This window comes from Triticum urartu, chromosome 3, assembly GCF_003073215.2.
Source record: "Triticum urartu cultivar G1812 chromosome 3, Tu2.1, whole genome shotgun sequence".
Lineage (NCBI taxonomy): Eukaryota > Viridiplantae > Streptophyta > Magnoliopsida > Poales > Poaceae > Triticum > Triticum urartu.
Window position 1 is genome coordinate 315,045,387 of NC_053024.1, and position 72,089 is coordinate 315,117,475.

The window sequence follows — 72,089 nt, forward strand, 5'->3', positions numbered from 1 at the left end:
AAGCAGGTAAGGTATGAAAGTAGGTAGCAAAAACAGGCTATGCATCAGAATAGGAGCAAATAATGAAATTAGCAAAATCTAATGCAAGCATGAGAGGGAAAGAAATGGGCGATATCAGAATGCTCAAGGGGAGTTTGCTTGCCTGGAAGCTCTTCTGCAAAGGAACGTCCGTCCGTGACGTAGTCGATCACGGGGGCATCATCGGTCTCAGGGTCTACCGGAGAGAAGAGGCGGAAGAAGCAATAAATATAAAGCAAACAAAGCATCATAAAGCATAACATGGTAATACGCGGTGTTAGGAGTGAACTAACATAGTGCTAGTCGTTGCAGACGGAGAGGGAAAACATCCGGAGGGGTTTTTCCGGCGTTTGACGTTTTCCGGACAAATAAAAAGAGAGGAAAAGTTCCATTTTTAGCATGCTAGGGGCATGTGACAGATGAATGGACCGCGCATTCGGATTCATTGGATTTTTCTGAGCAACTTTCATATATAAAACATTTTCATCTGAGCTACGGTTTAATTACTATGATTTTTGCAAGTTTAAAACATATTCTGAAATTATTTATATTAACAGAAATGGAATACGACGTCAGCATGACGTGTCGAAGACGTCAGCAGTCAATAGAGCGACTGACCAGGTCAAACTTGACCAGTGGGGCCACTTGGACCCACATGTCAGCCTCTGTTAGCTTAACAGTGGATTAAACTAATCTAACAGGGTTAATTAGGCGTGTGGCCCCATTAGCCCCATTATTCAGTGACTAACTAGTGATTAAATCTAATTAACAGATTAATTAACATTTTATTTATTTATAAAACTTGTTTAATTAACACAGGGCCCACATGTCAGTGGCACTCGGTTGCCCAGTCAGCATGTTGACTGGGCCAACCACTACTAGAAAAAAGGCTACTAGCAGCGCAGGTAAAATGCTACTAGTAGCGCGGGTACTCGCGCTACTAGTATCACGCTACAGCTAAAAGTTAGTAGCGGCGCGGATGCACCCGCGTTACTGCTAACCCAAATACTAGTAGCGCTCACTTATATCCCACGCTACTACTAACCTAACTACTAGTAGCGCTCATTTCTTATTTCCCATGCTACTACTAACCTAACTACTAGTAGCGCTCATTTGTTTCCCACGCTACAACTAATAATTTAGGAATTAAAAAAATAAAAGTTAGATGTAGTATTCAACGATGGCAATACGTCCAGTGCAAACCAAACCAACGTCACATAACATTCTCAAGATTCCATTTAACTTCAGACACACACAATGATCATCGAAAGGTGGGTACCTTCCCTGGTGTTCCATCACCAACCTAAACAGACAACTTCCCTAGATGTATCTACCAAGGCTCGGAGCTTAGACGCCGGTGGACCCGAATCCTCGCTCCCCCGGACGGTGGCATCGAGGTCTACCACCTTGGCGACCTCCGGCGTCAAAATCACCTAGACAATCATCTACGTGACATGGCCACCAGCTTCACGGAGAAGTCCGCCTCTGAGTGGTTGAAGAGCACAGCGCCCACCAGCTGCGCTAGTCAGCGTCGATCACCCCTGCGCCCATGTCGAGAAAGTGAAAACTTGTCAGTACGCAAATTGCATCAGTTCAACTAAATGGTATATTCCAATTCACAAGACCCATTAATTAAGTTAAGATTCTTTCTCGTCTAGCAATTTAAAGGGGCTCATGCCGAAAATATATGCTTAATTCCTCACTGGCTATTCAAACTAAATGGTCCAAGAACTTTGGGACAATCAACAACCTTTCCGCTTGATCTCCGCTAGCTACTTTGGATTCAACAAGAAAAGGAACATTTATTTGAACTGAAAAGAACAAGCAGGCAAGCAGGCTATCAATCTTCTGGCTAGAATTTCACAAAATGCACCTGTCAAGTGTACTCTAACAATCGACGTGTCCCATCTCCTCATGATTAAGGACTCTAGCTGAGCCGACAACATGGAGCAAGATGTAGTCGTTTCCGAGCATGAACCCTTGGCTGTCATTAATGAACCTGCAACATCCATCATGCCCATTGTAAAATATGTTAGTTTCAGATAAGAAAAGAACTGAACTCTGAACATATGATGTTATCTAAATCCTTACTTTATGGAGATGTCATCGGCAGCAAAAAAAGGAAATATATTTCACTGATTTTGGTGTTGCAACAACGTATATACTTTATCACATTATAAGTCCTCACACCATCAACTATGACAAAATCTGAGAGTATAAGTCTGGTTACATTCACCCATGTCCAAACATAAAATTCTGTCCAACATAGTACAGCCCACTTTGATAATTTCATAGTATTTAATATAACGAACGAAACCTGACAAGTGATATGTGTTTAAGTATCTACAGAACAGCCTCTAAAATTTTCATGCTGTAACCTTATTTTAATACCACCTCTAACAGGGCCTAATCTCCCATATCAAAATACTGTACCCAGGAACATATATTTCGGGACAGCAAACTAAATTGATGGCTGCTCTTAAACCGTACATCCAAACGACACAAATAAATACTCTAAAGAAACCTTGGAACTTTATCTAAAACTTATGTAAAGGGGCCAACTCAAAATTCTAAGCCTAGCTAACTCATTTTTCAGATCTAAGCTTGCTGTCCAAATTGGACAGTGCAGTTTTTAACTGAACCAAGTTCAGTTTACAGCCATGATGCAGAACTAGATGCTAAAACTAACACCTTGTAGGGAGAGACGATGCACCATTTTTACCTCGAATCATAGGCTTCGAATATGCGCTTTGGTCGGATAAATAGATGATATCTCCCTTAACAGTATCCATGCCATGATGCAGAACTAGTATTTCCAAATTTAGCCAAATCACCACTCGAGCATTTCTAGAGGAAATTAATTGATTCTCTACATAGCATCTGCCCTACAATAGCTATGAACCTGGGTTACTTGCTGTCAAGAGAGACCCGATGGTAGGGTTGCAAAAACAGAGGAGGGGCTACTCTGTTTCGGGCAACAACAATGCCTTTTAGTTTAGCATTTTTCAGGTACGTGACAAGACAACATAGGTAGTTAGTGGTGAGTGCCATGGTGAAGGGCCAAGCAGCACATGACTGAAACTGAGATCGGAATACTATTAGCATTATTTCCTCATGATGATTCAGAACTGAAAACGTGAGCAATTACTGTGCACTCAAAGAAGTTTAGTTTGAGTGGCCACCAAAAATTAGAAATGGTTCCATGAATGCAACAAATTTTAATAACTAGCTATAAGACAAAACATGGCTTGAATTATAATAGACAGACCATATTCAGAATGCACCAGTAATTAACATTAAATCCAGATTCTTAAAGCCTGTGGTTAATCGATACTTCTGTGTGTTGGAGGGACTGTAGTTTAGCAACTTGTTCTCAAGTATGCAATGTTTCCAGGTGGCTAAAAAGCAAAGCAAAAGGCAAAGCCAGCTTTGACTCCAGCAACTATATATTATTACAACTTCGATATCTAGAGTCCCAACCAAGGAAGACAAGATCAACTAGCCATAGTCCTGTACCAACCAAATATATATTATTACATCAAGTAGGCACTTAGATGCTCAGCTTTAGATAATGGGATTTCATGACATCATGAAGAACCACATACCACATACTTAAGAAGGTGCCAATAAAGAATGCACCAATAATTGACACCTCAAATAAAGAATGTGCCAGTAATTAAGATCCAGATCATAAAGCCTGGTGAATCGACTTATTTGGGGGGTTTAGCAACTTGATACACTAATCTTGGATATAAAATGTCCAGCCCCAAAGTAGCTCCAATTAAAGGAGCTCACTTTGCAGAATATTAGAGGTGAAATTTGACATTGAATTGATGGTAACAGGATGACGAGAAATGCTAATATAACCCCATCCAGTGTTATTCACCTCAGACTAATGGTCTATCGCTAGGGTTTAAGCGTCAGCAAACTGATCCAAACAAAACAATTAACATTAGTCAAAATGCTCGATAGCAGATTTTGCCTAACGTACTATAGATCACGAAGCGGTCGTGTGGGCACAGGGAAATCGTATAGATCATAGATGAAATTAATCAATCAGATGCGAATTTTAATCGATACCAACAACTCTACCAAATGAGATCTGAGGGGCGGGCGGAAGGGAGGAGGAAGGGTACTCACAGGCCGCGGGCGACGCCTCCGGCGAAGAGGGACTTGCAGACGGTGAGGACCTGGTGGCCGGGGCCCTTGACGCCCTCGCGCGCGAGCTTGGCCTCCTCAGCCAGGTTGACGATGGTGTTGACGGCCGTGTCGCCCCTGCTCTTCCCCACCACGTCCTCCGATGCCATCTCCTCGCCCGCGTCCACCTCCCCTCTTGCCCTCCCGGATCGCGCGCGACGGCGATGACGACGGCGGCCTCCCCTCGCCGTGCCTCGGAGGAAGATGCAGGGGAGAAGGAGAGGGAGAGGCTGGGGATCGCCGGTGGGGAGGTCGCCGGGGTGGTGGGCAGCGGCAGCGTGGGATGGGAAGGAGACGAGGGGTGAATCAGGAGAAGAGAGGAGGTGGACGGGAGGCTGGCGGTGGAGGGGATCCGGATCGAGGGTTTGGGTGTTTTTTTTCGAGACAAACAGTGCTGGACTGGTGGGTGGAGTGGGATGGTTGGTGGGGTGGATCGGGGGTGGGTGGTGTGGAAATGTACTTAGCATGGGCATCTGACCTGCGCTACAGCTATTCACAAAGTAGTAGCCCAGGTTTATCGCTCTGATTACCAATTTGTAACACCCACGATGCGGCTATATATCCCACGTGTCGGAGCACGACTTAGAGGCATAACCGCATTGTAGGCATGTCGCAAGAGGGGTAATCTTTACACATCCCATGTACTGAACAAGAAAGAGATAAAGAGTTGGCTTATAATCGCCACTTCACACAATACATAAATATAGCATTACATCATCCAGAATACAATCAAGGTCTGACTACGGAAACAAAATAAAGACAACCCCAAATGCATAAGATCCCCGATCGCCCCAACTGGGATCCACTACTGATCGTCTGGAAAGGAAACATAGTAACGTCCTGAGTCCTCGTTGAACTCCCACTTGAGTTCAGTCGCATCCCCTAGAATGGCATCATCGGCACCTGCATCTGGTTTTGGAAGTAATCTGTGAGTCACGGGGACTCAGCAATCTCACACCCACGCGATCAAGACTATTTAAGCTCATGGGTAGGAAAAGGTAGTGAGGTGGAGCTGCAGCAAGCACTAGCATATATGGTAGCTACCTTACGCAAAACAGAGCGAGAAGAGAAGGAAAAGCACGGTCGTGAACTAGAAGTGATCCTGAAACTACTTACGTTCAAGCATAACACGAGACCGTGTTCTCTTCCCGGACTCCGCCGAAAAGAGACCATCACGGCTACACACGCGCTTGATCCATATTAATTAAGTTAAGTTTCAAGTTCTCTCCAACCGGACATTAACAAATTCCCATCTGCCCATAACCGCGGGCACGGCTTTCGAAAGTTCAAAACCCTACAGGGGTGTCCCAACTTAGCCCATCACAAGATCTCACGGTCAACGAAGGATATTCCTTCTCCCAGGAAGACCCGATCAGACTCGGAATCCCGGTTACAAGACATTTCGACAATGGTAAAACAAGACCAGCAAGACCGCCCGATGCGCCGACATCCCGATAGGATCTGCACATATCTCGTTCTCAGGGCAACACCGGATGAACACTACGTACAGCTAAAACCAACCCTCAAGTTTCCCTTAGGTGGCGCCGCAAGTGGCTCTGTGTCAGACCAATACTTAGACAAGCACTGGCCCGGGGGGGTTAAAATAAAGATGACCCTTGAGTCTGCAGAACCCAAGGGAAGGTGATAGGTTGTTAGTCCAAATGGTAAAACCAAGGTTGGGCCTTGCTGGAGGAGTTTTATTCAAGGCGAACTGTCAAGGGGTTCCCATTATAACCCAACCGCGTAAGGAACGCAAAATCAAGGAATATAACACCGGTATGACGGAAACTAGGGCGGCAAGAGTGGAACAAAACACCAGGCATAAGGCCGAGCCTTCCACCCTTTACCAAGTGTATAGATGCATTAATTAAAGTAAGAGATATTGTGATATCCCAACAATAATCATGTTCCAACAAGCAACAAACTCCAACTTCACCTGCAACTAGCAACGCTATAAGAGGGGCTGAGCAAAGCGGTAACATAGCCAAACAACGGTTTTCTAGGACAAGGTGGGTTAGAGGCTTGACATGGCAATATGGGACGCATGATATAGCAAGTGGTAGGTATCGCGGCACAGCAAAAGAGCGAGCAACTAGCAAGCAAAGATAGAAGTGATTTCGACGGTATGGTCATCTTGCCTGCAATGTTCTCCGAGTTGACGTAAGCTTGATCCTCGAAAGCGTACTCAACGGGTACCTCACACACGAACTCGTCTCCCAGCTCTACAAAAAGCAAGAACACAAGCAAAAGGACCAGCAATCAATCATGGTGCAATGCGCAAGCACCATGATGCAAAACATGACATGATATGCGGGATGTAATATGCAATGCATATGCGTGCTCCAGAAGGAAAAGATTGAACCAGGCCTCAACTTGGCAAACCAAGAGTGCCGCTGGAAAGATGAGATGGTTTCGGTCGAAATCGATATAAAGATCATCGGAAACGGATGCACGGTTTGCAAATGGCAAGCAAAAGAATAATGGCACGATTCTGCGATTAACAGCACGATACCATCTAAAATGCAACAAGAAAATAAGCTACTGCACTCTAACATAGCAACAAAGCACATGGCAGTGATCTACTCAAGATGCTTAACAAAAGATGAACACTGAGCTACGGCTAAAACACACAATAGCAGGTTCAAACAAGCATGGCAAAAGTGTAAAAGATATCAGCATCACAGACTTTGTGAAAATAACAACATGCCAGGAATTAACATCAGGAAGCAATGTTTAGAGTAAGATAACAACATGCTACAGGAACCTATCATGGCAAAACAAGGCATGGCATGAATCTACTCAAAGCATATAACAAAAGTCCCTTACTGACCATAAGCCAAAAGGGATCAAAAGATATGATGGCACCCATGTAACATAGCAAGTTACGTTAACAGATTCAGACTTAGCAGAAAAACTAGACATGGCATAAGCAGAATTATGAAGGCATGTTTGCGAGCTCGATGCACTCAACACAAGGCATTGCATGACAAACTAAGCATACACCCATCAAGAAGACATGATCAAGAAGCTAAACATGACAAGAACAATCTTATAGCATGCAAGGATCAACTACAACAACCTTGGCAAAATTGATTAACATGTAAACAATCAGCCAGGAACATTTTATAGCAAAAGTAGAGCAAGATTGCGTCATGCTAGGGCACTCCATAAATGCAAACAAGGGCATGGATGGATAGAGCATAACAATATCTCAAAATCATCCTTACTGAAAACACTAAAAAGAAGCATGGATCACTTTGTAGCAACATGAATACATGGCATAAAAATAACAGCAGAGCAAAGACTTGGTGAAATTCTAAGTCCCTAAAATCGGCAATATCACGACAACCACTTTGCATGCTTGTGCTATTCACCACATTGATCACAAAAATACATGGCATACACCTCTGGAAAGATGGCATGGCATAGCCCAAAACACATGTAGAGCTCATGCCCATATGCAACACACAATAATCATGGCAAAAATGACAAATGCTCATAATCTGTTAAGAAACAGGAACTAACATTTTATAGCACTCTTGCAACAGACATTAGGGCATCAAGATGGACTCAAACAAGCATGGTGCAATGGAATGAAATGAAGAGCACATCATGATGAACATTTTGATATATAGCATGCCCAAAACGGAGCTACGGATGTGGAGTTATGATGCGATGAACAGTGGTTGAAAATGTCACAGAGAAAGACTTAGGAAAAATCGGGTCAACCTCTAGGGGTTCTTAGATCCGGATCTGGGGCGGCGAGGATCACGAGGTTCGCCGGAGAACGCTGGAGAAGCTTGCCGGAGACGAGGAAGGAGACCGAAGATGATGACCGGATCCAAGGCCGGCGAGGTGCGGCGTCGCCGGAGCGGGGAGATCTGGGGCGGCGCGGCCAGGCGCGCTCACCGGGGCGGCGCAGGCGGAGGCCGGCGAGGCGGGCGTCGGCCGACCGGGCTCTGCGGTGGCGGAGGGCGGCGGCGCGAGGTGCGGAGAGGGAGGAGCCGCGGCGAACGGAGGAGCGGGCGGCGGAGCGCATGGCGGCGAGGAGGCAAGGCGGCGGAGATGGCAGCGCCGGCAAACGGGCCCGCGCGGGAGGCGGCGGCGGCGGCTCCGGGCCGGGAGGGCCTCGGTCGGGCTCGGCGGGCCGCGGCGCGGTGGGGAGGCCGGGGAAGACGCGTGGTGCGCTGTGAGTGGAGGAGGGAGGCAGCGCGGTGACGTGGCACGACCTCATTGGACGGAGCGACGTGTCCGGTGGACATGTCCGACGCGGATGGACATGTCCGGTGGCGCGAGGAGGGAAAAGCCTAGGGTTAGACCGCGAATTTCGGAGAGGAGCACATATATATATAGGTAGAGGGGGCTAGGAGAGTCCAAATGGAGTGCGGTTTTCGGCCACGCGATCGTGATCGAATGACCGAGAGGATGGAGGGGGTTTGGATGGGTTTGGGGCCACTTTGGAGGGGTGTTGGGCTGCAACACACACGAAGCGAGAGGTGAATAAATAAGAGAGTCTTCGGTAAGGACTTCCAACATGGAAAGCATGTGAACCAAAGAAAAAGATATGATCGACACCGAAAGCTTGCATTGAAACCACCGGAGAAGGAAAAGAACAAAGAATGATGAACTTAACCTCCGTTAGTATCTTCCTGAGAATCACCGGATAAGAATATTGACGGAAAACAATGGAGAGACTTCACATCAATAAGATGGATACTTGATTAAGAAATCTGAGTCCTTAAAAAAAAAGGGTGGGGGGGGGGGAAAACAAAGACAACTTAGGATGGATGAAACAAACAACGTTGAGAAGACTTTGAGTTGACCTTGCGGATGTTGAAATGAACGGATCCACTTGAAGAGAAACACGCCGGTTGAAAAGAATTGACATGACAATCTCAATTATCATGAAGGATTAGTATTCACATAGAAATATGAGAACACCACTTGGAAAAGGTATGGAATCAACACTTGACTTCGAAGCAACTCGAATACCACAAACCAAAACAAAACAAAGGATTGGCTTGCAGAATAAGCCGGAACAAACATATGATAGAGATTTCATCCGAAGTTTTCATGGTGGGGCCCACACGGGCTCAATCGTACAGCACCATCATGTACAAGGCAGTGCACATGACACACGAAGCGTCCCCGAGTCAGCATAACCAAGGACTCTTTAAGACACAACGAGACCACTATAAAACCAACCGTGGATAGGCGTACCACTAGACGGCGAACCCCAATCTCGTATCATGCATCTGTCAGAAAGATATCCTAAGAGCTACTTGAATTCCCGCTTATAAACTCCCGAAACTTTCTAGTTATGCAATCAGGTGTTGGGGATACAGGGGAAGCATAATATGTCACCCAAACTAGCAAATCCTACATCCAGTTGTATCCATCCTTCAACACATAACCAAGAAACCTTCGGAAATCATTTACCTCAACCTTTGAAAAGCATCCGTTATACGAGTTATGGCAATACTCCCGAACTCTCGCTCCAGTACTGGGTGGCGTCGAGGTTATCTCACCAACAACTGCATAAAAGAGATTTCGATGTCGGCGAAACTCAGGTATTCCAGAACTGCAATGATATAATTGTGACGACAACACCCCGGAGCTCAACTCCCCTAGACACTGCCACAACCCCTAAATGTCAGGAGGCACCAAGAACAATGTTCTCGTCACAAAACCATCGAAACGATTCCAAGATACCCGCGTGATCCTAAAAAAAATTCGTGAAATTTGAGAAAAGAAGAGTCAAAACTCTACGTCAGGAGGCCTCACCAGAGCGACGAAGGGACTGAGGAGTAAAAAGAATCCTACTCTCCAATATATATAATCCTAAGACTCAAAACATTTTTCTAGACTCAACAACGCCAGCGATTCGATCAAGCAGGGGGCTCCTAAGTCGGGGAGGGCTCTGATTACCAACTTATAACACCCACGATGCGGCTATATCTCCCACGTGTCGGAGCACGACTTAGAGGCATAACCGCAGTGTAGGCATGTCGCAAGAGGGGTAATCTTTACACATCCCATGTACTGAACAAGAAAGAGATAAAGAGTTGGCTTTCAATCGCCACTTCACACAATACATAAATATAGCATTACATCATCCAGAATACAATCAAGTTCCGACTACGGAACCAAAATAAAGACAACCCCAAATGCATAAGATCCCCGATCGCCCCAACTGGGCTCCACTACTAATCGTCTAGAAAGGAAAAATATTAACGTCCCGAGTCCTCGTCGAACTCCCACTTGAGTTCAGTCGCATCCCCTGGAATGGCATCATCGGCACCTGCATCTGGTTTTGGAAGTAATCTGTGAGTCACGGGGACTCAGCAACCTCACACCCTCGCGATCAAGACTATTTAAGCTCATGGGTAGGAAAAGGTAGTGAGGTGGAGCTGCAGCAAGCACTAGCATATATGGTAGCTACCTTACGCAAAACAGAGCGAGAAGAGAAGGAAAAGCACGGTCGTGAACTAGAAGTGATCCTGAAACTACTTACGTTCAAGCATAACACGAGACCGTGTTCTCTTCCCGGACTCCGCCGAAAAGAGACCATCACGGCTACACACGCGCTTGATCCATATTAATTAAGTTAAGTTTCAAGTTCTCTCCAACCGGACATTAACAAATTCCCATCTGCCCATAACCGCGAGCACGGCTTTTGAAAGTTCAAAACCCTACAGGGGTGTCCCAACTTAGCCCATCACAAGCTCTCATGGTTAACGAAGGATATTCCTTCTCTGAGGAAGACCCGATCAGACTCGGAATCCCGGTTACAATACATTTCGACTATGGTAAAACAAGACCAGCAAGACCGCCCGATGCGCCGACATCCCGATAGGATCTGCACATATCTCGTTCTCAGGGCAACACCGGATGAACACTACGTACAGCTAAAACCAACCCTCAAGTTTCCCCGAGGTGGTGCCGCAAGTGGCTCTGTTTCGGACCAACACTTAGACAAGCACTGGCCCGGGGGGTTAAAATAAAGATGACCCTTGAGTCTGCAGAACCTAAGGGAAGGTGATAGGTTGTTAGTGCAAATGGTAAAACCAAGGTTGGGCCTTGCTGCAGGATTTTTATTCAAGGCAAACTGTCAAGGGGTTCCCATTATAACCCAACCGCGTAAGGAACGCAAAATCAAGGAACATAACATTGGTATGACGGAAACTAGGGCGGCAAGAGTGGAACAAAACACCATGCATAAGGCCGAGCCTTCCACCCTTTACCAAGTGTATAGATGCATTAATTAAAGTTAGAGATATTGTGATATCCCAACAATAATCATGTTCCAACAAGGAACAAACTCCAACTTCACCTGCAACTAGCAACGCTATAAGAGGGGCTGAGCAAAGCGGTAACATAGCCAAACAATGGTTTGCTAGGACAAGGTGGGTTAGAGGGTTGACATGGCAATATGGGATGCATGATATAGCAAGTGGTAGGTATCGCGACACAACAAAAGAGCGAGCAACTAGCAAGCAAAGATAGAAGTGATTTCGAGGGTATGGTCATCTTGCCTGCAATGTTCTCCGAGTTGACGTAAGCTTGATCCTCGAAAGCGTACTCAACGGGTACCTCTAAAACGAACTCGTCTCCCGGCTCTACCCAAAGCAAGAACACAAGCAAAAGGACCGGCAATCAATCACGCTGCAATGCGCAAGCAACATGATGCAAAACATGACATGATATGCGGGATGTAATATGCAATGCATATGTGTGCTCCGGAAGGAAAAGATTGAACCAGGCCTTAACTTGATAAACCAAGAGCGCCGCTGGAAAGATGAGATGGTTTCGTTCTAAATCGATATAAAGATCATCGGAAACAGATGCACGCTTTGCAAATGGCAAGCAAAACAATAATGGCACGATTCTGCAATTAACAGCACGATGTCATCTAAAATGCAACAAGCAAACAATCTGCCAGGAACATTTTATAGCAAAAGTAGAGCAATATTGAGTCATGCTAGGGCACTCCATAAATGCAAACAAGGGCATGGATGGATAGAGCATAACAATATCTCAAAATCATCCTTACTGAAAACACTAAAAAGAAGCATGGATCACTCTGTAGCAACATGAATACATGGCATAAAAATAACAGCAGAGCAAAGACTTGGTGAAATTCTAAGTCCCTAAAATCAGCAATATCACGACAACCACTTTGCATGCTTGTGCTAGTCATCACATTGATCACAAAAATACATGGCATACACCTCTGGAAAGATGGCATGGCATAGCCCAAAACACATGTAGAGCTCATGCCCATATGCAACACACAATAATCATGGGAAAAATGACAAATGCTCATAATCTGTTAAAAAACAAGAACTAACATTTTATAGCACTCTTGCAACAGCCATTAGGGCATCAAGATGGACTCAAACAAGCATGGTGCAATGGAATGAAATGAAGAGCACATCATTATGAACATTTTGATATAAGGCACGCCCAAAACGGAGCTACGGATGCGGAGTTATGATGCGATGAACAGTGACTGAAAATGTCACAGAGAAAGTCTCAGATCCGGATCTGGGGCGGCGCGGATCACGAGGTTCGCCGGAGAACGCTGGATAAGCTTGTCGGAGACGAGGAAGGAGACCGGAGATGACGGCCGGATCCGAGGTCGGCGAGGTGCAGCGTCGCCGGGGCGGCGCGGCCGGGCGCGCTCGCCGGGGCGGCACGGGCGGAGGCCGGCGAGGCGGGTGTCGGCCGGCCGGGCGCTGCGGCGGCGGCGGGCGGCGGCGCCGGTGAGGAGGCGGCGGCGCGAGGTGCAGAGGCGGAGGAACCGCGGCGAACGGAGGAGCGGGCGACGGAGCGCGTGGCGGCGAGGAGGCAAGGCGGCGGAGATGGCGGCGCCGACGAACGGGCCCGCGCGGGAGGCGGCGGCGGCTCCGGGCCGGGAGGGCCTCGGACGGGCTCGGTGGGCCGCAGCGCGGTGGGGAGGCCGGGGAAGACGTGTGGCGCGCTGTGAGTGGAGGAGGGAGGCGGCGGGGTGATGTGGCACGACCTTATTGGACGGAGCGGTGTGTCCGGCGGACATGTCCGGCGCGGATGGACATGTCCGGCGGCGCGAGGAGGGAAAAGCCTAGGGTTAGACCGCGAATTTCGGAGAGGGGCACATATATATAGGTAGAGGGAGCTAGGAGAGTCCAAATGGAGTGCGGTTTTCGGCCACGCGATCGTGATCGAACGACCGAGAGGATGGAGGGGGTTTGGATGGGGTTTGGGCCACTTTGGAGGTGTGTTGGGCTGCAACACACACGAGGCCTTTACGGTTCCCTGGTTAACCGTTGGAGTATCAAACGAAGTCCAAATGGCACGAAACTTGATAGGCGGTCTACCGGTGGTGAACCAAGGCCGCTTGGAAAATCTCGGTCCATTCCGAGAATGTTTAACACCCGCTCACGAAAAGAGGCAAAAGGGGGCGTCGGAGGACATAGGAGTGCCGGATTGCAAAACGGACAACGGGGAAAATGCTCGGATGCATAAGACAAACACATATGCAAATGCGATGCACATGATGACATGATATGAAATGCATGACACGCAAACAAATGACATGGCAACGACAGCGAATGACTGGAAGACACCTGGCGCAACGGTCTCGGGGCGTTACATTATCCCCCTCGACGCCGGCGAGCGGGTGCGGTGGGGGCGCGCTCGTCGCGTGCACCAGGTCGATGGAACACGAGGGAGGGGAGAGCGAACGGGGAGGGGGCGTTGGCCGGCCTGCTGGGATGGTCCGAGGCCCATGGGAAGGCCAAGAGCTCTCCCACCCCTTTTCTTTTCCTTTTCCTTTTCTGTTTTTGTTTTTCTTTTTCTAGCAGCTTTTGCCTTTTCTTTTAGCCACAATTGACTTTGCAAAATTATGCCACTGGCCAAAAAATTTCAAAGAATTATTGTGCGCTGCCACAAAAAGATTGTGAGACTTTTGAAAAAGTTTGCAATTTTTATAAATTAAAAAGGCATTTAATTTAATTGCTTTAGCCACAACTTTAACTAGTTTAGGGCACTTTGACATTTTGGAAAAATGTTAGTTCACCACCAATATTAACAAATTATTATTTGCCACAAGATGAACATTTTAGTTTTCATGTTTGAGCAATTTGGATTTCACTCGGAATTTGAAATTGAATTCAACTGGAATTTGAAAGAGACAAGAGAAAATGATGAGCAAACACTTGTTTAGAAAAAAGATTAACTTAACCCAGGGATTACTGTACATCATTACACCAGGGTGTTATAGTGTGGGAGGCCACCGAGGAGGGCACAACCCACTTGGGCGTGCCTGGGCCCCCAGGCGTGCCCTGGTGGGTTGTGCCCCCCTCGGGGCACCCCCCAGGTACTTCCCTGGCCCACTGGATGTCTTCTGATCCATAAAAAATCCACAAAAGTTTCGTGGTGTTTGGTGTCCGTTTGATATTGATTTCCTGCGATGTAAAAAACAAGCAAAAACAACAACTGACACTAGGCACTGGGTCAATAGGTTAGTCCCAAAAAATGATATAAAGTTGCTATAAAATGATTGTAAAACATCCAAGAATGATAATATAATGGCATGAATACTTCATAAATTATAGATACGTTGGAGACGTATCAATAAACCGGAGGGTTTAGTCCGCAGAGGGCATCGGAATAATCATAGGCTAGACGACTAGGGTTTAGCCATTATGATCTCGAGGTAGATCAACTCCTGTAAACCCTATACTCATGAATACAATCAAGCAGGACGTAGGGTTTTACCTCCTTTGAGAGGACCCGAACCTAGGTAAACACCGTGTCCCTGTTATCCTCGTTACCACCGATCCTTAGACTCACGGCTTGGGCCCCTACCCGAGATCCGCCGGTTTTGACACCAACCGATGGCAGCATGACCTACGGATTGACCCACCACCTCCTTCGCCATAGGTATAGTGTCGGTCTATAGGACTCTACTGTTGCTGATTTGTCGGTTTTATTTCTTGAATTTTCATCGGACTTTTGAATTTGGTTGTGTGATTTTAGTTAGGTAGAGACCGAGTGTTACTCATAATGCTTTGTATCCGCTTTGATGCTACATTTTGAGATAATAAAATCTCCCTTTATCAAAAAAGGAAAATCCACGAACATTCTGAAACAAGCACATGATGAGGTTTGGGAACTGAACTCATAATTGCAACTAGTTAGCATTTGAAATCGACAACTTTGTGACCCAATCACGGCATTGTGGCTTGGCTGGGGCATTGGCTTTAGATGTTAGGCTTTGGTGCGATGTCTGTTTGGTATTCGGCTCGGACATTTGGCACCCCTTCATCAAGGGGATAGGAGTAGCGATAGGTGTGTTGCCAAGATGGTGGCTTCAGACTTACTGATGTATTACTTTATAGTGTCTTTGTGAATAATTAATAAGATGATTGCATGCATCACCCAGATGTATAAGCCAGGGATATATCCTCCTTTTAAAAAAAAAAGAAATGGACAACTTGAATTGTATGGTTGTAGTTTGCAAAACACCTCGTTTCAACAACTGAGGTTCCAACTGGAATAAAGGGGTTTCACATGAATTACATAGGAATGTAATCTTATATAAAGTTTTCGCATGATGCCATTTAGATCTTAGAATAAACTTAGGCAAAAAAAACATTTCTTTCGTAAGCATTTTGGAGGATTCTAAACAATTACTCTCTCCGTCCCATAATATAAGACGTTTTTGCAAGCTATGCGGGTATTTCGCAATAAAAAGGATGATTCTAAACAATTGTTCAAACATCATATTTTCACTCATTTTGAGAAGTCCAATACGAACTAGCAGCTAGGCCAACGGCGGCTTTGTAACCCACCCGATAGGCCCCCGTGTCGCCTAACCCTAGGCGACACGGGCGGCGTCCCTCGCCGCGCCGCCACAAGCCCCCCCATCTCCGACCCCTCCCCTCGCCGCCGCCGGTAGCCACTTCCGGGCGAAGCCCGCGTCGTCGTGGCGGCGGCGGGGTCTCCATCCCGCGCGCGCTCGCGGCCCGGCGGCGCATCACCCGCTTCGGCTGGCGGTAGATCCCCTGCTCCGGCTGCTGGGGGCCTCGCGCGGCGCCACCCTGCCCTCGGATCCACCGCGGCGGCGCCCTGGTGGCTCTCCTGCGCGATTGTCTATCGCCGCTCCCATGGCACTCCTCCTCCGGCCTGTCGGCGACTTCGCTGGCCGTGTCTTGCCCCCTCCGCTGTCACCGGCTGCTTCCTGGTGCAGCGTGGCCTCTCCCCAAGATCCACCTCCCGCAGCGCCACCCCCTGCCCCGACCTTCAGCTGCTGTTGACCCTCCCGACTGCTCCTCCCAGTGGCCCGGCCATGCCTCCTCCTTTCGGCTGGCTGTGGATGCTTCTCGCCTGGCCATGCCTCCTCTTTGTTGGCTGTGGATACTACTGGTGTTGGCGATTCCGGGTTTCCCCTGCCCAGATCTGGCCCTCGATGGATGGTGGGGGATCAGGTGCCTGCAGCAAGGTTGGCGATGGTGGATGTCCTAGGTGGTGGCGATTCCCGCGGCTCCTGTTGAAGGGTGCATCTCCCCTTCCTGCGATGGTGGTTCAAGCGAGTGTTTTGGTTTCCTCGTCTTCGAATCCTGAGCTGGCGGCATTTGGGATTGTCCAGTCAAAGACCAAGGCGAAATCCTTGCTCAGCTTGTTGTTGCTGGCAGTGGCGACACTTGCGGGTGCCGTGTCCTTGTTGAAGGCGCTGCCATGGTCTTTTGTCTGTGTCTTGCTTCGCGCACCGGAGGAAACCCCTAGGTCTGGTTCACCAAAGCGGACAGCGGCGGCGTCCCGACGGCGTATCCTTCTTGAAGGCGCGGTCTTGGTTGCTCCTGGCGTCTCCGGTGTTGGAATTGAAGATGGTGGACGCCAAGCTTGGTTTTGGGCTGCTTCTCAGGGCATGGGCATCCGGGGCGCAATGTAGCCTCATCCATGTCTTCTTCCTCCTGCTCAGCCGAACCCTGCTTCCCACTTGCCAACTCCTCTAGGCGCTTAAGGTGGGGGTATGTTGATTTGGTCTGTCCTGGAGCGGTGGCCGTGCGACGGTGGTGCCTTGCGATGGTTGTGACGTGGTCTAGGTGCTCTGGGTCTCGTCTCCTCGTCTTCCTTGGCTGGAGTTTGAGCTAGGAAAGATTATGTTGTGTTGTATTCTTTCCCACTTCCCCCTCTCTTATCTATGTTACTCTTGTTCTCTCCTACCTATCAATGAAATGATATGCAAACTTTGCATATTGGCGAAAAAAAGAAGTCCAATACAACTGGTGTCATCTCTTCTTCTCTTTAGTCTGAAGAAACAATTCCATGCAAAATTACCGTGCAAGATACTGTTGAGCATCCAAACGAGTACATTACTATAATAAATTTACAACATGATATTCAATTCATATTGTTTTCCTATTTTTTGTTTTGTTTTTCATATCTGCGTTCCAAACGGGGACTGAAACGGTAGAACTTCAGCTAGCTGCTATTCGCAGCGGATTGCCACAAGCAGCGACGTGGATGTGTGGCGGGCTGGCGGCTCGTTCGCCCACGGCCGGCAGCCGCAGAATCTTACGGTCGCCGCTGGATAAGTTCTGGTAATCCCCAAATCCACAAGAGAGCGATCGGTTTCCATGAATAAACAACAATTGCCCGGCACCTGTGTATACGAAGCAAACAGCTCTTCCGTGCCGTCGTTTCCTGACCGTCAGTATTCTGTCTGTCCGGACAAAATACCTCTGCTGCTGCCTGCACTGGAGATCGCCATCCGAGAGGTTTCAATAGCCACGCTCTCAGATCAAAATAAATAAATAGCCACACTCTTCGTAGCCGGCCGGTCGGATCCCGGCGACGGCGACCGGCGGCCTGGCACGAAACTGGGGACGGAGCAATTACATTGTACTGTAATGCCGCACGCCACCGGGCCGAGAGGGCGACGTCTCCATCCTGACCAATTTTTTTGAAGGCAAGCTGTTTCCGCATATGATACGGGATCAGGATGGCGAGCGCCGCTCGAAAAACCGTCTCTCGCATTCCCGCGCAACCCCCCTGGTTTGTACAATAAATTTAAAAAATGCTGCTTTCTCCGGTATAAAGCGCGCCATCCCGCCGCGTCCCCAAACAGCTCAGCGCAGCCACAACCCACAACTCACTGCTTGATTCTCGTTGCGTAGTAGGGTTCCAAACCAGAGAGCAAGAAGCGGATTGTTATCGGTTCTTTTCGTTTGAAGGAGTGAGTGAATTAAGGTTGTGCATCGGTCGAGGTTGATCGAAGATGGGTGACCTGATTCCGGGGCTCCCGGAGGAGGTGGCGCGGGAATGCCTGCTCCGGGTGGGGTTCCGTCAGCTCCCAGCAGCGCGCCGCACCTCGCGGCAGTGGAAGGCGGAGGTGGAGTCGCCGCTCTACGGCCGCCTCCGCCGGGCCAACGGCCATGCCCGCCCGATCCTCGCCCTCGCCCAGGCCCTTCCCGCGCTCGCCGCCTCCGGCCCGGCCCGCAAGTACGCTGCGTCCGCCGCCCTCTCCAACTCCTACCGGCTCGTGCTCCACGACCCGGCCGACGGAGGGTGGGCCACTCTGCCCCCGCTCCCAGGCGGCCGGGGGCTCCCGCTCTTCTGCCAGCTCGCCGCCGTGGCCTGTGGCGAGAGGAGGAAGCTGGTGGTGGTGGGCGGCTGGGACCCTGAGACGTGGGCGCCGACGGACACGGTGCACGTGTACGACTTCCTGGAGGGCGCGTGGCGGAGCGGCGCGCCGATGCCTGGGCCGCGTCGGTCGTTCTTCGCATGCGCGGCGACCGGAAGAAGGGTGTTCGTCGCCGGCGGCCACGACGAGGAGAAGAACGCGCTGCGGTCGGCGGCGGCATACGACGCCGAGGCCGACGCGTGGGCGGCGCTGCCCGACATGGCGCTGGAGCGGGACGAGCCAAGAGGGGTCCGCGTCGGCGCCAGGTTCGTCGTGGTTGGCGGGTACCCGACGGAGGCGCAGGGCCGGTTCACCGGCACCGGCGAGGCATTCGACACAGACGCCTGGGCGTGGGATCCAGTGCTGGACAGGATAGTCAACGAGGGGGCGTGCCCGGGGACGTGCTGCGCCGCGCCGTCCGCGGCAGGCGCCATGTACATGCTACGTGACGGCCACCTCGCGGTGCGGGACGGCGACAGCGGGTGGCGGGCGGTGGCGCCGGTACCGGAGGACGGGCGCGCGGCGACGGTCATCGTGGCCATCGGGGACGGCCGCGTGGCCGCCATCGGCGCCGGGCGCCACGGCGGTGAGCAGGCCGTGTATGTGCTCAACAAGGAGGCTGGAACCAACGGGGCGGCGCCGTCGTGGGCGCGCGCCCGGGCGCCGCAGGAGTTCGCCGGGCACGTGCAAGCCGCGTGTTGCGTAGAAGTATGATACAGTAACAAAAAATCAGTATATGTACAGTTGTCAATTAAATCTGAATGTTAGTGGCGTTTAGAAAACAACGTACTAAAATTTAAACCATACGGAAAAATCTACAAGACTGCAACATGTACTTAGACGATGCCCAACGCGTTGCCATGGGATCGGTTGCAATATATTAGACATGAATGTTTGGATACATAATAATATACAAATTAAAATTAAAAATATATATAATTCATTGTATTTAGTTACTAAGGTGATCCATACATGTTTGAATGTTGAGTTGGACTTTTTTCAATGCATGTTTATATGATGAGGTGGCATGCGTGAATGTGAAGAAAAATATGCTACTTTCTTTGTTCACAAATATAGGACATTCTTAGTTTTTTTTAGTCGGATGTATATAAGACACGTTTTAATTTGTTTGCTCACTCATTTTAGTTCGTATGTAATTTCGATTAAGCATCACACTAGAAAAAAGTCTCGATAGCAAACTCCTCAAAGCTAGCAAACTTCTCTGCTGCGTAGATAACTATCTCGAAAGTTTATAGCAAAGTTCTTGAAAGATTTTAGCAATCTTCTCCAAATTCTAAATTTATGTGCACTAGCAAACACATTAATTAGTCCCACACTGTTTCTGTCCAACAATCACCAAAACCTTCAGGATCACTCGATTGCACCAACAAATATCGGACAATGCATCACTATACTAAGAAATTGTAAACTATAAAACGGAAAGCGAAGAAAATCACCTTATCGGCATTTTTTTGAGCATGTCGCCATCGCAACTTGTAGTGTACGAATTCATCCCATCGATGGACAACAGTGGCGGCGGGGTTGGCTACGTGGCAGGAGGAGGCGGGGTGGCACTTGCGGGAGCCGCGACATGGCGAGGGTACGTAGACCAGGCGCATTCTTCTTTTTCTTTGCGATCGTCGCTGTGTTGACAGCCGCCTTTTCGGTCGGCGAACAATTCCTTTTGTCGGTCCGTTGCACCAAGGTCAGTAAGGTGGTCGTGCCTGAGGGTCTGTCGTTGACGCTTTGCTGCCGATGTTCCTCCCCTTTTGCCGCCTTTTTGGAGCTTGCGCCGCTGAATTCGTAGCCGCTGGTGGGTCTCCAGCACCGCCGTTGGTGTCCAAGGGTGCAGTGGCGGACGGCCCACCCATTCGGATGTTCATCGGGGAAGGGGGCGGCCGGTGGCGGGTAGCAGGGCAGTGTCGTCAGGGTGGGCAGGAGGAGCTGCGGGAGTTTTAGTCTGCTGAACGGCGGCAGACGAAATTTAAGAGAGGTGGGGCTGATTTTGGGAATCAAAAACTCATATTTCGTTCAAATTGCTAGTTGACTCATTTTTTCTCAGAAGTCACTTTTGCTCCTCAAATTTGAGTTTCAGGGGATCTGCTAGAGATGTTATTAGTCTATATTATGGATTTCTTGTGCAATTGCTTGTCGGGAGTGGCATGAATACTCGTGTGGTTGCTTTTAGTTTCTCCTAACCCATAGTAATCAGTTGTCAATGAAAGAAAGTTCATCCGATCAGCAAGCGAATCTGCCATTGGGTTACTGCACGTCGGATGAAGAATCGTTCAACTTTTCCTCCAAGATGTTTGATCTATGATCCATGACAGCATACACTAAGCTTGCGTAATCCACGTCCAAATCGTTTCAGTACATATAACTAAAGCAATGCCAGGACCAAATGATAAGGCATAAAAGCACAGATGAGAACAATACATCTGAGGCAGCAGATGTATCCTACCAGGCAACATCTGGTGGGTTTTGAGTATGTGCAAATGACAAGGGTAAGAAACTAAGAATACCAACCACAGCCAGAAATCCAGACAATGCATGATGAAACATACTAACATAGCACAATCTTAGCTTACCGATTATGAACTGTGCATGGTGATAATACAACTGGAAGTTCATTAACCACTAGTGTTGATTGGCTCCATACCAGAGGTGAAAATGGGGCTCCAACAGAAATGACAGCAGGTATGGTCCATATACTCATGTTAAGTAATCTGAAGCAAGCAGAGAGAGCACCACTATTTGTTGCCAAGGCAAGATGCATCACGTGATGCAAATGGATCCAACAAGCGCGCTGCTTATACTGAAGCTCGAGATGAAGGCGGTCTATCGCACGGGCTGTTGGTTGTAGTGGCTCTTCTCTTTCTTCTTTGCAGCAGCGAGCTTCGCACTCCTAGCGGCGGCCTCCATCGCAGCGTGCTTGGCGGCAGCATCCACCTCCTTGCTTGATTTTTTCTTTTTCGATGCAGCTATCTTCTTCATCTTCTCCTTCAAGTCTACAGCGGTAGCTTCCTCTCCAGACTTTGTATCATCGGCCGCCTCTCCATGGTCCTTGCTGGAATCCACTTCATTGGGCTGGTCTTTGGAATCCTTAGATGGTTTCTCCTTCCTTAGTTTCTTCTTTTTCGAAGTCTTGCTTTCTGATGGTACAGGAAGACCCTTCTTATCCCCATCTCCTTTCTGTCCATCAGGCTTTCTTTCAGCTGAAAAGTACCAAAATCAAACACTTGTCAGTTTAGTAAAGATTACACACGCACAAAAACATTTAACGAGAAGATAAAGAACGGTTGATCGATCGATTTTGTATAGGTCATAGCATGATTACATTACATACATTTACTCGTGACGTCAGCCAGTGTAGCATTTTCAGAAATCCCCAACTCGGCCAGAACAGCATCTAGTTCTGCAAGCTCTTTCTTCTTCAATTCCTTCTTTGAAAGTTGTTTTTCTGTGTCTTTAGAATGTACAGGCACTGGAGCAGATTCTTTAACCTCAGGTTCAGATGGTACATCAACTTCATGTCCATGCTCAGGTTCCTCTAGCTCATCATCACCCACGTCAACATCAAGACCATCATTTTCACTCTCAGTTTCCTGCAGTGTAAATGCAGAGCTAATTAAACCATACTAGAGCCTCTGCTGAGGGGGGAAATAATGCTTGTATCAACACAGAACATCATAAGGAAGAGCAGACACAGCTACGCCGTATACATAGAGAGAGTAGACAGAAGCAGTTCTACACGGACACCTACATTTTTTGGCAGGACCCGATAGTATGAATCAATATCAGATATTATACACGTTCGTATAACAAATGTCATTTGCTGTGTCCAAAATTATATTGCCGAGTCAGACACCCGAATCCGAGTCGGGTTCGGACACCCCATGTTCCTGTCCAACTAACACTAGGAAATATCATTGTGTGTCATACCAGTCACTGAAACAGATTTTCTCATATTGAATCGCAAAAAACAAAAACACAATAGAACACAAAGAGCATACATCAACCGTTTTTCTTTCTGTTCTATAACTTGTGTTCCCACTCTATCATTACTCTCATTAAAAGCTAGTTTGGCCACATGAGCTGGCAAAATACTGGTTTCTTCACCCCCTTTTGCATCTATATAAGTAAACCTATTACTTAGTATTAGGAACACAGGCCTAAAAAAATGATATGTAATAACGAATCTTACATAGATTACCTTACATGTATGGGAAAGTGAGACTATGGAATGAGCTACTTTTTCTTAGATTGATCACGGGATAAGCAAGTTAAATACACATAGCAAATACACCTAATGGCAGAAAGTGTATTTAAGAATTTAAGCCATTCCTCATGATATAAGATTTTACATATGACACAATCCAGGACAACTTCATAAAGTGCAAATAGTTGTGTACACAAAAGACATGCATAAATGGAAAGCTGAGGAATACGAGTAACCAACACAAAATTGTTGTTTGATGAGTTTTTGTCCATTGTTGCATAAAATAATATATATATATATATATTTAATGAGATTTTTGTGCAGGCTATAAATACAAAGGCAAAATTCATTTAGCATGGCACAATCATGAATGGCAAGCTGCCCACGTTCTTTCACATGCACGTGCATGAAATGTTGGTGCAAGAAATTCGTGTGCATGCGTACGTCCTGGCCACATGCACATTGGCTAGATGTAGTAGTCTAGCTTTGTACGTGTATGTATTCGGGTGTCTCGACCGGCCGGCAAGCTCGTGTGCGTACATATCCGAATACCCATTTTGTATTTATACATCATATGTGTATGTATTTGAGTATCTACGGCCGGTCGGCAAGGGCATAAATACATATCCGAATACCCGGTGCAAGTTACATGCACGGGAGCAGCCGGTGTGTGCTCGTATAATTGGCAAGCTTCAACATTAGGAAAACCAAAGACTCAACCGATCTCGTTGATTTTTGTTGAAAGGCATGCTGGAAGAAACAAGGTATGCATCGGTTTGTTTCCTTTTTTTGCGCGGACTTGGACATCAAGAAGAAGAATAGAAGGAAGAAATCAGCGGCGGGCTGCGTACAACGTCCAGCCCTCCCGTCCTATAAATACAGGAGCTACCACGTCCTGGCCGGCACGCAGAGACACCCAGCCACCACGGCCGCCGCCATCACGTGCACAACAAATCCACGCAGCAACACATCCACAAATCCATCGACCACATCCAGCCACCACGGTCACATAACTCGCGCAGCAAGAAGAAGTAGAAGGAGAGAAGAGAGATCGGCCTCGACATCTCGTCACAAGAACGCCGACGATCATCCGTACAAGAAGCCGGCGTCTCGACAGCAACATGAACACCAAGTCGTGTTAAGCAACGCATCCTTTGGATTCAGTTAGTGCTGCCTATTATGATCATTATAGCTTAGTGCTAGAATGTGGAAGGTCTAGAGACCTTTTTCTTAATTATCCACCATCGCTTGAGCTGTAACTGAACCTGTACTTGATGTATATAAACTGAGCAATACTAGTGTAAACCATCACGGCATTTCCATCTAGCTGACTTGGTATACATAGCAAAAAGATCCTATCCCCATGGCCGGCACCGCCGCTGCCGGCTCCAGCTCTTCAGCTCCGATCTCTGTCACGTCACTCGCCAACCTCATCACGATCCGTCTCACGCGGGATAACTTCCTGCTATGGAAGACCCAGGCCGTTCCTGCCCTTGCCGCAAACGGCCTGTATGACTATGTCGCGGCACTGTGGAAGCACCACCGCACACCATCATGCAAGGAACCGGTGAGGCAGCCATCGAGGTGGCCAACCCGGAGTTCCTTCACTGGTACCAGCAAGACACAGTTGACAACCTCTGCTGCAGTTTGGACTGCTCTTCATGACATGTTTGCTTCACAAAATCGAGCTCGTGTTATGCAACTAAGGTACCAGCTCTCTAATCTGAAGAAGAACGACCTCTCTGCGTCGGAATACTATCGCAAGATGAAGGGGTTCGCTGATGCCATGGCCTCCATCGGCAAGCCCCTATCTGATGACGAGGTGCTTGGGTACATGCTCGCTGGGCTGGGCTCCGAGTTCGAGCCTCTTGTTGCGTCGATCACGGCACGTGATGACCCCGTGAGCCTCAGCAGCTTTTATGCATTTCTTCTCAGCGCTGAAATTCGTCTTGAGCAGCAGAACTCAACTGGAGAGATCCATCCCTCTGCCAACGCTGCAGCACGTGGCAGCGGTGCACGTGGCGGGCAAGGCGGACAAGCTCGTGGTCGTGGCGGGCGTGGTCGCGGCAATGGGCGCTCCAACCTGAAGTGTCAGGTGTCTGGCAAGGTCGGCCATGACGCGCTTCACTGTCGCAATCGCTTCAACCACGCGTACCAGCCGGAGGAGCACCGCGAGCACTCCAGCAACGTCGCCAACACCGGCTCCTACTCCATGGACATGGACTGGTACGCGGACACTAGTGCCACCGACCACCTGACGAACGATCTCGACCGCCTAACCGTCCATGAGCGCTACGGTGGCAAGGACAAGGTGCACGTCGCCAATGGGGCAGGTTTGTCTATCTCACATGTTGGTCACTCCACTATTTCCGGCTCGTTCAAACCTCTTTATCTTCGCAACATTTTGCATGTTCCTCGTGTAAACAAACACTTGCTATCCGTGCACAAGTTAGTCTCTGACAATGATGCTTTTGCTGAATTTCATCCTCACTTGTTTTATCTAAAGGACCGAGCAACAAGGAAGGTTCTTCTTCGCGGTAGATGTCGTGAAGGTCTTTATCCGGTGCCAAGCTTCAAGTCCTCACCTATCGTGTCTGGTCATCGCGCCTTCTCCGGTGTCAAGCTCTCCTCGGATCTTTGGCATCGAAGATTAGGCCACCCATCCAAAAGTGTCGTTGAGTCAGTTCTTAGGTCAAATAAATTTGCTTGTGCACCTTCGATCGAGTCTAATAATGTTTGTGATGCTTGCCAACGAGCTAAGGTCCATCAATTACCTTTTCGAGATTCGAGTCATGTTACTCATGCTCCGCTTGAAATTATTCATTCTTATGTTTGGGGACCTGCTATTACCTCTCTTGGAGGCTTCAAATATTATGTGAGTTTTTTGGATGACTTTAGTCGTTTCACATGGATTTATCTTCTCAAGAGAAAATCCGATGTCGAGCAAGCATTTTACACCTTCCAAAAACATGTTGAGCGCTTGCTTAATACTAAAATCAAAACTGTCCAGTCTGATTGGGGTGGGGAGTACCATCGCCTATCTAGATATTTTCAGCGGGAAGGCATTACTCATCGTGTATCCTGCCCACACACCTCACAACAAAATGGCATCGCTGAACGCAAGCATCGCCATATCGTTGAAACCGGCAGCGCACTCCTCGCTCATTCCTCTCTCCCAATCCGTTTTTGAGACGAAGCCTTCATTACCGCTTGCTATTTAATTAATCGCATGCCAACTCGTGTTCTTCAAAACACCGCGCCACTCACGTGTCTTCTTAACAAGAAACCAGATTATACTTTTCTCCGTGCCTTTGGATGTGCATGCTGGCAACCTCCGCCCATACAATAATCGTAAACTCGATTTTCGTTCCCGACAGTGCGTATTCTTGGGCTATAGCTCTATGCACAAAGGCTACAAGTGCCTTGATCGATCAACTGGCCGTATTTATATTTCCCGCGACGTTGTTTTTGATGAAGAATTTTTTCTTTTTGCAGCCGCATCTTCCACTACTCCCACCACCACACCCATTCTTCCTACACCTCCTTCAGTTTTTCCTCACTACCGGACTCGCGGACTATGCCTACGGCCACGGGCCGTCGGCATAGGCCCCTAGGCCGTCGACATAGATCTATGCCTACGGTTGCCGTCGGCATAGGCCCGTCGGCGTAGATGTCGTGAGCATAGTCTTGTCAGACCGTCGGCATAGTATAGCCGTCGGCATAGGGGCCTATGCCGACGGCCTGACGTCAGCCGTCGGCATAGTATAGCCGTCGGCAGTGTTTTTCGTCTGACGGCAACGGACGGCGCCGTCAAAAGCGCTGACGAATCACGCAATGCCACGTTACAGAGCTATGTCGACGGCAAAGCCGTCGGCATACCTCTGCCACGTGGCAATCCGTGGTACTCCTGGTGGCAGGGCTATGCCTACAGCAAAGCCGTAGGCATATCTCTACCACGTGTCATCTCCTGGTTCCTCCTGGCAGCAGGGCTATGCCTACGGCAAAGCCGTCGGCATAGATTTTCAGCTATGCCTACGGCTTTGCTGTAGGCATAGATGTGCCACGTGGCAAGCCCTGGTAACTCCTGGGCGTATATATGCCGACGGCTTTGCCGTAGGCATAGTTTTTTCCCCTGTTTTCTCTTTTCCAATTCATTTGACAGCATTTCAAAACAGAACAATATGAAATTATGCAGAATATGACAATTCATCATGTAAACATACTCAAGTTCATCTAAACATACTCAAGTTCACCATCATCATCTAAACATACTCAAGTTCATCACATCATCTAAAGATCATCACCGACGGAAGTTCATGAACATAAAAGTAGTGCAAGACATGAAACATCATAAAAGTAGGAATATGAAAGGCATGGCACGATGGCCACATGCACGGAATCACCAAGCAAGACCACCTCCGCCAAAACCACCACCTCCTCCGTCAAAACCACCACCACCTCCGCCAAAACCGCCATCGCGACCACCACCACTCTGCCAGATCGGAGTGACTGGGGTCGACAGAGCAGGAGTCGAGCCACCGGTCCCCTACATGTTTCAGAAAAGATTCTAACGGTAAATATGATATGATAGTGTTTCATGAACGAGAACTAGTTTGCCAGTAGTTAGGCAAATGTACTAACCGGACCATCACTGCCTAGTGCCACCCATTCATCGAACGTGGGCACGTGTGGGGGTTCTCCCGCAGGTGGTGGTGGGGGTCCCATTTGTGGTGGATTCGTGCGGTTACTCCAAGACGCCAACATAGCCTGAATGTTAGTTAAACAAGCAAACTAGAAGATCAGAAGGAATGAAAGTGCAAAAATTTAGCTTGGTTTTAAGAGGGCAAAACTAACCGTCATCATCTGACGGTTGTAATCATCGTTTGCCTTCACTCGTTTCAAGTACTCCCGCACCTCGAGATTCCTATGCTCGACAAACTCCGTATATGCCTACATAATTTAGGTTGTTTCTAAGTGAGCAATGCTGAAAATAAACTTAGAATGCTAGATAGAAAAATATAAAGAGGAAGTACTTACAGCATGCTGGCGGGCTAAGGGAGTCTGTGAACGCCCCGTACTCTCTAACTGGCTCGGGTTGGTAGCCCGAAGCTGTGTGTACGAGATCGAAGGAGTGATCAAGCCGTCGAAACACGGATACCGGCCATTCTTCTTCCCCTGGATGGCCACCACCGCCATGTCGTCGATCTGAGACTGGGCGACCTCAGCAACAGGAACATCCGGATGCAACTCCTGATAGTGATGAATGTAAGGCCCCAGGTGCTCCTCGGTCTTGCCGTCATCAATATTTTATTTTTTACAAGGTTGACGAGAATCGACATTTAATCCACCTACATCTCTAATAGGTAAAGATGGGTCCTAATCCCACCCGAGAATGTGTAGATTGAGTACGTTGTCCATGCTCTACCCCATTCCGAGACAAAATTTCGGCAGCACCTCCCCGCTGTTCTCCAAATACACGTCTCGGCAAAATGCCGAGAGAATGTGCATCCGGAGAACAACAGGGAGGCGCCGCCGAAATCCTGTCTCGAAACGGGGTAGAGCATGAACAACGTACCCAATCTACACATCCTCGGGCTGTCCGTGGAAAGCGCTGGATAATCCGAAAGAGCTGCGGTGATAAATATGCAATTGAATGCATATTTATCGATGCAACCCTTTCGGACGGGAGACCTAGGTTACGCGACTTGATGCGAAAATTTAATCTAGTGACATGGAAAAAAAGTGGACGAGGTCATGGAATTGTTGCTCACCCTCCGATGTAGAGGATCTAGTCGATCAAAGGAGGGACGATCGTGGACCAACACCTCCAACGTCGACGTCACTCCACGAAGATGGAACACCACAAATCCTGTTAATTCGACCAAGTGCAAAAAAATAGGTTAAGCATTGACACTTTAAACTATATAAAAATCATATTTCGTCAAGTGTCCAATATTGTCCTTCAATTTTTTTAGCAAGATCATCATGATTAAATAACCACTCATCATATGCCAATTTTGGAGCACATCTCACACAACTATTTTAGAAACTAAATGTCACATAGCAAGGATTTAGACACAGCTCCACCTCCTATCCATGCCATCTCTAGACGTCAACAACTCAAAGAACACGACACAAACATCAACTCAAAAAATTGTTTTGCATGCATATGTGAATAGACTTAGGGGCTGAATACAACATCCATTAATCTCACATGCATATATTGTCATAATCCATTATATATCATATTGGTACAAATATTAGGCTTACGGACATAAAATCTAGAAGAGAACAATGCTAACAATTACATCACTTGTCTTTGTGAAGATAAGTTACACATGTCCATACATAGTAGTTATTTGCAGCAAATAAACATGAAACTACGAATGTCACAGTAGGAAAAATGAAAAAAGAGCATAGCTCACCGGCCAGAGGGGAGTCACGGCGATGGAGGGGACGGGAGGGACGGGGCTGGTCGTGGTCGGCCGGAGAAGCAGAGAAGGCCGCCGACCGGAGCTAGCACCAGGGCCAGACGGGCAGGGTCGCGGGCTGGCCGGAGCCGTGGCCAGGCGTGCTCGGGGAGGGGCCGAGGCGGGGCAGGGCCCGGTTCGTTGCGGGGCAGAGAGCTGGGGTGGAGATGAGATGGCGACGACGTGGGTGGAGCGGCGGCGGGCGGGCGGGCGGCAGAGAGCCGGCGTGGCGGCGACGACGCGAGAAGGGGAGGGGAGGGGAGGGGGTGGAGCGGCGGGGAGGGGGGACGGGCGAGGGAAGGGGAGAGTGGCGTGGGTGGAGCGGTGGCGGGCGGGCGACGGGGAGCGTCGTGGGAGGCGGGGAGCAGCGGCGGGCGGCGGTCGGCGGCGGGCGGCGGTCGGCGGATGGTGCGAGTGGATGAGGCTGCAGCTGCGGGTGTGGGAAAGAACGAGTGGAGGAGGGTGGGCGCGAGTGGATAAGGGGACCTGCATATATTAATCACGCCACGTGGCATATATGCCGACGGCTAAGCCGTAGGCATAGGTGTATTTTTTTATCCATATTAATTACAAACTAGCCGTATACATGTTAATTACACACCTGGCATATATTATTAACTGTCTTCAAATATATTTTTAGTGTATATTATTTTCATGCGCATTGAAAAGTTTCGTATATATATAAAATACTTTTTTATATACACGTACGTATTAAATATTTTCAAATACACGTTCTTTAATTTTTTTGAATGATACATGGCATATAATTATATTAAAAATGATACATGGTATACATATTTTTTACATGCATGAACATTATTTAAAATGTACCATACATTTTCTTTAATGGTTTGAAACATTTTTTTAATGACATGATCTTTTTTATATTGTACAACAATTTTCTAAAATATTACGTATATTTTTTTCTGAACCGAATTTTTTCTATGGTCAGCAACATTTCTTTATGATATAAATATTTTCTATGGTCTCGCAAAAGGTGATACATAGGAGAGCAACTGACTGAGGGGTACCGTTACCGAGTGCCTGATCCGGTAATTATGCGAGTGCCTGATCCGTCTACTACCGTGTCATCGCCGTCCGTGAGGGGGGCCACGCCCCGGAGACGCGTGCCGCCTCTTCGGACATGCCACCACACCACCCCGCATGTATGAGGGCCCGGTGCGACACTCCGGTGGCATTGCTACCCCCCAGGGCCCCCGTCCCGCCTAACCCTGTAGCGTTTGACCACGGGATCTAGCCCTTTGACTTTGCACGGACGGATTTTATTTTCCTTTTTTATTTTATATAAATTTTTTAATGTTTTCTTATAGTTATATATTTATTCTTTTTTATTTTATATAGATTTTTAATTTTTTTATAGTTATAATTTTCCTTTTTTATGTATTATTATTTCATATAGATTTTTTATTTTTTTTAAACCGCTCAGCCCTCTCCTCTCCCAGAACCACACAGAGGGGAGGGGAGGGGAGGCGCCGAATTTGAGCAGCTTCGTCCGCCAAGGCCGTGGCCTGGTCGCGGGTATGGGAGCGCCATGGCCGCCCTCGATCGCGTGCTCGATTTGGAGTTTAGTTCGTCAGGTGAGTGAAAAGGGGGAGGGGGTCGTCGACAGTGAGGGTGGGGGTGGGGGCGGGGGTAGCTTAGTTCGTCAGGTGAGTGAAGGGGGAGGGGGTCATCGACAGAGGGACACCTGGGAGCAACATCCGGGCCAAACCCACTGCTACATATCCACACCGTGTAGACCCGACACGTCCGTTTCCCCCCTCCCGGTGCCGGCGGCGGCGCCGTCCGTTAGGGGGCCACACCCCGAAGATGCGTGCCGCCTCTTCGGACATGCCACAACACCACCCTGCTTGTATGAGGGCCCGGTACGACACTCCGGTGGCATTGCTACCCCCTAGGGACCCCGTCCCGCCTAACCCTGGAGCGGTTGACCACGAGATCTAACCCTTTGACTTCCTACGGATGGGCTTTGACTAGTGGACCTCTCCACCCGATTGTGTCAGGTCAGCCCAGAGGGACACCTGGGAGCAACATCCGGGCGAAACCCACAGCTACATCCACTCTGTGTAGACCCGACGCGTCTGTTTCCCCCCTCCCGGTGCCGGCGGCGGCGCCGTCAATGAGGGGTGCCACACCCCGAGATGCGTGCCGCCTCTTCGGACATGCCACAACACCACCCTGCATGTATGAGGGGCCGGTACGACGCTCCGGTGGCATTGCTACCCCCAGGGCCCCCGTCCCGACTAACCCAGGAGCGGTTGATCACGAGATCTAGCCCTTTGACTTCCCACGGACGGGCTCTGACCAGTGGACCTCTCCACCCGGTTGTGTCAGGTCTACCCATAGGGACACCCGGGAGCAACATCCGGGCCAAACCCACAGCTACATCCACTCCATGTAGACCCGACGCGTCCGTTTCCCCCCCTCCAGGTGTCGGCAACGGCGCCGTCCGTGATGGGGGCACACCCCGGACATGCGTGTCGCCTCTTTGGACATGCCACAACACCACCCCGCATGTATGAGGGCCCGGTACGACGCTCCGGTGGCATTCCTACCCCCCAGGGCCCCCGTCCCGCCTAACCCTGTAGCGTTTGACCACAGGATCTAGCCCTTTGACTTTGCACGGACGGGCTTTGACCAGCGGACCTCCCCACCCGGTTGTGTTAGGCCAACCCATAGGAACACTTTGGAGCAACAACCGGGCCAAACCCACAGCAAGATCCCCTCCGTGTAGACCCGACGCGTCCGTTTCCCCCCTCCAGGTGCCGGCGGCGGCGCCGTCCGTGAGGGGGGCACACCCCGGACACGCGTGTCGGGCGTTTGCAACCGCCACAACACTTCCAGACTTGTGAAAGGCCGCCTACGCAAGATTTGGCGGCATGCTGGCCCCCGGAGGCCGCCGGCCACAGCCGTAGACGCGCGAAGGGCAATCCGCGTAGAGGGAATTTTTCGGATACTTCTCCATCACCAAAAATTATGAAAAATACCATCGTTCCTATAGCACATGTGCCCACGTCGTGCAAAAGAACTCATGATTTTATCGCGCTCCGAGTATTTAATAATATTCACGCTGCATCGTTATCGCAGAACGTCTACTACCGTCTCATCGTCGTCCATGAGGGGGGCCACGCCCCGGAGACGCGTGCCGCCTCTTCGGACATGCCACCACACCACCCCGCATGTATGAGGGCCCGGTGCGACGCTCCGGTGGCATTGCTACCCCCACAGGGCCCCCTTCCCGCCTAACCATGTAGCGTTTGACCACGGGATCTACCCCTTTGACTTTGCACGGACGGGCTTTGACCAGTGGACCTCCCCGCCCGGTTGTGTTAGGTCAGCCCATAGGAACACTTTGGAGCAACAACCGGGCCAGACCCACAGCAAGATCCCCTCCGTGTAGACCCGACGCGTTCGTTTCCCCCCTCCAGGTGCCGGCAGTGGCGCCGTCCGTGAGGGGGGCACACCCCGGACACGCGTGCCGGGCGTTTGCAACCGCCACAACACTTCCAAACTTGTGAGAGGCCGCCTACGCAAGATTTGGCAGCATGCTAGCCCCCGGAGGCCGCAGACCACAGCCGTACACGCGCGAAGGGCAATCCACGTAGAGGGAATTTTTCGGATACGTCTCCATCACCAAAAATTATGAAAAAATACCATCGTTCCTATAGCACATGTGCCCACGTCGTGCAAAAAAACTCATGATTTTATTGTGCTCCAAGTATTTAATAATATTCACGCCGCATCGTTACCGCAGAACGTCTACTACCGTGTCATCGTCGTCCGTGAGGGGGGGCCACGCCCCGAAGACGCGTGCCGCCTCTTCGGACATGCCACCACACCACCCCGCATGTATGAGGGCCCGGTGCGACGCTCCGGTGGCATTGCTACCCCCCAGGGCCCTCGTCCCGCCTAACCCTGTAGCGTTTGACCACGGGATCTAGCCCTTTGACTTTGCACGGACGGGCTTTGACCAGCGGACCTCCCCGCCCGGTTGTGTTAGGTCAGCCCATAGGAACACTTTGGAGCAACAACCGGGCCAGACCCACAGCAAGATCCCCTCCGTGTAGACCCGACGCGTCCGTTTCCCCCCTCCAGGTGCCGGCGACGGCGCCGTCCGTGAGGGGGGCACACCCCGGACATGCGTGCCGGGCGTTTGCAACCGCCACAACACTTCCAGACTTGTGAGAGGCCGCCTACGCAATATTTGGCGGCATGCTAGCCCCCGGAGGCCGCCGGCCACAGCCGTAGACGCATGAAGGGCAATCCGCATAGAGGGAATTTTTTGGATACTTCTCCATCACCAAAAATTATGAAAAAATACCATCGTTCCTATAGCACATGTGCCCACGTCGTGCAAAAAAACTCATGATTTTATCGCGCTCCGAGTATTTAATAATATTCACGCCGCGTCGTTATCGCAGAACGTCTACTACCGTGTCATCGCCGTCCGTGAGGGGGGGCCACGCCCCGGAGACGCGTGCCGCCTCTTCGGACATGCCACCACACCACCCCGCATGTGTGAGGGCCCGGTGGGACGCTCCGGTGGCATTGCTACCCCCCCCAGGGCCCCCGTCCCGCCTAACCCTGTAGCGTTTGACCACGGGATCTACCCCTTTGACTTTGCACGGACGGGCTTTGACCAACGGACCTCCCCGCCCGGTTGTGTTATGTCAGCCCATAGAAACACTTTGGATCAACAACCGGGCCAGACCCACAGCAAGATCCCCTCCGTGTAGACCCAACGCGTTCGTTTCCCCCCTCCAGGTGCCGGCAGCGGCGCCGTCCGTGAGGGGGGCACACCCCGGACACGCGTGCCGGGCGTTTGCAACCGCCATAACACTTCCAGACTTGTGAGAGGCCGCCTACGCAAGATCCCCTCCGTGTAGATCCGACGCGTCCGTGAGGGGGGGGGGCACACCCCGGAGACGTGTGCCGCCTCTTCGGACATGCCACCACACCACCCCGCATGTATGAGGGGCCGGTGCGACGCTCTAGTGGCATTGCTACCCCCCAGGGCCCCGTCCCGCCTAACCCTGGAGCGGTTGACCACGAGATCTAGCCCTTTGACTTCCCACAGACGTGCTTTGACCAGTGGGCCTCTCCACCCGGTTGTGTCAGGTCAGCACAGAGGGACACCTGGGAGCAACATTCGGGGCCAAACCGACAGCTACATCCCCTCCGTGTAGACCCGATGCATCCGTTTCCCCCCTCCAGGTGCCGGCGGCGGCGCCGTCTGTTAGGAGGACCACGCCCCGGAGATGTGTGCCGCCTCTTCGGACATGCCACAACACCACCCGGTTGTGGTAGGTTATCCGATATATATAAACACTTGGAGCAAAGTCCCCTTCGTATAGACCCGATGCGGCTATTCCCCATTCCAGTTGCCGGCTGGCGGCGGCACCGTTCGTGAGGGGGGTCACACCGCTCTGTACAGAACCGAAAAATAATGTATGTATGCTTATTAACACATACGGTATGTAAGTTAGTTAAATAATAATAATAAAGAAAACAGTGAAGAAAAAGAAAAAAACTATATGTATGCTTATTAACACATACTATATGCTTATTAACACATATTATATGTATGCTTATTAACACAATCTATATGTATGCTTATTAACACATACTGTATGCTTAATAATAATATATGGAAAAAAAGAAAAAAAAAGAAAAAAAACTATGCCGATGGCAAAGCCGTCGGCATAGCTGCGGCCAGGGCAGATGGACAGCGCCGCGGATCGATGACGTGTCAGATATGCCGACGGCATAGGTCCTGGTCGGTGCGCTCTGGATCGGTGACGTGTCACCCGTATCTATGCCGACGACCGCCCGTCACGGCCGTCGGCATAGATTTGACGTCGTTAGCCGGCCGTGATGCCCGTTGTCGGCAGGCCCGCATCTATGCCGACGGCCTATATATGCCGACGGCAGCTGTAGGCGTAGTCTCGGATAAGCCGACGGCTGTTGTGTGCCGACGGCTGCTGTCGGCGTAGACGTGGATAGCCCGACGGCCGTTGTACGCCGACGGCCAGGAGCTAGCTGTCGGCATAGCTCGGACTAGGCCGACGGTATCCGTCGGCATATATTTGGCTGTCGGCTTAGAGCCCTGTTCCGGTAGTGCCTGTAGACGAGCCGGCCGTAGTGGATGATCGCATGCAGAGATATGATTTAACCTTGCTTTCTAATGCGTCGTCAAGTCCTTCTGATGTGCATGTAGGTTCCAGCGACTCGACGTCCTCTGGCTCTATGTCGCCATGCACGCCGCATCATCGCCATGCAGACGGGCCAGCTCCGACGTCCCCCGTCCTTCCAAGCGGGTCGCAGACTCCAGCCTCGTCTACAGCCGAGTCTTGCACCTCGCCTGGCCCAGACACGAGCTCTCCTGGCGCGGCGTCCCTAGCGTCTCCGACTTCGCCGAGCAAACAGGAGCCTCCTGCTGCTCCAACTCTGGAGCAGCGTCCGCCAGCTGCTCCTGCCACAGGCACTTCACATCCGATGATAACGCGTCTCCGAAAAAACGTCGTGAAAACGCTGGTACCCACGGATGGCACCGTGCGCTATGATCCTCGGCGTCGGGCCTTTCATGCTGAGCCACGCACGTACCGCGACGCACTCCAGGATGAACAATGGCGCCCCGCCATGGAGGCCGAGTTCTCCGCTCTTCAGCAGAACAAGACATTGACTTTAGTTCCATGGCCGCTCGGAAAAAATGTTATTGGATGCAAATGGATTTTCAAGGTGAAGCACAAGTCTGATGGTTCTCTCAACAAGTTCAAAGCTCGTCTAGTCGCACGCAGCTTCACACAACAGTACGGAATTGACTACTCTGACACCTTCTCACCTGTGGTTAAGCCTGCAACCGTGCGACTCGTGCTCTCTCTTGCAGTTTCCCATGGATGGCAGCTTCGTCAGGTTGACATTAGCAATGCATTCCTGCATGGTATTCTCACTGAAGAAGGTTATATGCAGCAGCCACCCGGCTTCCAGGATCCCTCGCGTCCAGATTATGTGTGCAAGTTGCATAAAGCTTTATATGGCCTGAAACAGTCCCCTCGTGCCTGGTACGCCCGACTGAGTGAACGTCTTCAGCAGCTGGGTTTCTATCCTTCAGCAGCTGACACATCTTTGTTCATTTTTGCACGCGGTGGTGTCACCATATACATGCTGGTTTATGTTGATGATATAGTCATTGTGAGTTCTTCATCATCGGCCATGACACGACTTCTTCAGCACCTCTCCGTCACATTTCCTGTGAAAGATCTTGGCTCTCTTAATTATTGTTTGGGCATTGAGGTGCTTCGCAATTCCGGGGGAATCACTCTTAATCAGAAGAAGTATGCTCTTGATCTTTTACAGCGTACAGACATGGCGAATTGCAAACCAGTCTCAACACCGATGTGCACTCATGAGAAGCTTAGTCGGGAATCTGGTCATCGACTGTCCGAAGATGAAGCTTTTCGTTACAGAAGCACGGTTGGCGCTCTCGAATACTTGACCTTAACATGGCCTGATCTCTCATTCGCCGTTAATAAGGTGTGTCAGTACTTGTCCTGTCCGACTGATATTCATTGGGAAGCAGTGAAGAGAATACTTTGGTTTGTGAAAGGGACGGTGTCGACCGGCTTAAATATTCGGCGCTCGCCTTCAACTCTATTGAGTGTGTTCACGGATGCGGATTGGGCTGGCTGTAGCGATGATAGGCGTTCTACTAGCGGGTTCGCAATTTTCTTCGGTCCGAATCTTATTTCATGGAGTGCACGCAAGCAGCCGACCGTGTCTAGATCATCGACAGAAGCGGAATACAAAGCTTTGGCAAATGGTACGGCTGAAGCAACCTGGATACAATCATTATTAAAGGAACTACGTGTTCCTCAGCCTCGTGCGCCCGTCTTGTGGTGTGACAACCTCGGCACAACATATCTCACGGCGAACCCGGTGTTCCATGCCCGCACGAAACACATCGAAGTTGATTTTCATTTTGTGAGAGAGAAGGTAGCCATGGGTGCTTTGGAGGTCAAATTTATTTCTTCAGCAGATCAAGTAGCTGATGCATTCACCAAGCCTCTCACTAAGGTTATGCTTACTCGATTACGTTCCAATCTAAACCTTAGCACATGTTAAGATTGCGGGGGAATGTTAAGCAACGCATCCTTTGGATTCAGTTAGTGCTGCCTATTATCATCATTATAGCTTAGTGCTAGAATGTGGAAGGTCTAGAGACCTTTCTCTTAATTATCCACCATCGCTTGAGCTGTAACTGAACATGTACTTGATGCATATAAACTGAGCAATACTAGTGTAAGCCATCACGGCATTTCCATCTAGCTGACTAGTCGATCTTCCCGAACGGTAAAGTTATCATCTAATCACTCCTTCATCCTTTATTATTGCATGCATGCACAACACGTGGTGGCGCGGTGGAGCTCGCGATCATGCAGCACTTCGTTGGCGTTATCATCATCTTCCTCAAGCTAACCAAGACGACGAGGCTACTCCCAGACTTCACCAAGGCATGGACGACGAGGACGCGTCGATGGGGCTGCCGGCGTGCAGTCCGTTGGCCTCCTTTGTGGTGGCTACCCTTGGTGATGAGGCCAACGACGTCTACTTCGTCAAGCCGGAGTCCTGGAGGCGCGGAGCTCGTAAGGATTCCGCCGTGTGCCGCGGAGGTTGCCGCCGCCGTGCCGCAGTGGATCGCTGCGCGGAGTTTGCCAAGATGACACCAATGTCAACTTCATCAAGCCGGCGCCATGGAGGACGAAGGCGTGGATGCTTGGGAGGATGCCGCCGCCATGCCGTGGTGGATGGCGCCACGGAGTTCGCCAAGATGACGCCAATCTCAACATCATCAACCTGGTGCCGCAAGGATCGTGCCGGGGAGCTCGCAAGAAGGAGAGGACGGAGGCGTGGCGCCCGTTGGGGATGCCGCCGACGTCTACTTCATCAAGCTGGAGCCCGGAGGCGTGGAGCTCGCAGGGATTGCGCCGTGTGCCGCGGAGGAAGGCGAGATGGAGCTCGCTAGGACGACGCCTGTCTTCTTCTTCATCAAGCCGGTGCCATGGAGGACAAAGGCGTGGAGGCTCGCAACGATGGCGTCGCCGTGCCGCGGTGGATAGCGGTACGGGGCTCACCAAGACGGCACCAACGCCAATATCATCAAGCCGGTGCCATGGAGGACAGAGGCGTGGAGCTAGCAAGGATGCCGCTGCCGTGCCGCGGTGGATGGCACCCCGGAGTTTGCCAAGATGACGCCAATGTCAACAACATCAACCCGGTACCGCGAAGGATCGTGGTGTGGAGCTCGCAAGGAGGACACCACCAATGTCTACCTCGTCAAGATGGAGCCCGTGACCCGGAGCCATGAAGATGACACACGCCCTCGGTGCTGCCCGCAACACGGAGCCCGCGATGAAAAGAAGATGGTGCTACGCAATGACGTGGCTTCACCAACCCTTACCACTACATGGTGCTATTTGCGACACGAAGCCCATGAAGACGAGGCGTGATGGCGAGGAGGCGACATGACTTCACCAACACTAACTCCCGATGGCCCTGTGAGGCGGTGCCCTTGTCTTGAAGGACCGTCGTAAACACGACGTCCAGCCGAGACAAGGCACTAACCACACCGGCATTGCTGATACGAGCGAGCGTTGGTTTTACATCAACGCTGGTCTCCACAAAAGATTACTCCCGTGAGGCAACCCCTTGCATACCCGACGAAGCCACTACATCGTCAGGAAGTCCGAGCTGAGCAGGACCCATGCAACTTCAACACCAACTACATCGACGCTGTCAAGACCGACGAGGCGCGACGGCGAGGGCAAACATGGCCAGCACAAAGCCATGTTTTGAGCGGCATGTGTACCGACGAGGACACGAGCTTTGCCGCCGCCCACACCATACACTCACACCATCATCATCATGCATGGAGAATGCGAAGCGAAGACGACGAAGACGACCACACAGCTTAATCGGATGTATCTCGCGGAGCAACCCGCGGGAGTAATTAACCCGGAGCTTTTCGAGGCCCCGGGAACCAGGAGACCGCACATCGCCATAGTCAGGCAGGCCGCGCTACTAGGCCATGGAGCGCAACCATTTTTTATGGGACCTTGTATTTTTTTCATCCAAAGAGATAAATGAAATACTTGTTTCCCGTTCACTTTTCTTTGTGTACTACGGTACACTGGCACGCCCGCATTTTTCTTTTCCCCGGCGCATGAGAGAAATCCATACTCCTTCTCTTCCCTTCTTCTCGGAGTGCTTATAAGATTTTTCTCGTGTCAAACAAATTGGCACGCCCGGTGGGACCTAGTTTTCCTCCCATCTTCGCTTCATTGTGGTCGTCTGAATCGTCTTCGCTCGTCTCCCAACCTGCACAGCATGCTGCATGACAAGGCGAAAGCGAGGATTTCCGCTCATTAAGATCCCTTTCATGCAGGTGGACTGTCCCGCGACAGCAACTCGGAGCCGGTGATGATCCAATTTGGATCAATGCCGCCCATGGTCGTCATCGAGCTTGGCGAGAAGGTCTACATCCATCAAGCCCAGGATCCTGCGCAGTTTCAAACTATGCAGTCGAAGAAGGCACTAAGGCGGGAGGCTGCCAGGATGAAGAAGAAGCGTCGCGAGCTAATGCTTGAGGCGCGCGCCCTATTGAAGGAATCGACGAGGGCGGATATGAAAGGTGATGTGGAGGCAGCTCAATGCCTCCGCACCAGAGCCGCCAACAGGCGGTCTAGTGCGGTGTCCCTCCACACCCCTACCACGACTACGCATTCGGAGCCGCTGAAACCAACTCCGCGGCGCACTGAGGTAGAGCTTCTCCAGGGTTTGGAGGCCATGTCCCATAATTTGCGTAGGCTCATGGCCAACGCTCGTTTGTCGGATAGCCCTCATCCCCTACGCAACTACAGGAGGAAGTACTGCAAGGTACAGTTACTCCACCAACAGATAGCCTCCCACATCGCTCAGAGCATGGTGCCGGAGGAGGATTGGTCCCTCGGCGCCATGGACCTAGCTGATAAGGTGTTCACTTACCGAAGCACCTTAACCCCTCCGTATGACTTGTTCCCTGATGATTGGGCATACGAGCCATGCAAGGTCAAGGAATTGGTGAGACACGCCATCATGAAGGAGTTCTAGAAGCGGCGCTCACGCAAAGAGCCCGTTCTACCAGGCCCTACTGTCTCCCTCAACATTGGCGACACTCGAAGGGGTGCATGGGCACCGTGTCTCCACAAATCGGCGGTCGACGGAAGGTCTCTCCCGAACAACAACAGGTTTTCCACCCTTCGGCATGAAGCACCCGCGCCACGGGACGACGACCTACGGCGAGAATTTCGCCAACTCCAAGAGCAGATGAACAATATCCAGAGAAGGCTCCAAGATCCAACGGCACCAAGTGCATCGTTGGCTCAAGCTGCAGGAAGGATGAGGCGTCAAGCCCCAAGCCATCGTCCTCAATATGAGCGCCAGACTTTGGCGCCTCGGCGATAACCTTCACCAACTCGACACTTCCCACAAGGGAGATATCCCAACATGCCTCCACGTTGGAACCGATGGTCAAGACATCAAGACGATGAGAGGGACCCCTAGCCCACTCAACAGTGGCAACCACGGGAACCTTTGCGACAGGCACTTCCACCACGACCTTCGTCACCTCCCAGGCGGGGACATCAAGACGATGAGAGGGACCCTCGGCCCACTCAACAGTGGCCACCACAGGAACCTTTGCGATCGACACTTCTACCACGACCTTCGTCACCTCCTAGGCGGGGAGATCGGCCACAGCTGCAAGCGATGACGGACAGGACTTCATCCTCCATGAGGCGCCCTGCACCAGCACTCCTACGCACGCCACATGTACAAAGGGATGGTATCTTTCCAACGGAGAACCAGCGCAAGCGCGAGAGGCGTCAGAGAAACCGTCATGTTCTTTATAAAGAACTTGAGGACTTAGTCCTTCGACACACTCAGGTACGTTTACGACCCGATGGTGGGGTTGTTCAAGAAAATGACAGGATCAAGTTTCGCATCTCCCCCGACTTGGAGCGGCATGAGCGTTATAGCTACCTGCTCAGCCGGTTGGCGCCGAAATGACGCAAGACATCCACGAGAAGCACTGAGCAAGGGAGCAAGGTGGTTCCTTCTTCATCCCTTCCCTAGAAGAATGATGAACGTGTGAAGGCGACTGCACCAACACCCCCACTAGAGAATCAGAAGATGCCAGCGCCGACGGCCACACCGATGGAAGGCGTTGAAGAAGCCAAGCTTACGTTCTCCTCCAACAACGAAGTAGCTTCCGATGGTACAGCCAACGCTGCCCTCCCACAAGAATCAACACTTCCCACGGAGTTTCCTCTTGTTCCCTCTGAAAGGATGGACCAAGATGGAGAAGCCCAGGCTCAGCAGGAGGCTGAAAAAGTGAAGGAATCCACTGAGAAGAACCTTGCCTTGTGCGGTGCTCTTGGAGTGCAGCCAAGTGAAGGGTCAAGTAATGGATGGCGACCTCCTGCCATCACCGAGGAGTTCGACTATCCTTCTGAAGAAGAGATTGCGCCGAACCCAAAGGCAGACTTCCAGAGGACCTTCCTACCACGCCTTGGCCTTGTTCGTGCATGGCTCAGTGGTGCAGAGGGGGATGCCAAGACGAGCTCATCGACGTCGCAAGAAGTTGCAAGATCCAGGGCCACGTGTCTTCCTGTGACAATAGGGAAAGGCTCATTAGGTGCAGGGAGCACTTCACAAAATGAAGATATATACAAGCGTCACTACACCGACATTACATCAAGGCTTCCGCAAGACCTTGAAGGACGACGAGAAGTTGCAGACCGGCCAGGGGCCAACACAAGATTAAAATCCATCGCCCGTCAAGGCATGACGGATGGGTTTCCCAGAGATTGAGAACGCCAAGATAACCTTGATGATGATGAAGGCTTCTCCGATTCATCTTCCTCGTCATCGTTGGAGAGTCGCCCGCACTCCCCTCGTTACCATAAACTAGCTTCATCGGTTTTGTTAGATTACGAGGGAGGCGATGAAGACCTCCGCACCGCGCCCGTTCGCATGGTGAATCATGGTGATAGCCTTGTGGATAAGGATCCTGCTGCCAAGCCACCCGTTGATGGCACCCAGGGCCCAAGTGTTGTAAACAAAGTAGCACCACAAGAAGTGTCTCTAGAAGAAGAAGTCAAAAGCCAGCGCCAGACGATTGACCAGTTGGCGTCAAAGCTTGACCAGTTCATTGAGCTCATGATGAACAACCAAGGCGTTCCTCCACAAGGCGTGCTGCAGCGAGTGGTGGATCCGCAAGAGGAGGAACTCAAGGTGGGCCCTCCTGCTAGGGTGCCCTTAAATGATGTGCCTCAACATGACCCCAACACACAAGCTCGGCCTTGGGTTAGCCCTGCTGGTTCTGCCAACACAGTACCACACGCGGTTATGCTGAAGGACTACCACGACATGGTCGGGGATATGGTGGACAAGAAGTTGAAGCAAATGGCGATAGATCAAGCCCCTCGTACCTCCAAGAGTGAGCTGGAGAAGCCTTACGAGGCATGGCATGACATGATGGCGTATCCCGCAGGGTGGCACCCACCAAAGTTTCGTCAATTTGATGGAACCGGTGATGCAAGGGAGCACTTGGCGTACTTCGAGGCGGCATGCGGCGACACAGCAAACAGCCCGTCACTTCTCCTTCGCCAATTTTCAGGGTCATTAACCGGGCCCGCCTTCCATTGGTACAGCCGTTTACCGGTTGGGTCCATTGGGAGTTGGGTGGCCATGAAAGAGGTTTTCAAGAAGCACTTCGTTGCCATGAAGAAGGACTTCTCGATTGTCGAGCCGGCACAAGTCCGACAACGATGAGATGAGTCCATTGATGACTACATCATCCGCTTCCGCAATAGTTATGTGCGTCTCGCCAGGGAGATGCACCTCGAGGATGCCATTGAGATGTGCGTCCATGGGATGCAGCAACATTGGTCACTTGAAGTCTCTCGGCATGAGCCTAGAACTTTTAGTGCCCTCAGCACGGCAGTAGCGGCCACGAAACTTGAGTTTGAGAAATCACCGCAGATAATGGAGCTCTATAAGAATGCTAGTGCATTTGATCCCGCCAAGCGCTTCGCCTCGATGTCCAAGCAAATCAACAACGGTAGCAGGGCGAAGGCACCAGCTGAAACGAACACCACCAAGGTCTTCTCGTCTGCACCGCAAGGCCATGTGCCCATCTTGGGTGCAAGAGGCGAACAAGCTGGAGGGAGGCAACGCCCGTCGATGCAGGAGCTCCTCAAGAAGCAGTACGTCTTCCGTCGGGAGCTCATCAAGGACATGTTCGACCATTTGATGGAACATCGAGCCTTGAGCTTACCAGAGCCTCGGAGGCCTGATCAGGTGAGGATGACAGATAATCCTTTATTTTGCCCATATCACAGGTATGTGGGACATGTCATTGAAGATTGTGTCACGTTCAAAGAATGGCTCCAAAGAGCCATTAATGAGAGGAGGATCAACCTCGACCCAGAAGCTATCAACCCAGATTACCATGCAGTAAACATGGTGAGCATGAAGTTACCATCTCCGCCAAGTGAAGACACGAAGCTCGAAGAAACATGGGTGCCACTGGCCCAAGTTGAAGACCAGCTATCCAACCTTGTCCTCTCCAAGACGCTGGTATCTCCCTTTCGGCCACAGGTGACCCCAACCATTCCCGGGGAGGAGCCTTGGAGGATGGTGCACCGAAGACCGTACACAAGGAGGTTTCCACCCCGACATCCTCGCTCGGCTTTGCCAGAACGAGCTCCCCCAAGAATTCTAAGGCAGTTCGATCCAAGTCAACGCCGACCTCCATCAAGATTTGTCCCTATGTCAGAGGGAGACAAGCCTTTTCCTCGACGGGGGCGTGTGCTACCAACCTTGGCGCAGTTCTTGCCACCCGGCTGGGGGCAAGCACCAGCAAAGGAGGGGGAGAAAGTTCAAGAAGGAGCCAGCTCATCCCAATCACCAAGCATAGAGAGTTGCAACATCATCCATGACTACAGCGACACCCCTTCCGAAGACGTGTTTACTCCTGAAGAGCAAGTTGTCCTCCACGCCGAAGAGGCGACAAAGGAAGTGCCATTGGAAGAGGTGAACATGAACCTGCGTGGGGGCAAAGTCCTACCTGAACCACTAAAGATCAAGCCAACCGCCCCAAAGGAGGTGCCTGTGCAGGAGGAGGAATCTGAACACCAAGGCCAAGAGAAGATGAAGGCACGCGACGTCGACTACGACATCATCGCCCACCTCAAGCGGATCCCTGCACTTTTGAGTGTGCACGATGCGCTCATGATGGTGCCTGACCTTCGCGAAGCCCTTATCAAGGCGCTCCAACCTCCGGAACTCTACGAGGTGTCCATGGCGAAACACCGTCTTTGCTCCAGCCCCTTGTTCATGAACGAGATCACGTTCGACGAGGATGATAAGCTCATAGATGATGGTGACCACAACCGGCCATTGTATGCGGAAGGTAATATTGGTGTTGCACATCTTCGCAGGATCCTCATAGACCCAGGGTCTGCCGTGAACATTCTCCCTCTTCGGAGTTTGACGCGGGCAGGTTTTACGGTGGAAGACTTGGAGGCTACTGACGTGATGATCTGCGGCTTCGACAACCAAGGGAAGCCTACGCTAGGTGCCTTTACATTGAAGATCCAGATGTCAACTTTTAGCTTCAAGGTGCGATTCTTCGTCATCGAGGCGAATACCTCCTACTCTGCCCTTCTAGGAAGACCGTGGATCCACAAGTACCGCGTCGTTCCATCCACCCTCCATCAATGCTTGAAGTTCCTCGACGCCAGCGGTACACAAAAGCGCATCATCGGCAACATATCTCCTTATACTATGCAGGAGTCTCACCATGCAGATGCGAAGTACTATTTCCCCATTGTAGACAGCGACCAGCAGTTGGGGCGCACAACACCTCCGGTGGATCTTTTGACCAAACCAGGTTTAGGGCCAGTAGCCGAGATGAAGCTCCCCATCATGCGGATCTCACCTGCCGATACAAAGGGCTCCTCCCCTCGGACCTACAGGGGCCAAGTCCATAGGAGGCCATCTTCATCTGTGCGGTACGACTATAGCCAATCTTCCCAATTGCAGGTAGGGAGCTCTACTTCGACATCATGTGGAATAGGATCTTCTATGCCTGGTCCAGTGGCCCCATTACTGTTGAAGGCAAGGTTCCCGACGTCAACACCAATCACGCTGAGGTCGGCCACGACAATTTCTCAAGAGGCTACCACTTCTTCATCAACTTTGGCACGCCAAGAGCCCATTTGTTTAACACTTGGAAGCTCTGCAGGTGCCCAGGAAGGCTCCAGGACGCTAACAGGCGACAATGATGCGCCACCACCCATCACGCTACGGGCACGCAACCCCCGGAGGGAAGAGCCTGCGCCCGTACCAATTGCCGATAGAAGAAGAATAAAAGAAGTGGAGGAAGTCGCAAGGGGAGCTCAAGGCGTACAACCCCCGTCGCTCTATATCTCAGTGACTTCCCCATTGGAGGTTTGGGCAATCCCCAGTTTGTCCGGATCTAGAGTCCAGACCATTTTCTACAAAGTCCCGCAAGTAAAACAATGTGATTTTGTATTTGAATTTCCCCAAACTTGCAGTGACCCAGAGGAGGTACTACCGACAATGAAGGCGGAGCCCAAGATGGTTCGTTTGTTGGAGAAGGTCGGGATCACTCTTGGGCAGAACAACAGGATGCCTTCACCACCCGCCATATGCAAGGAATGGTGGAGACAAGCGGAAGACCTCATCAAGCAAAAAGGCAAAGCTCAACCAAAGTTTGGGCTTGGCTACAACAACCTCGACGCCCCGGCAGTGAGGGGAAGCTCAGCTCCATGCAAGCACCACGAGAACCAGAAGATAGAAGGCGACCGATGCTAGAAGGAGACTTCTACAACAATGACATGCCTTTTGGGTTGAAGAATGCAGGTGCAATATATCAGCATGCCATGACATGCGTCCTTGGCGATCCGATACACGATGTGATGGAATGTTGTACCTACGACGTCCCTGCTGATGAAGAGGAGGAGCTCAGTGTCGGAACACGAGTCAACTGCCACGCCATGTCCGTCTCATCAAGCGATGAGTCCGACACTTTGTCCGCCGTTCCTCATCAACAACACTCTGCCAACGGTGAGCCAAGTGACGCCGAGGAACTTAGCTCCATATCGGCACCACATGAGTTAGAAGATGGAGGACAACCCACCATCGATGATCTCGTCCAAGTCAACCTTGGAACGGAGGATGACCCACGCCCCACTTCCGTTAAAGCCACGCTGATGGAAGAGGAGCGGGAGGACTATCAAAGCTTCTTGATGGAGTACCGAGACTGCTTCGCCTGGAGTTACAAGGAGATGCCAGGTTTGGACCCTCGTGTCGCTACGCACAAGTTGGCGATTGACCCACGGTTCCGTCCCATCAAGCAGCAACCATGACGGTTACATCCAGAACTTGAAGATGATGTCAAGCTAATCGCCGCAGGTTTCATCAAGGAGACAAAGTATCCACGGTGGCTCGCCAATATTGTCCCGGTGGAGAAGAAGAATGGGCAGATACGAATCCGCCAGGACTTCCGCGACCTAAATCGGGCTTGCCCTAAGGATGACTTTCCTCTACCAATCCCAGAGATCATCATCGACTCCACCACAGGCCATGGCGCACTTTCCTTCATGGACGGTTCGTCGGGCTACAACCAGATCAAGATGGATCCCGATGACGCCATTGACACCGCTTTCAGGACCCCAAAGGGAAATTTCTACTACACCGTCATGCCGTTTGGACTGAAGAATGCTGGCGCAACGTACCAGCGTGCCATGACGTGCGTTCTTGGTGATTTGATACATCATTCGGTGGAATGCTATGTTGATGACATGGTAGTCAAAACCAAGGATCGCAAGCATCATCAGGAGGATCTTCGAGTTGTCTTCGAGCGGTTACGTCAACATCAACTCAAGATGAACCCGATGAAGTGTGCCTTTGCTGTTCAGTCAGGCCTCTTCCTCGACTTTGTTGTTCGTCACCGAGGCATAGAGATCGAGCCTAAGGAGATCCAGGCCATCCTCGACATGCCACCGCCTCAAGATCTCAAAGAGTTGAGGTCATTGCAAGGGAAGCTAGCATACATCAGGCGTTTCATCTCCAACCTCTCCGGACGCATCCAGCCCTTCTGGAGCCTCATGAAGAAAGGAGCTCCATTCGTGTGGGATGAAGGATGCCAACGCGGATTTGATGAAATCAAAAGGTACCTCCTTAATCCACCTGTCTTGGCAGCTCCCGTGAAGGGGCGCCCACTCATTCTATACATTGCAGCGCAGCCTACTTCGATAGGCGCTTTGTTCGCCCAAAACAATGATGAAGGGAAGGAGGTGGCATGTTATTACTTGAGCCGCACCATGGTGGGGCTGAGCGAAACTACTCTTCTATAGAGAAGTTGTGCTTGGCCCTAATCTTTGCTTTGAAGAAGCTCAGGCACTACACGTTGAAGCATGAAGTCTAGCTCATCGCGAGGGCGGACCCCGTGAGGTACGTTTTAAGTCAGCCCGCGCTCATGGGGCGACTTGGAAAATGGGCACTTATCATGATGGAGTTTGACATCACCTTTGTGCCTCAAAAAGCAATCAAGGGTCAAGCCTTGGCGGAGTTTCTCATAGCGCACCCAATTCCAGATGACTCACCTCTAGTCACGGACCTCCCTGACGAGGAGGTTTTCAATGTCAACCTCGATGCATCATGGGAGCTTTACTTTGACGGTGCCTCCCGCATGGACGCTGACCCCGATGGTACCCCAAGGCGAAGAGCCGGTGCAGGTTTGGTGTTCAAGACGCCACAAGGAGGGGTGATGTATCACTCATTTTCCCTCCTCAAAGAAGAATGCTCCAACAACGAAGCAGAGTACGAGGTGCTCATCTTCGGCCTCCTCTTGGCGCTCTCCATGGAGGTTTGTTCCTTGCGGGCTTATGGAGACTCTCAACTCATCATTCGTCAAGTCAGCGACATCTATGAGGTTCGCAAGCCTGAACTAGTGCCGTACTATTCCGTGGCCCGGAATCTAATGGAAAAATTTCAACATGTTGAAGTGCTCCATGTCCCGCGAAGTAGGAATGCACCTGCTGATGCCTTGGCGAAACTAGCAGCGGCGTTGGTGCTCCCAGATAATAAAACAATGCAGGTGAACATGGAAGAAAGGTGGCTACTCCCGGCTGTTTTGGAGCTCATCCCGGCGGAGTACGAAGTCAATACCGTCATGACAAATGCCGTAGAGGAGGGCGAGTGGTTGCGACCATTCCTCGACTACTTCAAGCATGGGAGCCTCCCCGACGATCCTGTCATGAGGCGCCAACTACAACGACGACTTCCTTTCTACCTTTTTGAAGCAGGTGTCCTATATAGGCGTTCGCATGGGCAGGAGGTCCTACTTCGATGCGTCAACCGAAGAGAAGCCGACAAGATCCTACAGGAGATGCATCATGGAGTCTGCGGCGGGCACCAAGGAGGGGCCAAGATGTATCATAGTATACGTCTAGCAGGATACTACTAGCCCGGCATTATGTCAGACTGCCTTCGGGTGGCTAGATCGTGCCACAACTGTCAAGTTCATGGTGATTTCAAGCATAGGCCGCCAGTCCCTATTCACCCTACCATTTCCTCTTGGCCATTCGATGCCTGGGGAATCGATGTCATCAGCCCTATCGACCCTCCATCTTCCAGGGGGCACCGCTTCATCCTCGCCGCGACGGACTACTTCTCGAAGTGGGCGGAAGCTGTTCCGTTACGGGAGGTGAAGAGTGACAACGTCATCAACTTCCTAGAGCGGAACATCATATATCGCTTTGGGATACCTCACCGGATCACCTCCGACAACGGCAAGGCCTTCAAGTCCAACAAGATGTACAGGTTCATGGAGAAGTACAAGATCAAGTGGAACTACTCCGCCGGCTACTACCCTCAAGCTAACGGTGCGATCGAGGCTTTCAACAAGACGCTCGGCAAGATACTCAAGAAGACAGTGACAAGGAATCGGAGAGACTGGCATGATCGTCTCTTCGAGTCCTTATGGGCGTACCGTGTCACAGTCCGTACCCCAACGCAGGCGACTCCGTTTTCTCTCGTTTACGGGAGTGAGGTGGTCCTACCACTGGAGGTTTAGCTACCCTCTTTGAGGGTGGCTATCCAAGATGAGATCGCACAAGACGAACATGTACAACTGCGGTTTCAGGAGCTCGACGCCCTTGAAGAGGGGCGACTTAATGCCCTACAAAACCTGGAGCTTTACCGCCAGAATATGGTGAGAGCTTACGACAAGCTCGTCAAGCAACGCGTCTTCCGAAAAGGCGAGTTGGTTCTCGTGCTCAGGCGGCCAATCGTCGTGACGCACAAGACGAAGGGCAAGTTCGAGCCAAAGTGGGAAGGGCCATACGTCATTGAGCAAGTCTACGACGGGGGAGCATACCAGCTTGTCGATTCTCAGGGAGTCCGGCCAATGCCCCCAATCAATGGAAGGTTCCTCAAAAAATATTTTTCTTAAAATTTTGCCTCTTTTGGTTTTTCATTGGGAAAACTTTTTCTGTGGGCTTTCGGATCCATGATGCATTCTCCTTAGCATTTCGTGGATATATCTAGTTTTCCCCAATTTTTACGGACTAAGTCCAACAAATAAAATGGCTTCCCCCTATCGCACTACGCTGTTGATTGAAGTTTCGGCTACCCTAGGACTTGTTGGAGGGTGGCACAATGTGTCGATTTGCAGGTGAAGCAGCTCCTACACCCACAATGCACGACACGTACTAGGTGTATGCTTCCGGAGGCAGCGGAGATGATTACTTGGGCACTTCTGAGTATTGAGACCCTACGCTCTTCATGTTTCCTGGCATGCCTCGTGTTCACAGAGGCTCGCACTCTAGGGAAGACTATAGGAAAAGATCATGGAGGGCTGCCTGACCCAACACAAGTTGGTTTGGTGCGTAGTCACATGGCAACCCTGGGGTGCGCCACTAGAAGCCCCAGATAATGTGCTAGCGGGTTTTTCCTAGTCCACAGAGGTGAACAGTTCCTTTCCAATTCCCAAGGTGGGTCCCGAAGAATCCTGGAAGAAGAGTCCCCAAGAAGTTCGAGCCGAATGTCAAAACAAGTCCATGAAGTCCGCGGCCAATCAATCATCCGCGTGAGCAATCAAGATGAAATTCTGAAAATCCAAGAAGCAAATTCAAGAAAGAAAATCCCAACAATCCAAGAAGCAATCAAGCGGTCCCAAGCAGTAAGGAACCCACTGGAAGGAAGGCGGGAGGAAGCTGTTCACCACCCCTCAATATGCATGAAGAAAAATTGCCAAGCCGTTGACCTAAAACCATTTACCCTGAACTTATCACACCCAAGTCTCTAGGTTCATGAGGCATGTGCAGGGGGCATGTTGAGCTGTGGCAGCCCTCAATATGATGATGGGCTAGAGTATGAATTTTTGTTGCCTCTCGGAAGCATCCCGAAACACGGCGTCTTCATACACGTACACCAAAGCTATTTAAGTTGTTGAGTTGCAATCATCAAGGTCTTTCGACGGTTCCCAATGACAAGTCCTTCGGTAGCCTTCTCAGATATCACGCCTATAGCTGGTGTATAACGGGAAAGCCAACATTTTAAAACCCACAGATCTTTTCCCCCTCTCTTTATCGCATGTTTTCCTTTGGTGTTCCTAGTTGTGCTCCTCCAACATCTTTTGCAGCCATGGAGAGACACTCCCTATCGTCGTCGACGACATTCCGGCGACAAACCACTACATCGACCTACATCATGGGTGATTAGGGGCAGCAATACCCATGCATACATAACAACGCTGACAACACGTCGGCAACCAATGGTCTACACCGACGCACGCGATGGGCGCCATAAGGCAACACCTGCGCTCATGGCCCCGTCTCCAACAACAACGAAGCATGGGGGCAACGTCAAGCCCTCAATCATTCGTAAGGCTGATGGCGTTCCGGCATACCACCAGAATTGTCACACCGTGAGTGGTGTGGCGATTCACTCAATGAAGGGGAGGTATCGACGGTCTATCGATGCCTCGCCTACATCAACACGTGGAAATCATGGGAGCAGTGCCACGTGCCAGTGCGGCCAGCGTGAATCTGTGAAACCCTCCAATCAAGTCGGCTGGCACTGTAGCAGCTAGACGGTCGCGACAATATTAGTAAATTCTGGTTTTTGTTTTTAGGACAATGCATGATGTTTCGTCATTGGAATGAAGACAAAATAGGGTTGTTTCGTTGTCTGGCATCATACCTGCTATATGATCCAGCGAACTCCCTAGAGAACACAAGTGTGGATGGTCATACCTACACTAAGATACATTGTTACTAATCAACCATCTTCAGAATGGCGCCCAAGATCGTCCAACTCCAAACCGGGTCTTTAGGCTGCATGTGAATAATGCGCCAAGAAAAGTAAAAAAAAAATTCGTCGAGTCGAGCTCGATTTGCCTCGCACTCAAGCTCCACTCGACGAGGGGGCATTTGTTTGATGAGTTTTTGTCCACTATTGCATAAAATAATATATATATTTTTAATGAGATTTTTATGCAGGCTATAAATACAAAGGCAAAATTCATTTAGCATTGCACAATCATGAATGGCAAGCTGCCCACGTTCTTTCACATGCACGTTCATGAAATGTTGGTGCAAGAAATTCGTGTGCATGCGTACGTCCTGGCCACATGCACATTGGCTAGATGTAGTAGTCTAGCTTTGTACGTGTATGTATTCGGGTGTCTCGACCGGCCGGCAAGCTCGCGTGCGTACATATCCAAATACCCGTTTTGTATTTATACATCGTATGTGTATGTATTTGAGTATCTACGGCCGGTCGGCAAGGGCACAAATACATATCCGAATACCCGGTGCAAGTTACATGCACGGGAGCAGCCTGTGTGTGCTCGTATAATTGGCAAGCTTAAGCATTAGGAAAACCAAAGACTCAACCGACCTCGTTGATTTTTGTTGAAAGGCATGCTGGAAGAAACAAGATATGCATCCGTTTGTTTCCTTTTCTTTGCGCAGACTTGGACATCAAGAAGAAGAATAGAAGGAAGAAATCAGCGGCGGGCTGCGTACAACGTCCAGCCCTTCCGTCCTATAAATACAGGAGCTACCACGTCCTGGCCGGCACGCAGAGACACCCAGCCACCACGGCCGCCGCCATCACGTGCACAACAAATCCACGCAGCAACACATCCACAAATCCATCGACCACATCCAGCCACCACGGTCACATAACTCGCGCAGCAAGAAGAAGTAGAAGGAGAGAAGAGAGATCGGCCTCGACATCTCGTCACAAGAACGCCGACGATCATCCGTACAAGAAGCCGGCGCCTCGACAGCAACATGAACACCAAGTCGATCTTCCCAAACGATAAAGTTATCATCTAATCACTCCTTCATCCTTTTTCATCCTTTATTATTGCATGCATGCACAACACGTGGTGGCGCGGTGGAGCTCGCGATCATGCAGCACTTCATTGGCATTATCATCATCTTCCTCAAGCTAACCAAGACGACGAGACTACTCCCGGACTTCACCAAGGCATGGAAGACGAGGACGCATCGATGGGACTGCCGGCGCGCAGTCCGTTGGCCTCCTTTGTGGTGGCTACCTTTGGTGATGAGGCCGGCTACGTCTACTTTGTCAAGCTGGAGTCCTGGAGGCGCGGAGCTCGTAAGGATTCCGCCGTGTGCCGCGGAGGTTGCCGCCGCCGTGCCGCAGTGGATCGCGGCGCGGAGTTCGCCAAGATGACACCAATGTCAACTTCATCAAGCCGGCGCCATGGAGGACGAAGGCGTGGAGGCTTGGGAGGATGCCGCCGCCGTGCCGTGGTGGATGGCGCCACGGAGTTCGCCAAGATGACGCCAATCTCAACATCATCAACCTGGTGCCGCAAGGATCGTGCCGGGGAGCTCGCAAGAAGGAGAGGAGGGAGGCGTGGCGCCCGTTGGGGATGCCGCCGACGTCTACTTCGTCAAGCTGGAGCCCGGAGGCGTGGAGCTCGCAGGGATTGCGTCGTGTGCCGTGGAGGAAGGCGAGATGGAGCTCGCTAGGACGACGCCTGTCTTCTTCTTCATCAAGCCGGTGCCATGGAGGACAAAGGCGTGAAGGCTCGCAACGATGGCGTCGCCGTGCCGCGCTGGATAGCGGCGCGGAGCTCGCCAAGACGACACCAACGCCAATATCATCAAGCCGGTGCCATGGAGGACAGAGGCGTGGAGCTAGCAAGGATGCCGCTGCCGTGCCGCGGTGGATGGCGCCCCGGAGTTCGCCAAGATGACGCCAATGTCAACAACATCAACCCGGTACCGCGAAGGATCGTGGTGTGGAGCTCGCAAGGAGGACACCACCAATGTCTACCTCGTCAAGATGGAGCCCGCGACCCGGAGCCATGAAGATGACACACGCCCTCGGTGCTGCCCGCAACACGGAGCCCGCGATGCAAAGAAGATGGTGCTACGCAATGACGTGGCTTCATCAACCCTTACCACTACATGGTGCTATTTGCGACATGAAGCCCATGAAGACGAGGCGTGATGGCGAGGAGGCGACGTGACTTCACCAACACTAACTCCCGATGGCCCTGTGAGGCGGTGCCCTTGTCTTGAAGGACCGTCGTAAACACGGCGTCCAACCGAGATGAGGCACTAACCACACCGGCATTGCCGATACGAGCGAGCGTTGGTTTTACATTGACGCTGGTCTCCACAAAAGATTACTCCCGTGAGGCAACCCCTTGCATACCCGACGATGCCGCTACATCGTCAAGAAGTCCGAACTGAGCAGGACCCATGCAACTTCAACACCAACTACATCGACGCTGTCAAGACCGACGAGGCGCGACGGCGAGGGCGAACATGGCCAGCACAAAGCCATGTTTTGAGCAGCATGTGTACCGACGAGGACACGAGCTTTGCCGCCGCCCACACCATACACTCACACCATCATCATCATGCATGAAGAATGCGAAGCGAAGACGACCACACAGCTTAATCGGAGGTATCTCGCGGAGCAATCCGCGAGAGTAATTAACCGGGAGCTTTTTGAGGCCCCGCGAACCAGGAGACTGCACATCGCCATAGTCAGGCGGGCCGCGCTAGTAGGCCACGGAGCGCAACCATTTTTTTTATGGGACCTTGTAATTTTGTTCATCCAAAGAGATAAATGAAATACTTGTTTCCCGTATCACTTTTCTTTGTGTACTACGGTACACTGACACTAATCATCATAAAACAACATTACTGTCTCCATGCTAGACAACATTGACATATTCCGTATCTGAATCACACACACATCGAACTTCCTAGAATGTCACATAGTGTAAAAAAACTGTACAACAAACAGTTAGGGTCTACGCACCATGAATCTTCACTGGTGCTTCGGTAAGGAGCGTGAGGTGGCACCTTCACTCGTCGGCTGTCTGCCCATTATCATACCATGCATAAATATAGCAAACCTAGTACAACGGAAGACACCTCATGTCCAATTCTCAAGATTCCAAGCTATACCCGTCGGTCATCACTATTGGCATCGTTAATTGTCACTCCACCAGTGGTACAAGCAAAGGACCACCACCAAGTAGTTATACTACTCTTCCCCACATCCTAAAGACCATGACCCAACTATGTAGAACAAGAATCAGCGGCTTCACTGACTGCAACCTTTCACGAAACTGAATCTTTGTACGATTCCGAAAGGCTCATTTCTATCACGAAGATACCGGCTGTACCGCTCTACCAATCTACTATAGATCAAAACCGGCTGCGAAACTCTAACATCAGTGGACGTGAAAGCAAAACGGGCACGCACTAACCTCCTCGGCGCCGGCCTTGCCGTCCGCGGCGGCGGAGGCGGTTTCCCAGACGGGACGCGGAGGGGCGGTGGTGGCGAAGTAGTCTTCGTCGTCCTCGTCCTCTACGTCGGCCCACGACTTCGACTTGAGCGGCGCGGGCGCCCAGAAAACCTCCGGCGGCGGCCGCGGCGCGTTCTCCTCCCCCTTCCCTGCCGCGGCGGCATTCTTGGTCCCCTTCACCTTCCGCCCCGGAGTGGACGCCGATGCGGACGGCTTCTTCTTCTTCTTCTTCTTGAGCGCCTCGAGCGCGGCGAACACGTTGCCGCTGCCGATCCTCACGGCGGCCTCCGCGTCCCTCCGACCGGCGCCTCCGGCCATGGCCGGGGCCGCGTATCCAGCGAGGGGTCGGTGCCGAACTGGCCGGAACGGGAATCCAGCAGGGAGGAGCGGTCGGTGGGTGGGGTCCGGTTAGGGCAGGGAAGGAAGGACCCTTGCAACGAGGCGGCGACGGAGGAGAAGAGGAGATGGAGAGGGCAGGGGAGCGAAGGAGCGAGTGAGGTGGTAACGCCAGGTGGAGGCCAGGGTTGTGGGGCCCGCGGCTCTCGGTGGAGTGTCAGTGTCAGTGGGGAGGGTAGGTGGCAGGTTGGGTTGTGTTGCAAGGGTGAGTGGAGAGCTTCGTGCCGGTTTGAGGTTGGTCCTTGTTAACTTGAGCGTGAGTTTTTCTTTCTACTCTAGTGACTAAAACGTCTTATATTGTTTGAAGTGTTTTTCTTTGTTGTTGTTTTGTTAGGATTTTCTTGAACTATTTTTTCCTTTTTCTCGAGACGAATCACACGACCTTTTCTCCATTGTAGCTTCACCCATCCAGGGCAATTTGTTTTTCTTCTATTTTTTTCTCAGCAACAACAACAGATGAATAGATAAAGTATAAAAGAATCGGAAAACCTCGGCTCCACTCATGGTGTGTGGTTGTCACTGTCTATGTAGGAAAAAAGGGATGTGATGGTACAACTAGGTTTTTCGTAGGTGACATTGTTGCAATAATGGGCAATTTGAAACGGGTTTAATTAACATCAATATCACCACAAGCGTGCTAGCAAAACTTGTCATAGATGAGATACTATGTATGCAAGTATGTGTGGAGTAATAAAGTAGCATGTCTACCTTATTTGCATATGAAGCAAACACAAGCACCAACAGCTAGATCATCGACACATAAGCAAAGGTAGCAAAAATCTCATTGTTGCTCGTGCTCATGGTGGTGAAGTGATCTTCGCAACAATGGTGCATAAGAGAAGTGGCGATACCAGAAGTAGCCCGATAGAAGAAGTCATCGCAATCAAAATACTCCCTCTGTAAAGAAATATAAGAGCTTTTGCGTTTAGATCACTAAGTCCTAAATAATGATTTAAACGCTCTTATATACTTAGTGATCTAAAAGCTCTTATATTTCTTTACGAAGGGAGTACCACATGACTGCAAATATCGTATACATAGTAGTAGATTGATGAAGTTGTTGTAAGCGAACAAGCGAGCAGTCGCACCAACACTCTCCAAAAATCTTATTGCATGTCACTCGTTTCAGGTTCTTGGAGGGGAGGGGAGAGTTGGAAAGCTCCTCTCCGAAACAGTCACGCACACGGCTACCGTGATGTGATAGGCCTTGAAGCAGCGCAACAAAATGAGTAGGGCAATGTCTGAGAGAGAGTAGTAAGGGCATCTTCAAAGCAGGCCCTCAAATCGCCCGCATTCATCCGAATCGCGCTGTCCGGACACAGTTTGCCATCCAATGCAGTACCCCACCGGTCCGCAGAGCAGTCCGGACATTCGTTTTCCTGCAAATCGAAACCAAACAAAAGGGACTTTCTAGGAGTCCGGACATGCAGGTGGCCAACGAAAAGCCACCACGTGCCCTCATCTATGTATGATGGTGGAAGGCCAATGTTATTTGGCGGAATGAGAACGTGATTAATAACTTTGATGTTTGGGGAAGGCTTCAAGCTAGCTAGCTTGCTAGGCGGAAGGCACATAGCTAGCTAGCCAAACATGATTTACTTAATAGAAAGCTCTAGTTATTACAAAATGCATGGCTTACTCCGAACACCTTTTGCCAAAAACACTGACGTTAATCTCTTTGTCCTTTCCAAAATGCATTACTTGGCCCAAGTGTGTGGCGGAAGCGGCATGCAATGCAACGCATTACATTGCTTTGTATTGCATTGGCGGAAGGTGCATGTAATGCATGTTGCTTGTTTGGCGGAAGGTGTTGTTTCGATTCTTTTTAACTAAGACTTTTGTTGTGGACATTTGCGGCTACAGTTAGATGGCCAGCTCCTGCATTAGTGTCTGTGAACTGGACTAGTCCGCAAATGGATGCGGTATTCAATTTGCGGGTTAGCATTGGAGATGCTCTAAGAGCTTTTTGTAATTGTGCAAGTTTTTCTTTGCCTATACCTCTTCATCCCTTCCCCCTCTATGTATAGCCTCTCAGTCAAATAGGTCAAGAAGCTACATGGGGAGACAATGAGAGATAGAAACTAATGTTGGTAGGTAAATTAATTAGTCTTCTCAAGATGAATTATGTCTCCACTATGGATCACTTGAGAAATAATGTTTTCAATTATGTAGTTAATTTCCACGATCTAAAATAGGCTCGGCTCGATAAGGAAACACAACATGTTGTTTGTTGTGTGGCGATACTGGCGAGTGAGTGAGCATGTGTGTCATTACTCTCTTTTGTTATAAGGACGAGTAGAACGAACAACCTTATCTGGTTTTACCCCCTCCATTTATAACGTGAGATAAACTCTTTTGCATATTCCATGCAAATCAAATAGGCATTGAGATTTTCAGGATATAATTTATTGATCTTTGGCATGTAATTCTAATAGAGATGAGCAGATACGCATGTGTTACTAGGTCCTGACTGAATTTTGCATGTGGGTCCATCCCATGGCTGGTTGGGCGTACCCATGTGGCACTTTTTGAAAATAGGAAGGAGTTAAGCAGGTAGGAGATTCTTCCTTGAAATAGGCATTTGCCCCGCTTTACAAATAAAGTAACTATCCATACAACCAACATCCAAACGTCATAGCAAATCCGACGGCTGGGGTAACATCACAATCACGGCCAGAAAAGCATAAGAGAAATAAGAAAAAAGAAAAGAGACACCGAGTGGCAGCCAACATGTGCCCTGCGAAGAGCACTAGCGATGCGCGGTAGCCAGAAGCGCATCCAGCATGAGCCCAAGTCGATCATGATCTCGTTGCCTAGAGAGAGGGTGTCGGTGCTGCAGAAAAGCAGGGAATTTAAAGGAGTTAGAGGGCTTCCTAGGCTGGGTATCTCTGGCCAATAGGAACTCCCCAAAGTCCAAGGCCTCCCAGTTGGGCCCCAGAGCCTCGCGGACGGAAAATCCAAAGGACATGTGTTGTCGTGCACGAGAATAAGATGTGAGTCCTGGTTTTTGGGACCGCACAAAGGGGGCACATGCCATCATCAGGGCATGCCACTTAAGCACCTCGGTCCCTGATGGGATGCAGTCTCGTAGTAGTTGCCATACAAAAATCTTAATCTTCAAGGGCAATGGGGCCTTCCACAAAGGGGAAAGCCAGGAGATGATGGGCAACTGGCATAGTGCCTGGTATGTCGATCTCACGGAGAACTCACCTGAAGGGGTAAGGTTACAAGAAATGGTGTTCGGATAATCTGGCAAAACCGGCGGGAGGGCACCTTGCAATCTAGCGCACTCCTCAGTTTCCACCTTCTCAAATGTGCGACGTAATGGGATGTTCCACTTGAAGGAAATATGCCCTAGAGGCAATAATAAAGTTGTTATTTATATTTCCTCATATTATGATAAATGTTTATTATTCATGCTAGAATTTTATTAACCGGAAACTTAGTACATGTGTGAATATATAGACAAACTAAGTGTCACTAGTATGCCTCTACTTGACTAGCTCGTTGAATCAAAGATGGTTAAGTTTCCTAGCCATAGACATGAGTTGTCATTTGATTAACGGGATAACATCATTAGAGAATGATGTGATTGACTTGGCCCATTCCGTTAGCTTAGCATTCAATCGTTTAGTATATTGCTATTGCTTTCTACATGACTTATACATGTTCCTATGACTATGAGATTATGCAACTTCCGAATACCGGAGGAACACTTTGTGTGCTACCAAACGTCACAACGTAACTGGGTGATTATAAAGGTGCTCTACAGGTGTCTCCGAAGGTACTTGTTGGGTTGGCATAGATCGAGATTAGGATTTGTCACTCCGATTGTCGGAGAGGTATCTCTGGGCCCTCTCGGTAATGCACATCACTATAAGCCTTGCAAGCAATGCAACTAACGAGTTAGTTGCGGGATGATGTATTACGGAACGAGTAAAGAGACTTGCTGGTAACGAGATTGAACTAGGTATTGAGATACCGACGATCGAATCTCGGGCAAGTAACATACCAATGACAAAGGGAACATCATATGTTGTTATGCGGTTTGACCGATAAAGATCTTCGTAGAATATGTAGGAGCCAATATGAGCATCCAGGTTCCTCTATTGGTTATTGATCGGAGACGAGTCTCGGTCATGTCTACATAGTTCTCGAACCCGTAGGGTCCGCACGCTTAAAGTTCGGTGACGATCGTTAATATGAGTTTATGTGTTTTATGTACCGAAGGTAGTTCGGAGTCCCGGATATGATCACGGACATGACGAGAAGTATCAAAATAGTCGAGAGATAAAGATTGATATATTAGAAGCCTATATTTGGACATCGGAATAGTTCCGGGTGAAATTGGGATTTTACCGAAGTGCCAGGGGGTACCGGAACCCCCCAGGGTTAATGGGCCTTGTTGGGCCCTAGTGGAGAGAGAGGGGGGGCCAGGGTAGGCCGCGCGCCCCCTCCCCTTGAGTTTGAATAGGACAAGGAAGGGGGCGGCGCCCCCTTTTCTTCCCCCTCTCCCACTTCTTCCTTCCCCCTCCTAGTGGGACTAGGAAAGGGGAGTCCTACTCCCACTAGGAGGAGGACTCCTCTTGGCACGCCCTGCTAGGGCTGGCCGACATCTCCCCTTGCTCCTTTATATATTGGGGCAGGGGCACCCCAAGACACACAAGTTGAACAGTTGATCTTTTAGCCGTGTGCGGTGCCCCCCTCCACCGTAATCCACCTTGGTCATATCATAGAGGTGCTTAGGCGAAGCCCTGCATCGGTAGCATCATCATCACTGTCATCACGCTGTCGTGCTGACGGAACTCTCCCTCGAAACTCGGCTGGATCAGAGTTCGTGGGATGTCACCGAGCTGAACGTGTGCTGAACTCGGAGGTGCCGTACGTTCGGTACTTGGATCGGTCGGATCGTGAAGACGTACGACTACATCAACCGCGTTCTCATAACGCTTCCGCTTACGATCTACGAGGGTACGTGGACGACACTCTCCCCTCTCGTTGCTATGCATCACCATGATCTTGCGTGTGCATAGGAATTTTTTTGAAATTACTACATTCCCCAACAGTGGCATCCGAGCCAGGTTTATGCGTAGATGTTATATGCACGAGTAGAACACAAAGGAGTTGTGGGCGTGGGTATATACATATTGCTTGCCGTCACCAGTTGATTCTTGATTCAGCGACATTGTTGGATGAAGCGGCCCAGACCGACATTACGCGTACGCTTATGCGAGGCTGGTTCTACCGACGTGCTTCGCACACAGGTGGCTAGTGGGTGTCTGTTTCTCCAGCTTTAGTTGAATCGGATTCAATGAACAGGGTTCTTTCTGAAGATCAAAAAGCAATCACTATACCGTGTTGTGGTTTTTGATGTGTAGGTAAGAACGGTTCTTGCTCAGCCCGTAGCAGCCACGTAAAACTTGCAACAACAAAGTAGAGGACGTCTAACTTGTTTTTGCCGGGCATGTTGTGATGTGATATGGTCAAAGACATGATGCTAAATTTTATTGTATGAGATGATCATGTTTTGTAACACAGTTATCGGCAACTGGCAGGAGCCATATGGTTGTCGCTTTATTGTATGAAATGCAATCGCCATGTAATTGCTTTACTTTATCACTAAGCGGTAGCGATAGTCATGGAGGCAATAGTTGGCGTGACGACAATGATGCTTCTATGGAGATTAAGGTGTCAAGACGGTGACGATGGTGATCATGACGGTGCTTTGGAGATGGAGATCACAGGCACAAGATGATGATGGCCATATCATATCACTTATATTGATTGCATGTGATGTTTATCTTTTATGCATCTTATTTTTCTTAGATCGACGGTAGCATTATAAGATGATCTCTCACTAAATTTCAAGGTATAAGTGTTCTCCCTGAGTATGCACCATTGCGAAAGTTCGTCGTGTCGAGACACCACGTGATGATCGGGTGTGATAAGCTCTACGTTCACATACAACGGGTGCAAGCCAGTTTTACACACGCAGAATACTTGGGTTAAACTTGACGAGCCTAGCATATGCAGATATGGCCTTGGAACACTGAGACCGAAAGGTCGAGCATGAATCATATAGTAGATATGATCAACATAGTGATGTTCACCATTGAAAACTACTCCATCTCACGTGATGATCGGACATGGTTTAGTTGATATGGATCACGTGATCACTTAGATGATTAGAGGGATGTCTTTCTAAGTGGGAGTTCTTAAGTAATATGATTAATTGAACTTTAATTTATCATGAACTTAGTACCTGATAGTATTTTGCATGTCTATGTTGTTGTAGATAGATGGCCCATGTTGTTGTTCCATTGAATTTTAATGCGTTCCTTGAGAAAGCAAAGTTGAAAGATGATGGTAGCAATTACACGGACTGGGTCCGTAACTTGAGGATTATCCTCATTGCTGCACAGAAGAATTACGTCCTGGAAGCACCGTTAGGTGCCAAACCCACTGCAAGAGCAACGCCAGGTGTTATGAACGTCTGGCAGAGCAAAGCTGATGACTACTCCATAGTTCAGTGTGCCATGATTTACGGCTTAGAACCGGGACTTCAACGACATTTTGAATGTCATGGAGCATATGAGATGTTCCAGGAGTTGAAGTTAATATTTCAAGCAAATGCCCGGATTGAGAGATATGAAGTCTCCAATAAGTTCTATAGCTGCAAGATGGAAGAGAATAGTTCTGTCAGTGAGCATATACTTTAAATGTCTGGGTATAACAATCACTTGATTCAACTGGGAGTTAATCTTCTGGATGATAGTGTCATTGACAGAATTCTTCAATCACTGCCACCAAGCTACAAGAGCTTCGTGATGAACTATAATACGCAAGGGATGGATGAGACAATTCCCGAGCTCTTCGCAATGCTAAAGGCTGCGGAGGTAGAAATCAAGAAGGAGCATCAAGTGTTGATGGTCAACAAGACCACCAGTTTCAAGAAAAAGGGTAAAGGGAAGAAGGGGAACTTTAAGAAGAACGGCAAGCAAGTTGCTGCTCAAGTGAAGAAGCCCAAGCCTGGACCTAAACCTGAGACTGAGTGCTTCTACTGCAAAGGGACTGGTCACTAGAAGCGGAACTGCCCCAAGTATTTGGCGGATAAGAAGGATGGCAAGGTGAAAAAAGGTATATGTAATATACATGTTATTGATGTGTACCTTACTAATGCTTGCAGTAGCACCTGGGTATTTGATACTGATTCTGTTGCTAATATTTGCAACTCGAAACAGGGACTACGGATTAAGCGAAGATTGGCTAAGGACGAGGTGACGATGCCCGTGGGAAATGGTTCCAAAGTCGATGTGATCGCAGTCTGCACGCTACCTCTACATCTACCTTCGGGATTAGTTTTAGACCTGACTAATTGTTATTTGGTGCCAGCGTTGAGCATGAACATTATATCTGGATCTTGTTTGATGCGAGACGGTTATTCATTTAAATATGAGAATAATGGTTGTTCTATTTATATGAGTAATATCTTTTATGGTCATGCACCCTTGAAGAGTGGTCTATTTTTGATGAATCTCATAGTAGTGATACACATATTCATAATATTGAAGCTAAAAGATGCAGAGTTGCATGATAGTGCAACTTATTTGTGGCACTGCCGTTTAGGTCATATTGGTGTAAAGCGCATGAAGAAACTCCATTCTGATGGACTTTTGGAATCACTTGATTATGAATCACTTGGTACTTGCGAACCATGCCTCATGGGCAAGATGACTAAAACGCCATTCTCCGGAACTATGGAGCGAGCAACAGATTTGTTGGAAATCATACATACTGATGTATGTGGTCTGATGAATGTTGAGGCTCGCGGCGGGTATCATTATTTTCTCACCTTCACGGATGATTTGAGCAGATACGGGTATATCTACTTGATGAAACATAAGTCTGAAACATTTGAAAAGTTCAAAGAATTTCAGAGTGAAGTGGAAAATCATAGTAACAAGAAAATAAAGTTTCTACGATTTGATCATGGAGGAGTGATACGTCCATTTTGCATCATGCTTTTATATCAATATTTATTGCATTATGGGCTGTTATTACACATTATGTCACAATACTTATGCCAATTCTCTCTTATTTTACAAGGTTTACACAAAAAGGGAGAATGCCGGCAGCTGGGATTCTGGGCTGGAAAAGGAGCAAATATTAGAGACCTATTCTGCACAACTCCAAAAGTCCTGAAACTTCACGGGAGATGTTTTCCAAATATATAAAAAATATTGAGAGCAAGAACTTCACCAGGGGGGGCCACACCCTGCCCACGAGGGTGGGGGCCGCCCTACCCCCCTGGGCGCGCCCCTCTACCTCATGGGCCCCCTGGTGGCCCTACGGTGACCATCTTCTGCTATATGGAGTCTTTCGATGGGAAAAAAAATCATAAGCCATCTTCTCGGACGAAACTCCGCCGCCACGAGGCGGAACCAATCTGGGGCTCTGGCGGAGCTGTTCCGCCGGGGAAATTTCCCTCTCGGAGGGGGAAATCATCGCCATCGTCATCACCAACGCTCCTCTCATCGGGAGAGGGCAATCTCCATCAGCACCATCTCATCTCAAAACCCTAGTTCATCTCTTGTATCCAATTCTTGTCTCCAAGTCCGGGATTGGTGCTAGTAGGTTGCTAGTAGTGTTAATTACTCCCTGTAGTTGATGCTAGTTGGTTCAGTTGGTGGAAGATTATATGTTCAGATCCTATATGCATATTAATACCCCTCTGATTATGAACATGTTTATGCTTTGTGAGTAGTTACTTATGTTCCTGAGGACATGGGAGAAGTCTTGCTATTAGTAGTCATGTGAATTTGGTATTCGTTTGATATTTTGATGAGATGTATGTTGTCTCTCCTCTAGTGGTGTTATGTGAACGTCGACTACATGACACTTCACCATTATTTGGGCCTAGAGGAAGGCATTGGGGAGTAATAAGTAGATGATGGGTTGCTAGAGTGACAGAAGCTTGAACCCTAGTTTATGTGTTGCTTCGTAAGGGGCTGATTTGGATCCATATGTTTCATGCTATGGTTAGGTTTACCTTAATACTTTTGTTGTAGTTGTGGATGCTTGCAATAGAGGTTAATCATAAGTGGGATGCTTGTCCAAGTAAGGGCAGTACCCAAGCACCGGTCCACCCACATACCAAATTATCAAAGTACTAAACGCGAATCATATGAACGTGATGAAAACTAGCTTGACGATATTCCCATGTGTCCTTGGGAGCGCTTTACATCATATAAGAGTTTTCTAGGCTTGTCCTTTGCTACAAAAAGGATTGGGCCACCTTGATGCACCTTATTTACTTTTGTTACTTGTTGCTCGTTACAAATTATCTTATCACAAAATTATCTGTTACCACTTATTTCAGTACTTGCAGAGAATACCTTGCTGGAAACCGCTTATCATTTCCTTCTGCTCCTCGTTGGGTTCGACACTCTTACTTATCGAAAGGACTATGATAGATCCCCTATACTTGTGGGTAATCAAGACTCTTTTCTGGCGCCGTTGCCGGGGAGTGAAGCGCCTTTGGTAGGTGGAATTTGGTAAAATTTATATAGTGTGCTGAAATTTACTGTCACTTGTTACTATGGATAGTAATCCTCTGAGAGGCTTGTTTGGGGTATCTTCACCCCGACCAGTAGAGCAAAGAGTTTCTCCTCAACCTACTGAACCTACTAAAAATGAAAATGCTTGCTTTGAAGTTCCTTTGGGTATGATAGAAAAACTGCTAGCTAATCCTTTTTTAGGAGATGGAACAAAACATCCTGATGAACATCTGATATATGTGGATGAAGTTTGTGGATTATTTAAGCTTGCAGGTGTACCTGGAGATGTTGTTAAGAAGAAGGTCTTCCCTTTATCTTTGAGGGGAGATGCATCGACATGGTATAGGCTATGTGATGATATGGGGTCTTGGAATTACAAACGATTGAAATTGGAGTTTCATCAGAAGTTTTATCCTATGCATCTTATTCATCGTGATCGCAATTATATATATAATTTTTGGCCTCGCGAAGGAGAAAGCATCGCTCAAGCTTGGGGGAGGCTTAAATCAATGTTATATTCATGCCCCAATCATGAGTTCTCAAGAGAAATGATTATTCAAAAAAAATTATGCTCGACTTTCTGGTAACAATCGCACCATACTTGATACTTCTTGTGATGGCTCTTTTATGATGAAGACTATTGAATTCAAATGGGATTTATTGGAAAGAATTAAACGCAACTCTGAAGATTGGGACCTCGACAATGGTAAGGAGTCAGGTATGACACCTAGTTTTGATTGTGTAAAATCTTTTATGGATACCGATATTTTTCGTAAATTTAGCACTAAATATGGACTTGACTCTGAGATAGTAGCTTCTTTCTGTGTATCTTTTGCTGCTTATTTTGATCTCCCCAAGGATAAGTGGTTTAAATATCATCCTCCCATAGAAGTAAAAGTAGCTGCACCTATTAAAGTTGAAGAAAAGACTATCACTTATAATGATTCTATTGTTCCTACTTATGTTGAGAAACCACCTTTCCCTGTTAGGATAAAGGATCATGCTAAAGCTTCAACGGTGGTTCGTAAAAGCAATATTAAAACATATACACCTCCTGAGCAAGTTAAAGTTGAACCTAATATTGCTATTGTTAAAGACCTCTTGTCTGATAATATAGATGGGCATGTTATTTATTTCTGTGATGAAACTGCTAGAATTGCTAAACCCCATGATAAAGATAAACCTAGACCTATGGTAGGCATGCCTATTATTTCTGTTAAAATAGGAGATCATTGTTATCATGGCTTATGTGATATGGGTGCTAGTGCTAGTGCAATACCTTATTCCTTATACAAAGAAGTTATGCATGATATCGCACCTGCTGAGATGGAAGATATTGATGTCACAATTAAACTTGCCAATAGAGATACTATTTCACCAATGGGAATAGTTAGAGATGTTGAAGTCTTGTATGGGAAAACTAAATATCCTGCTGATTTTCTTGTTCTTGGTTCCCCACAAGATAGCTTTTGTCCCATTATATTTGGTAGACCCTTCTTAAATACTGTTAATGCTACCATAGATTGCAAAAGAGATGTTGTTACTATCGGTTTAGATGATATGACTCATGAATTTAATTTTTCTAAATTTAGTAGACAACACCGTGAAGAAGAATTACCTAGTAAGGATGAAATTATTGGTCTTGCTTCTATTGCCGTACCTCCTAATGATCCTTTAGAACAATACTTGCTAGACCATGAAAATGACATGTTTATGAATGAAAGAAGGGAATTAGATGAAGTATTCTTTAAACAGGACCCTATTCTGAAAAACAATTTACCTGTTGAAATCCTAGGGGATCCTCCTCCACCCAAGGGTGATCCCGTGTTTGAGCTTATGTTACCTGATACTCTTAAATATGCTTATCTTGATGAGAAAAAGATATATCCTGTTATTATTAGTGCTAACCTTTCAGAGCATGAGGAAGAGAGATTATTGAAAACTCTGAAGAAGCACCGCGCTGCTATTGGGTATACTCTTGATGATCTTAAGGGCATTAGTCCCACTCTATGTCAACATAAAATTAATTTGGAAGAAGATGCTAAACCAGTTCGTGATCATCAACGCCGGCTGAATCCTAAAATGAAAGAAGTGGTAAGAAAGGAGATACTAAAGCTCCTTGAGGCAGGTATAATTTATCCCGTTGCTGATAGTCAGTGGGTAAGCCCTGTCCATTGCGTCCCTAAGAAGGGAGGTATTATTGTTGTTCCTAATGATAAAGATGAATTGATTCCTCAAAGAATTATTACAGGTTATAGGATGGTAATTGATTTCCGCAAATTAAATCAGGCTACTAAAAAAGATCATTACCCCTTACCTTTTATCGATCAAATGCTAGAAAGATTGTCCAAACATACACTTTTTTTGCTTTCTAGATGGTTATTGTAGTTTCTCTCAAATACCTGTGTCAGCCAAAGATCAATCAAAGAGTACTTTTGCTTATAGACGTATGCCTTTTGGTTTATGTAATGCACCTGCTACCTTTCAAATGCATGATGGCTATATTCTCTGACTTTTGTGAAAAGATTTGTGAGGTTTTCATGGACGACTTTTCCGGCTACGGATCTTCTTTTGATGATTGCTTGAGAAACCTTGATCGAGTTTTGTAGAGATGTGAAGAAACTAATCTTGTCTTGAATTGGGAAAAGTGCCACTTTATGGTTAATGAAGGTATTGTCTTGGGGCATAAACTTTCTGAAAGAGGTATTGAAGTTGATAAGGCCAAGGTTGATGCTATTGAAAAGATGCCATGTCCCAAGGACATCAAAGGTATAAGAAGTTTCCTTGGGCATGCCGGTTTTTATAGGAGGTTCATTAAGGACTTCTCAAAAATTTCTCGGCCTCTGACTAATTTATTACAAAAAGATATACCATTTGTCTTTGATGATGACTGTGTAGAAGCATTTGAAATACTTAAGAAAGCATTGATCTCTGCACCTATTGTTCAACCACCTGATTGGAATTTACCCTTTGAAATTATGTGTGATGCTAGTGATTATGCTGTAGGTGTTGTTCTAGGACAAAGAGTTGATAAGAAACTAAGTGTTATTCAATATTCTAGTAAAACTCTAGACAATGCTCAAAGAAATTATGCTACCACTGAAAAAGAATTCTTAGCAGTTGTATTTGCTTGTGATAAGTTTAGACCTTATATAGTTGATTCTAAAGTAACTATTCACACTGATCATGCTGCTATTAAATATTTTATGGAAAAGAAAGATGCTAAACCTAGACTTATTAGATGGTTTCTCTTGCTACAAGAATTTGATTTGCATATTGTTGATAGAAAAGGAGCTGAGAACCCCGTTACAGACAACTTTTCTAGGTTAGAAAATGTGCTTGATGACCCACTACCTATTGATGATAGCTTTCCTGATGAGCAATTAAATGTCATAAATGTTTCTCATACTGCTCCATGGTATGCTGATTATGCTAATTACATTGTTGCTAAGTTTATACCACCTAGTTTCACATACCAGCAAAAGAAAAAGTTCTTCTATGATTTGAGGCATTACTTTTGGGATGACCCACATCTTTATAAAGAAGGAGTAGATGGTGTTATTAGAAGTTGTGTACCTGAGCATGAACAGGAACAGATCCTACGCAAATGTCACTCCGAAGCTTATGGAGGACACCATGCTGGAGATAGAAATTCACATAAGGTACTGCAATCTGGTTTTTATTGGCCTACTCTCTTCAAGGATGCCCGTAAGTTTGTCTTATCTTGTGATGAATGTCAAAGAATTGGTAATATTAGTAGACGTCAAGAAATGCCTATGAATTATTCACTTGTTATTGAACCATTTGATGTTTGGGGCTTTGACTATATGGGACCTTTTCCCTCCTCTAATGGTTACACACATATTTTAGTTGCTGTTGATTACGTTACTAAGTGGGTAGAAGCTATTCCAGCTAGTAGTGCTAATCATAACACTTCTATTAAAATGCTTAAAGAAGTTATTTTTCCAAGATTTGGAGTCCCTAGATATTTAATGACTGATGGTGGTTCATATTTTATTCATGGTGCTTTCTGTAAAATGCTTGCTAAATATGATGTTAATCATAGAATTGCATCTCCTTATCACCCTCAGTCTAGTGGTCAAGTAGAATTGAGTAATAGAGAACTCAAATTAATTTTGCAAAAGACGGTTAATAGGTCTAGAAAGAATTGGTCCAAGAAACTTGATGATGCATCATGGGCCTATAGAACTGCATATAAAAATCCTATGGGTATGTCTGCGTATAAAATGGTCTTTGGAAAAGCATGTCACTTACCTCTCGAACTAGAACACAAGGATTATTGGGCTATTAAAGAACTTAATTATGATTTTAAACTTACCGGTGAGAAGAGGTTATTTGATATTAGCTCACTTGATGAATGGAGAACCCAAGCCTACGAAAATGCCAAGTTGTTTAAAGAAAAAGTTAAAAGATGGCATGACAAAAGGATACAAAAGCGTGAGTTTAATGTAGGTGATTATGTATTGCTATACAACTCTCCTTTAAGATTTTTTGCAGGAAAACTTCTCTCTAAATGGGAAGTCCCTTACGTTATCGAGGAGGTCTACCATTCCGGTGCCATAAAAATCAACAACTTCGAAGGCACAAATCCGAAGGTGGTGAACGGTCAAAGAATCAAACATTATATCTCACGTAATCCCATAAATGTTGAAACCAATGTTATTGAAACCGTAACCCTGGAGGAATACATAAGGGACACTTTCCGGAACGTTTCAGACTCCGAAAAGGAATAGGTATGTGGTACGGTAAGCAAACCGACTCCAAAACAGTTTTAAGGCAATATTTCTCCGTTTTGGAATATTTAGAAAAATAAGTAGCAGTTCGGGAAGGACACGAGGGCTCCAAGAGGGTGGAGGGCGGGCCCTACCCTACTGGGCACGCCCCCTACCTCGTGGGCACCTCGTGTGCTCTCTGGGCTCCGTTTTCATACACGACACGTATTTTGGTCGGTAAAATTTCATTATATAATCTCCCGGAGGTTTTGACTCCCGTATCACGCAAAAATCTCCTGTCTTTGTTTCGAGCTGTTTTCTGTCAGGGTTTTCAAGGCCAGGCACTATGTCATCTCCCTCCTCCTCCAACCATGAGGGCAACGATGCTTGGCTAATGAAGATAGAGCTGAAGAGAGAAGAACCCATGGAGATCAACAAGGATGAAGGGATCAAGAAGGCCATGGAGGACCAAGTTCCGGCAGCAGAAGACACCCTTCAACTGGATCACAATCTTCTTACTCCAACAGAAATTGAAGCTTTCAAGATGATTGAGTTAGCTCGTATACAAAATAAGTATCTCACACGTGAAAATATTTTGTTGAAGGAGCATATCATTGCACTCAAGGGCATTATCCGCAAGTTAGAAGACCCCCTACGCTCGATGTGCGACTATCCATCATCAACATCCCCACCTTCTTCACCAACAAAGGAGACATAATCACATGGGTATGGGCACTCCACTTGGCAACTGCCAAGCTTGGGGGAGTGCCCCGGTATCATATCACCATCACTTTATCTTTATCGTTTTTCTTAGTTCGATCCTTTTGGTAATATCTTGATCTAGTAGAATAAAAGTTCTTAGTGTGATCTAGTTGTGAGCTTTGCTTTATTATCCTTATGTGTAATTGAGTCCGTGAGCTATATAATAAAGATTAGTGTTGAGTCAAGGGCTTGATTATTTTGCCATGATCCTAAGTGAATAAAAGAAAAGAGAAAGAAATAAAAAGAAACAAAGAGATCATGTGAGTCTTATGGAGAGTAATGAGCTCACATAGAAAAAGTATGATGAATAAAAGTTGTTGAGGGTTGACAAACATAGTTTTGGTCATCGTTGCAATTAAGAGGAAGTAATAAAGAAAGAGAGGTCTTCACATATAAATATACTATCTTGGACATCTTTTATGATTGTGAGCACTCATTAAAATATGACATGCTAAAGAGTTGACATTGGACAAGGAAGACACCGTAATAGGTTATGTTTTCTTACATCTGAGATGAATTATATTGTCTTGGATCTTCCAACATGATGAGCTTGCTTTTCCCCCTCATGCTAGCCAAATTCATTGCACCAAGTAGAGATACTACCTGTGCTTCTAAATACCCTTAAACCAGTCTTGCCATAAGAGTCCACCATATCTACCTATGGATTGAGTAAGATCCATCAAGTAAGTTGTCATTGATGCAGGCAATAAAAATTGCTCTCTAAATATGTATGATTGATTGGTGTGGAGGAAATAAGCTTTATACGATCGTGTGATATGGAAGTAATAAAAGCGACAGACTGCATAATAAAGGTCCATATCATAAGTGGCAATATAAAGTGACATTCTTTCGCATTAAGATTTTGTGCATCCAACCATAAAAGCGCATGACAACCTCTGCTTCCCTTTGCGAAGGGCCTATCTTTTACTTTTATCTCCTATATTGCATAAGAGTCATGGTGATTTTCACCCTTCCTTTTTACACTTTATCCTTTGGCAAGCACAATATGTTGGAAAGATCCTGGTATATATGGCTAATTGGATGTGAGTTTTCATGAACTATTACTGTTGACATTACCCTTGAGGTAAAACGTTGGGAGGCAAAAC

The 72,089-nt window shown here is 48.8% G+C and overlaps 3 protein-coding genes across 3 annotated transcripts; 1 reads left to right on the plus strand and 2 right to left on the minus strand.

Annotated features, from left to right (window-relative positions):
• Positions 1-1,186: 1,186 nt before the first annotated feature.
• On the minus strand, positions 1,187-8,254 carry LOC125546816 (proline-rich protein 36-like). Its single transcript, XM_048710940.1, has 4 exons — positions 7,945-8,254; positions 4,159-4,674; positions 1,892-2,017; positions 1,187-1,559 (listed from the first exon to the last, which is right to left on the minus strand). The coding sequence occupies exons 1-4, from the start codon at positions 8,252-8,254 to the stop codon at positions 1,540-1,542; spliced, it is 972 nt and encodes a 323-aa protein (XP_048566897.1). The 3' UTR covers positions 1,187-1,539.
• A 10,083-nt stretch (positions 8,255-18,337) lies between these two features.
• Positions 18,338-19,785, plus strand: LOC125548347 (F-box/kelch-repeat protein At1g80440-like). Its single transcript, XM_048711972.1, has one exon. The coding sequence runs from the start codon at positions 18,482-18,484 to the stop codon at positions 19,598-19,600; it is 1,119 nt and encodes a 372-aa protein (XP_048567929.1). The 5' UTR covers positions 18,338-18,481; the 3' UTR covers positions 19,601-19,785.
• Positions 19,786-21,440: 1,655 nt separating this feature from the next.
• On the minus strand, positions 21,441-56,014 carry LOC125548348 (serrate RNA effector molecule homolog). The gene is made up of 3 exons (XM_048711973.1): positions 55,497-56,014; positions 22,233-22,491; positions 21,441-22,101 (listed from the first exon to the last, which is right to left on the minus strand). Exons 1-3 carry the CDS (start codon positions 55,851-55,853, stop codon positions 21,725-21,727), a joined length of 993 nt encoding a protein of 330 aa, XP_048567930.1. The 5' UTR covers positions 55,854-56,014; the 3' UTR covers positions 21,441-21,724.
• Positions 56,015-72,089: the final 16,075 nt, after the last annotated feature.

What these genes read in the sequence shown, in the direction of transcription:
- LOC125546816 (XM_048710940.1), bottom strand. Translation starts at nt 8,254, where the DNA reads ATGCGCTCCGCCGCCCGCTCCTCCGTTCGCCGCGGCTCCTCCCTCTCC. An exon ending in GGATCTAAGAACCCCTAGAG is followed by an intron (nt 4,675 to 7,944) that starts GTTGACCCGATT and finishes GCCCATGCTAAG; the next exon opens with TACATTTCCACACCACCCAC. An exon ending in GGAGGCGTCGCCCGCGGCCT is followed by an intron (nt 2,018 to 4,158) that starts GTGAGTACCCTT and finishes TGGATGTTGCAG; the next exon opens with GTTCATTAATGACAGCCAAG.
- LOC125548347 (XM_048711972.1), top strand. Translation starts at nt 18,482, where the DNA reads ATGGGTGACCTGATTCCGGGGCTCCCGGAGGAGGTGGCGCGGGAATGC.
- LOC125548348 (XM_048711973.1), bottom strand. Translation starts at nt 55,853, where the DNA reads ATGGCCGGAGGCGCCGGTCGGAGGGACGCGGAGGCCGCCGTGAGGATC. An exon ending in GCAAGGCCGGCGCCGAGGAG is followed by an intron (nt 22,492 to 55,496) that starts GTTAGTGCGTGC and finishes TTTACACTGCAG; the next exon opens with GAAACTGAGAGTGAAAATGA. An exon ending in GGCTGACGTCACGAGTAAAT is followed by an intron (nt 22,102 to 22,232) that starts GTATGTAATGTA and finishes GGTACTTTTCAG; the next exon opens with CTGAAAGAAAGCCTGATGGA.